Source organism: Dromaius novaehollandiae, chromosome 3, assembly GCF_036370855.1.
Source record: "Dromaius novaehollandiae isolate bDroNov1 chromosome 3, bDroNov1.hap1, whole genome shotgun sequence".
Taxonomy (NCBI): domain Eukaryota; kingdom Metazoa; phylum Chordata; class Aves; order Casuariiformes; family Dromaiidae; genus Dromaius; species Dromaius novaehollandiae.
The window spans coordinates 129,990,605-130,060,517 of record NC_088100.1 but is presented as its reverse complement, the minus strand read 5'-3'; the positions used below and the strand labels follow the sequence as shown (position 1 = coordinate 130,060,517).

The window sequence follows — 69,913 nt, the reverse complement described above, 5'->3', positions numbered from 1 at the left end:
TCCATAAAGATGAAATCTTGAGTGCTGCCAGCAAGTGCAGGAAAAAGCTGAAATCTGGTAGCCTAGGTGAGGTCATAACCTGGTATAAATTGGAACAAAACCCTGGGAAAGCTCTAGATGAGGATGGCTTACTGCCCCATTTCCCCTTTTGTTTGTAGGAGGTACACAATAAACAGCAGGAGTCCTTCATAGAACCATAATTGGGGAAAAAACGAAGAACCCCAGAGCCAAATGAATCCCCCTCTGCACCCCAAACATTACCAAAGAGTGCTCTCCGATGTCAGTTCTGCCGCCTTAGGGGCTTAGACTTTCATCTCATCTCATTTTGGATCCATGGCATATACCGAATCTGGCCCTTGGAGCTTCAGTTTAAGGTTGGGGTGAACATCCAACTTGAGTAAGAACTTAAGTTTGCAGGTGCACAGTTAATGTGGTAATGGAAACCATGGAAGCATATGGGGAAAGAGAGGGAGAAGACTGCCCTCAGGTTGAATGTGTGTCTTCCCACAGGTGCTTTCAGCCTCAGACAGGTGCTCAGGTATCCTGCAGATGACAGGTTGAAGGGGGAAGTAATGTTTGGGACATGCTGTGCTCTAAGGAACCTGGCAGTGCTGGCAGGCACAAGGGGGAATCTGTGTGTGAAGAGCTTGGGACTAGATTCCTAGGCAGAGCCATGAACCACATGATTTTGGTGAGTTTCCTGGAGTCTATAGTACTGCCTGCAGAAGAAGCAGGAGGCTCAGCTTTAAGGAGCCCTATTTCTGCTGTTTGCAGTGTCCCAAGAGCTATGTCTCTAGGAATCCTCCTCCTGGCCCCTGCAGCTCTCTTTGCTTCCCCTTAGGCGGTAGGACTTGTGTTTTTAAGCTACACTGACCAGCAGCCTCACTGACACAAAGCAAAGGGGGAGGGCAGCCTGGGTGGGGGGCAACAGCTGTGACTAGGTTTTGCCCTACTGCACTTGAGCTCCACACCTCTGTCCCTGGGAGTCAAAGCAGTGCTGCCCTCCCTTGTCTTCCCATGCCAGCTCCCGCTGAACAGAGGACCACATACCTGCATGTTGACCTGAATGGGCTGCCTCTCCCCACTCTTGGTGTGGGGCACCCCTTCCGTGTCGTAGATTCCTGTGTAAGAGACCACTTGCGCATCCCTTGATTTCTCCTCCAGTGGGACATTCACACCCCCGATGCCCATCATCCTGCAAAGAGACAGGCTGTGGGCCTTCGGCAGCCCTGCAGGCCCCCTTCCCAGCAGCTTAGAGGCAGCACATGGGCTTGCAGCCTCTGTGCAGGGGGTTCTTCAGGGATATGAGAAAACCTGCAGATGCTGCTGACTCACTGGGGTTGCTGGACATGTCAGGGCTCTGCAGACACTCAGGCAAGAAGTAGAAAGGAAAGTGAGGGGCATCTAAGCTCCAGTAGCTTTGAATGTGTTGATTGAACCCCTTCTCCAGGGCTGCCCTCCACCCAGAGCTGGTTCCCCAGCTGCAGCCTCCCTGGTGTCTGTCTCTGTTTTGCCATGGTGCAGTGAGGCTTGGGCATGGGACATCCCCGAAATGCAGGGCTGGAGGGGCTGCCTCCTCTTCCTGCTCCAGAGCAAACAGTGGGAAGGAGAGAGAAAAGGAGCTGGGCCTGTAAAAGCTCTGGGTAAAGGTGGGAAGGGAGAGGGAAAGAGGCAACTCCCAAACAGCCTCTCCCCTGTGCTGGCCAGGTAGGGCAAAGGGAACGGCTGGCCAGGGACCTAGAAACAGGGCTGCCGAAGCAAGAGGGCAGGGAGGGAGAAATCACAGAAACCCTGTGCTGTCAGCCTGCCAGGAAAAAATATTAGACCTCTAAAAATAAAGCATTAGGGAAGAGAGGGCTGTAGAAGCAGCCCCTGGGCTGTGCTGGAAAGGATGCACTTACGTGGCCTGAACGGTGCCGGGCCGGAGGGCCACCTCGATCTTGTACTTGGCCCCAGTCAGCAGCTTGATGGTGCGGTTCTGGCCGAAGCGCTGCCCATCCACCTTGAAGTACACCGCCCCGTCGTTGGGCTGGATTTTGAGGGAGATGCTGATTTTCACGAGGTTGGGGATGTCGCCCATGGCTTTTCACGAGGGGCTGTGGGGTATGCACTCGTCTCTTCCCCCCCCACCCCTGCGCGGAAGGTGGCTGGCCGAGAGAGAATACCGAGGCTGCGAGGGAGAGGAAGGGGAGGAGGAAGAGGAGGGGCTGTCGAATCCGAGCCAGCCCAGCCCTTCCCAAAAGCAGCGGATGATACATTTTTCCCCTCCCCCCCCCCCAACCCAATCACGGCGCAGCATCTGTGCGGCGGCTGCCCCGCTCCCGGCTGGGGAACATTCGCAGCTGTTCAAATTTCAGCCGGTTTCCAGGGAGTTAATCCAGCCCCAATTACCGCAGCCTTAATCCCGCGGTTTATCCGCAGGGGGAGCACGCAGGAGCCGCGCCGCGCCGTGCGGGGCGGTTCCCGCCGCCGTTCAGCACCTCGGGAGCGGACAGCGCCGCGGGCCGCCGGGCCGGGCCGGGCCCCACGGGGCGCTGCTGCCTGGCGTTGCCGCCTTGGCCCCATGGCGAAGCCCCCAGCCTCCCCGGAGCTGCCTGCGTGGCCTCCGGCCTGGCCTCCCGCCTGGCCCCCGCGGTCTTGCGGCTTTCTCTGCCGGGGAGTGACATGCAATGGGGTGTTCTCGGAGGGGAGCACCCAACAAGTCGCCCTCCGGATCTGCCTCGACCACAGGGTGCAATATTCTGGTAGGCTGACAGTGCCCTTTTCCATAGGCTGAAGCAGCTGTGTAGTGACATGCATGAGCCAGCGCTGCCTGAGGAAGAGGGAAGGGCAGAGAATAAAGACATGTTTTTGTGTCTCTTCACTCTCTGTACTGCTAAAGGATTTGGTGAGCTAGACTGAGGGTCAGTTTCCTGCCCCCCAAAGTCAACAGCTGAATTCCCCTTTGATTTCACTGGCATCAATATTTGGTTCAGAGTTTCTGTTAGGATCTTTTCTTATCACTTTATCCCAATCTTCTTGTTTTAAGAGGAGAAATACTGAAATTGCTAAGTCAGATCACAGCCTTATTTCTTTAGGTGTAATGGCACTCTGTACCTATGGCTGGTACCATTTCTTCAAGGAGAGATAATTTTGAAACTGAAAGATGTACTGTAATTCACCTCTCCATAGATCTTATCCCAGTTAGAGATGGCTTTTAACCCAGGAGTGGGAGGCTTGTACGATCTCTCCCTTCTTTTGCATTTGTTGTTGTTTACTGTTAAAACTGCAGCATTCTCATAGCTGGCATGTGATTCAGACCATAAATATATCTTTTGCTTGATTGAGCATTGTGGCAGAGCTCATGAATTCATGGGGAGAATTTCACAGCTAGTTCACCTACAGTTGCACTGGACCTGACTTTTTCTTTGTTTTTCTAAAGCTGGGATATACACGTGTTGGTAAAATGTAGCGTTTGCAAGCCAGATGGAAAATCTAATATTACCAGCTGCATTTATTTGTGTATGCAGGTTACTTAGGGAATACTTTTTATTGTGAACATTGAGCAGAAGAATACATATTGCTGAAAACTTGACCACTATACCAGAAATCCTACTGTATTTACCTCGATTAGGTATCCAGCTAAGGATAGTGTTTGTTAGGTATCCAACCAGCAAGGTTTCCACAAAGATAAGGGAGGGGGACAATCCCTCCATCCCAGAACTATGTATGTTTTGAGCTCTGTAAGTAACATCCCACTTCCAATGGCAGTTGCTGGCAGCAGGGACTCCCCCATGGGGAAGTGGTTCCACAATGGAGTCATTGCCTCTCCTGCTGAACAATCAAGACTGGAGCAAATGCGCTTAAAAGAAAAGACGAACAATTCCCTCTGTACGGTGTGGTAGAGGCCTTTTCAACATTAGTGTCTGAGAAGAGTCTTTTGGGTACTGTTAGCATAACTCAAACCCTCCTGACATAAAGGTTTGTAGGGTAGGATGCATCCTGTCTATAAATCTACTCTACAGACAGATGCTGCTTGCTGAGTCACCTAAGACGCTTGCATAGCCAAAGCTCATCTAATCAATAGAGTTAGTAAGTTGCAGGAGCAATTCATCCTGCAATAGGGGCCAACATTTGATCATATGAGTCATGCGCTAAACTCTGTTGATTTATTGCTTAGATCTCTGCTGACTGTAAAGGTCCTCAGAAGTAGACACCTAAAGTTAGGTAAAATGAGTCCCTCCAACCGCCCATTGTCTAGGCTAATATTAAACAGCCTTGGAAATATTTTGGAAGTGTCAGATAGTCAACTGGTATGCACAGGTTTTAAGATGAGGAAGCAGCTGCTATATATAGACAAACATCTCATTATCTCATGGCTCCACAAAAAAGATGACCACGTGTGCATCTCTCCATATCTTGTTTGCTCATTGTAAGACACTTCTCTTTTTTCATTATATTCTGCTGAGAACTGCTGTGTTTTGTGGGTTGGTGAAAGTTTTGCTTGCAGCAATTCCCACTGAGTTTAAATATAATTCAGTAAGAAACCACAGAGACCTTAGATGGGGAATCTGATAGTGTCACTTAAAGTGGTGTGCAGAATAGTGGCTATTGCCAGGGATCAGTTCTACTTTCCTCATGAGCCAGATATAGCATGGTGTAGTAAATTGTGCGTAGCTGAAAGCATCGATTACAGTTAGTTTCCCAAGTACACATAAAGGCAGATCTATAACCAGCCTTTTTTCCTCTATTATTTCTGCCTGAACAATCATCTTTCTCTGGACACAACTCAGGCTGTGATTTTATTCCAATACACTGTGGCAAAAATTGGCAAACATTAGGAAGAATTAAAAAGCATCATATTATGGATCATGTATGCATAGACTGAGTAACTGCTTTACTATTTGAAAGTGAAACATTGTGACAGTGGAATATTTATTAGGAAGTAATTTTAAATGTAGGCATTTTTTTAATCAATCTGATAACTTCATATGCCTTTATGTTACTCTGTTATCTAACCCTACCACATGATGCTCTTTATCAGTGTAGATCACAGAGGGTTTTGCCTTTCTTAAGTCTTTCTGGGAGATTGGTTGTGATGCTGCAGCACCGCTACCCACTTTATCACTCGCAGGGAGAATTACCCAAATGGCAAACATTATGGTTGGTAAATTAAGTTTAAAAAAACAAAGAATCCCCAACAACAGGCTGTCTCTCTCTCACTGATAAATTAACTGTCAGCACCCTGAGGGCACTAATAGCCTTACTGGCTCCGACCAGCCGTCACCCAGGGCCTCCCAAGCATTTCCCCACCACCAATGGCCCCGGGGCTCTATTTAAGCTCAGCCTGGGGTTGTCAGTCTCTTTCCTAGTGATGCTGTGGGAGAGCTGGTCTCCAGCTTGGCTCCAGCCATGCCTGTGTCTGGCAGCTGGCCCACTAGTCCAGACCCCAACCGGTGGGCTGACGGCCTTGGCCGTGCCCTTTTGCTATGGACCTGTTCAGCTGACTGTGTCTGACCCTGGTTCCCCGCACTAGACCTGATCCTGATCTGTGGACTGGCTTCCTTGCATGACCTCTGGTCTGCCTCATTGCCATGAACTTGCCTGGTGGTCTGGACTGCCCCTGACTGCCAGTCTGGCCTGCCCTGTCCCCTTGCTGGGGGCAGGGGGATGTGCCTGGTGCCCTAGCCTGCAGGGAAGACACAGCCTCACTGTGCCCTGATACCAACTGCTTGATGTTCTGATAGCAGCAAAATATCTGTAGCTATAAGTGGTTTTCACCAGAAGCACAGAACAAATGTGCTGACCGTTACAAGATGCACGACTAAGTATATCATCATGGGGCTTATAGCAAGGTGTTGTTTTGATGTTCTCAAGCCACAGCAGTAACTTGCTTCTGTGAACAAGCAGATAAAGTTATGTGTCCTTCCTTCCATTCTCCACACCTATGCACCTTGGAGAGTTTGTTTTTTTGTTTGTTTTTAAAACCTTTTACATCTATAATATGTAGGTTTGTTGGGGGTTTTTTGCCCTTCAAATCTACTTTTTGTTCCCCTGGCGTCTGAGATGCCCCAGCCTGTTTTCTGGGTTTGGTAAGGTACGTTTCCTGAGGCCCAGAAAGTTGCAGCACTCCCATGTGAGGGGAGGTCTCCCTTGCTTTCTTGAGGATGTTAGTTAGTTAGCAAGACCCTCAGCACTCTCACAAGGAATGGTGAGCTCCCTCCGTTGAGCTGCAGCCAGCACGCTTAGCCATTCTCATGTTTGTTCTTATTCCCAGAACAAGGAAAGTCTTCTCACACTGCTGTGTCTCCTCCTAAACCTCTCTCTTGTCCCTAGGCCTTTCCTGCTTTGGCTATGTCACCTACTTGTATCACTCAAGGGAAAATAGCATAGGAGAGAGGTGAGTAAGTCACAGGTGAGGCTGACTTTATTCAGTGAAAGGTCAGAGCTAATATGTGCGCAAGTCACAGCCTATGCTGAGGCTAATATGTGCTGGCCCAATTTGCCTAGAAAACATTCTGGAGACATCCATTTGTCATCTCACCTGAACCCATCTAATATGATCTGTGTATGCATCATAACATGTCAACTGCATCAGCTTTTCAGTGTTACTATTTATGCAGTCCTTCCCGTGTTCCAGTTAATGCACTAACCCTGCTGCATAGCTCTGCAGGAAATAAATGTATGAAATGTGCCTGAAGTCAGAACAAGATGGTTTATTTATGATAGCCAGCCACAACCTTTGGATTCCAAGGTGACATCGATGATACCTATAATGGTCTTTTCATTTTTTTCCACCCTCTTTGATTACTTTTTTTAATACAATGATAAATTTGGAAATGTTCTGGGTTTGGGTTTCTTTTTGAGAAGGGAATGCAAAGTCACAATCCCTCATTCTCTAAAAATAGCCATATGTGTGATGCCTTATGGAGGGAATTGTGCTGAGACTCACACCTGCCAGCTCTCAGTTTAATACTGTAATTCTACTGAGACCTCTGTGTCCGAGCAGAAGTGAGAAGGGGTGTTACTGAACTATAAGCTGGACTGAGTCTTTATTTATCACATTCACAAATCACTTGCTTATGTTAATTTTCCTGTGTCATTTCAGCATACAACATTTGATATAGATCTCCCCTTGAAATGCAGCTTGATTTGCTGGAGTGATGCATATTTCTGCTCTTTTCCCAGATGGAGTGGGCTTATGGCACTTAAAACAAAGCACAGCAAACACACCTAAAGCACAGCAGTACGAGGGCTAGTACTAGGAGCAGTGGAGTTAATGTAACAAGCTGAGCAATTGCTTATGTCTTCCTTGCAGGTGATGCACTTATTTGTCTGGATAGTTTGAGCTTTGGATATAAAGGCCCATCAATCTCTCAGCTGGATCCCCTGCTCAAATCAATATAGTTGATCACTTTTTTTGTGTGTGTGTGTGTGTGTGTGTGTGTGTGTGTGTGTTAATGCTTGCAGGAGCAGTCCCTGATGTGGCAGAGAACAGAATTTTGTAAAGAAGTACAGCAGCAAGGTGTCCCTTGCAAGAACAGATCACTTGCCAATAAACTGAGCTAAGATGTTCAGCTCTGTTGCAGGTTGTGCTATTGCAGCACAAGTTTCTAACCCAGCATCACACACCTTAGATACTTCAGACAGAAATGGGGGAAACAGGTGAAGTTTTACAGCAGGTTTTCATGATGCAGGTTACTTTCTCTTTTCGCCAGATTAAAGCTCTGTCCTCCCCTGTGTGGACAGCTGGAAGAAATACAGGCCTTCCTCTCTCCTTTATGCCTGCTGCTGCTCTTCAAAACTAGCTGCACACAGAATATGTGCATCTGTAGTGCAGCCTGTCCCTTGCACCGCACCATGGCCACTGTATGGTTAAATACCATCTCGCTCCACATGAACGATTTAACTGATCAGCACATTTTGGCTTGAGGGAAGATGAAGTGCTGATTTCCATGTGATGATGGGTGATAAATGAAACCAAGCCTCACTGTTAAAAGAAAAGGATTGTTCCAGTGACATATATCAGATTAGCAAAAGAATAGGTGAGTTTTGAGGATGAAGTATAAGCAACATAGAGAAAAGAAATGTTGTTAATGTTATAAAAGTAGTTGCTTCCAGCTAATATTGGGTGATGGTAATTTTATGCTTTGAATTGCAGTGAATTACTTAAGTAACTAATAGTAAATTGTGGAATTATTGTCTTGGTGCCACTATAACTGTAATTGCATTTCACACATCTCTAGGGGCTTTTCATGCAGGTAAATGAGAGACTGAGTTTTCTTTGCACAGTGTGCTGTCAGCATCCTTTTCTGTTCATATTAAACCACTTTTTAATGTAAGGTCATACGGATGTCCTGTGGAAGAGGAACTGTTCCTGGACACTTCTTATCAGCAATTTATCATGCCGGGCCTGTAATCCTGACTCAGTGCAAACACTGAGCCAGTGGGAGCTGGAGAGCAGAGCTGAGCTTCCTCCTGCTGAGGGGAAAACCTGTGCAAAGGCTGCCTGCAGAGAGGAAAATGCTGGCAGATCCTTCTCTCTTAGCTCCCTGTAAGTTCTTCCAGCAGGGGAAGGGGTTTCTTTTCCTCCAACCTGAGGGGCAGCAAGGTAGGGACAGAAGGAGAAGCTAACTATGAGCTAGTTGTTGGTCTCTAATGCCTGTCCAGTCAGAGCAAAAATAGTGTACCTTTTCCCAAAGGTGGAACGACTGGAATGAAAGGGAAGAGAAGGAAATAATACACCTTCTTAGAGCAGAAGGAATTTTTTGAAAAAAAGACGTTATACAAGAAGAAGCATCATTTTAAGGCTTACGGGAGCTGAAGGGAGCCATCCTGGAAACAACTCAAAGAAATTTGAAGCTATATCATCTAAAAACTCAGGAATGCATCTTAAATTCATTCCATATCCTGGGGCTGATAGTCAGATTCATTACTGCAAATGTGAAACAAAGCTTTTAACAAAGCTTTTGATCAGTGTTTCGTGCTCAGCTTTGTTTGGTTTCCAAAGAGCACGAAGCTTCTACAAGCTGTATATAAGTTTCTATCTTTCTGCCCCCCACCTAATGATTTTAGAATCTGTTGGATGATGTTAAGTACATTTGATAATAGGAAAATTGAAAAGCATATATTGAATATATAAAAAATGTGTGAATAAAGCAGTATATAAAAGACTGCTTGTGACAGCTTCACTTAAACCTATGCCTCGGGCAGAAAGTCCTGCAAAGCACATGGACTGATGATCAGATTGGTGCTCTGCTTGATGATGGGACTGCAGAAGTCATTTGAGGAATAGCTAGTTGCAAAATGTCTGAGCAAACTTAAAGCAGAAAATTTGACTTTGGAGCTCATGAGGTAGAAACCTGCTGGCAGCTTCACGAAGAGCTACCCAGATTGCTGATCCAGTCCTGAAGTCCGTTAGTGCTTCCCAGCCAGCAGAATTTGGTTCTTCATGGCATAGCAACCGTGTAACACTACCTCCGCAAAGAAGGGAGCAATCCATTCTCCATGTCCATGGTGGATAGGACAAAAGTAGCAAGCTGAAATCACTGTGGGAAAATCTCACTTCAGACAGTGGGAAAAAAGTTGAGCATTTGCGATAGTGAAGCACTAATATAAGATTGCCCAGAAAGGAGTGGAATCTCCACTGTGGGAAAATCACTAAATAGGCATTGGTGAGGAAAGCCTAGAGAGTCTCTGAGGGCTCTTGCTACCTGATCCTCTATCACCGACCTTGTCAGACATCTGTATACACCTGACTAAAAGCTGAGACAAACTGAGAGCCAAATGGAGAGCAGGAATTTCCGCCTGGGGAAAGAATTTTGGGGAGGGAATTCAGCAGTGGGGATTGGAGTGCTTCAGAAGACACTGGCCATGGCCTGTAGAGCGCTGCTTTTTGGAGGAAGCTTCATGCCTTGTGCCTGCCGAGGTAAAAGACCTTTGCAAATGGCAGAGGGGACAGACAGAGTAACTCTGGATGCAGTCCTGATATGAGCGAGCCTAGCTCTAAAGGTGATTCTGAGTCTTCTGCTTGTGAGGTTACTTTGCCCTTGGCAATGCAGCAGCCTCCTTATTCCCTCCCATATGTCACCACCCTTCCTCCTGTATCGGAAAAAGGGAGTGCAAGTCTGGTATGTATCAACTGAAAAATGCTGTTTTCTCCCAATCTCTTACCAAATATAGCCAAATAAACTGCGTGACAAGTAAAATATGCTCATGGAAAGTCACATGCTGTGGTGCTTTATGTAATCCTAGGGTCAAATACGTTTGTGCGTACTAGCGTCCATGGAACACCTCAGCATCCAGCTCCAAAACTTGATCGAGTCTGATAAACAGATTGCTTCTGGTATCAGCAGAGGGCGCGTTGCCATCAGCACAGCAAGGGCCCGGCTGCTCGCGCTGAACACCGTGTGCACTGGGAGGGAAGCTCCCAAGACGGGTTGAAGTGACAGAGGGACAAAGCAGGTGAGCTGGAAGTGTGTCCGTGAGACCCTCTGGGCCTGCATCAAGCAGCAGCATGAAACCCCACCCTCTTCATTGTTTTGCTAGAGCTCTTGTCTTTGCAGAGTGGGCCTGAATTCTTGGGACTGGACGTTTAAAATGCTTAATTTCCCAGGGCTCTGTAGCCAAGGCTGGCAGTATTTGATGCAGTTGGGCTTTTTGTAGAGCTCTTGCCTATTGTGTCAGAGGCAACCTATAAATATACATGTGCCTCTGCGTTTCCCTATCTCTGACTCTGTAAGAGGAAATGGGCTTGTTTTCATGTGATTAGCAGGCAGAGGAACTTGTGAAAGTGACACAGCTGTACTGTAAAAACAGCAGCCCACAGACTTTGCTGCCAGAAGAGCCACCTCTGCTGGACCTGAGAGCAGGATTGCCTGAGCCATGGAGCGAGAACCAATGCGAATAAGGGAAGGCTACTTGGTTAAGAAGGTAAGTGGGCAGTTTTGATCGGAGTGGAGGAGCAAGCTGACTGAACATGCTGGGGAAATGTAGGGAAACATACTTTGGTTTCAGTTATTAGAAAAAATAATTTTTCCCAAAAAGAAAGGGCAAATGAGAACAATTCCCGAAGGACTAACATGATATAGTGTTAGTGATAATAGAGGCACTTGCTAGCAGTTATATCCTGTTAAAATATTGTAAGGTAAGGCATTTTTGCACAGATCCCAGATGCACCTTTGGGTCAAAAAAATTTTTTTTTTTTTTTGTAAGAAACCCATGGCCTTTATTGGAAGCTTGGCAAAAGAGATAACAGCTTGAAGTGGCCATAGGCAACCCTGTAGCACTTAGTCGCTGACTTACAGCCAGGTGGGTTTGTGGGACCAAAGAGGTCAGATCAGCTTGACCTAGAGACAGAATGTGGGGCCACAGACACTTCCCCTTTTTGGGAAGGCAGCCACAGCCCCTCTGCAACCTCTGCTCTGCAGTCTTTCGTGGTGGAGCCCACAGCATTAGGTTATGACTTTTATTTAAATCCTTAGTGAGAGCAGTTTGGCTTACAGCAGTCTAAATAAACAATGCCAGTCCCAGAGCAAGAGAGGAGCTCTGTGCTGTGGCGTCGCTGCTTGCCAAAACCGGAACTTCACCCATGAGAAGAGCAGGCTAGATGGATCTCCTAATCTGGGACCAGTGTTGCAGAGAGGCCACTCCATCTTGCTTATATTTCCACTGCTGTTGCAAGGAAGTAAGCACATAAAGCAATCTCAAAGCTGCACTTAGGCTGTCATGAGGAGAGAGACAGCCAAATTCACACGCAGCAGAATGCAGACCTGTAGCTCCCATAGCCTAATATACAGAGTAAAAAGGTCATGATCCGTATTCCTCCATCGCAGGGGAATGGTTGGAAAGTTAGATGCTGGGGCAAACTTAGGTTGTGTGCCTAGGTGGATATCCCAGGGAAGAGATGCAAACAGATGTGCCCATTTCAGTCTCTTCCCTTCCTATGGGTGCTGGGTCTCCAAGAAGTCTGTGCGTGCGTACTGCTAGTGGAGAGTTGGTGCTGGGCGCTGTCCTGACAGCCAGAGGGGAGTGGAAGTTGTGCCCCCTTTGCTAGAACAACCTCGGAGATGGCTCTGTCCTTGCAGAAGTGAGCTCACATTGGTGGTGAGGAGCAGCACTATGCTAAAGGGAGGGCCGGTGGGCAAAAGGAGCAGAAGATAAAAATCAGATTGGTACCACCTCTTTAATATACCAGTGAGGCTGTTGTGAATGCACAATCAGAATCTCCATCTAGGATAGACATGTTCCTGGCTAACCTTACATGCTAATTATGTACTCTCCTATTCTTCTTTATTTGTAAAGTGAAACTAAGGGTCAGATCGCCCAAAAGAGTGACCTATGCAGCCACAACTGCCTTTGCAGAGTGTGAAGGCCATTTTTCACAAGCTTGCTCTTCTTGTTGTTTATATCAGGCTAGGAGTGTGCTTGGGGGTCAGTGCTTTAGCAGGCATGAAGTGACCTGTGTAAATGTGGGTCAGACTGTCAGCTCAAGTCTTTGTATTTTTTGTGGGCCCTTCCAAGCAAACTTATGAAACAGCTCATTTTTAGTCATGTAGTGCTGCAGATGTTAAAAAAGAAGTCCTACCAAGGAGAAGTGTTTTTATAGTGGCTAACAATTTCAGAGAGGTATTCAGGAAACACCCATCTTTATTTGCAGTCCTTGGAGTAAGTGAAATACTTTGCTTTTTAGTCCAGGAAAATAAAATCCATCCTTCTGCTTGCTTGTCTTTCTCAAGTTGTCTCAGGCAAGAAGAATATGACTGTGTTTGGGCTTGCTGATGGTGTGGATCTGAGACTGCCAGTCTCACCCTGCTTTGCAGTGGCTCTTGTTGGCAGAGAGTGTCTGGTCTTCAGGAAGTACTGGACTGGTCTGTTTATGAGCAGAAGTACTGCAAGCGCTGAACAAAAGGAAATTACAGCGGTTCTTGGCTCACCATCTTAATTGATTTCCTAGCAGAAAATCAATCAGTGGGTCAGTTTGGGCTCTCCAAAAATGCTGAATTCTTATGGCTTAATTAAAAAAAAACAAAAAACAAACAAAAAAAACCAGCAGCCCATGCATGGTATCGTGATAAGGTCTTTTTTTAGTTCCCAGTTTAGATGGATTTCCAGAGAGCCCCCAGCATGGAGGTTTTCCTTTGGAAGGTTCATTTCCTTTGGAAGGTGTCATTTGTGGGACAACTTCTGATTCCAGCAAGGGCTGCAGAGGGTGGAAGCAGGTCCCGCTCTTAGTAAGTTCCCTGCCAACAGTTTTGCCTTTCCATTCTGTAATCAAACGTTAGGTTTGATTCAAGAGTGCAAAAGGCCTTTTTTGGAACATAGGACAGGAAGAAGGATGTAACAGATGAAGGCTTCATTTGGGAAAAAAAAAGACTCAGTGTGTTACCTCCGCAGAATTATAAAATGCAAATGAGACTGTACTCTGCAGCGCGCTCAGGCTTGACAAATCAGAACAAGCCACTAGCACAGCACGCTGCTGGTTGCCTTGCTTCTGTCTGCAGCTTCAGCACTGCTCGGCCACTGCGGTCTGAGGAGGGTGTGACAAGGATGCTGCGGAGGGAATTGGAGGAGGAGGGGATGAGTTGAGGTCTTTGTGCCAGACAGAGCAAGGAAAACCAGTATTTTCAAAGGATGGCCCACAGATTCCAAGTGCTTTTCTGTAGCTCTACAGAAAAACTGTTCAGTATATCTAGAAATTCATCTAACTGGGCAGCAAGTCACTGGGGTATCTGGAATCTGTGACCACTTTTGAAGCTGACTGGGGTACAGGACCAAGGAGTTGCATATAGCCAGAGTGCGACAAACTGTCACAGTAATCTAGCACTTAGTCATGCTCACCACCAAGAAACAGTCAGTTCCTCTTTGAAGCCCAGAGAGTTTTTCTGTGTGTTTCAATATATGCAGGATCTGGCCTGGTTGTATTTTTACATTTCTCACATCTAACATCTGTGTTTTAGGAATGGGAAGCAAAAGCTTTAAAAGATGAAATGAATCATCTTAGTTTCTCACCCTGCAATTGGAGATCTGCACTCTCAGAACTATTCATTATTCTTACAGATCATTTTCATGTCATCTAGAAATCCTGTGTGTTCTCTTAACAGACAACCAGGCCTCAGGAGCTTACTGTATTGTAGCATCACGTCCTAAACACAGCATAGGATGCCCAAAGTTAATGAGACAGCCCTAATATGCCTGTTCACATCTGAAAGTTTGGGGGATTGGTTATGGTATTGCCACTACGTCATTTTAAAGATAGTGGTTGAGACAAAATGATACTGAAAATAAACACCTGCTGGTTGGTGCAATTTTGGAAAAACTTGTGGTTGGGACAACCAGAAGGGGAAAATAATGATGGTCACTAAAATAACAGCAATGCATTTTAGCTGCATGATGAGATTGATGTGGTTGTGGTATGCACCCCTCCTTGAGACAATAAATATGATTATTTTAGATAGAGTCAGTCAGATACTGCCTAGAAGGTCAGATCTTCAGTGGATATAATGTGAGCAATGTTTTATTGGACATAATGTACACCATGATTTATTGATACAGGGCAGTATGTTTAATACTTGGAAGCCAATGTGGGTTGTGCTCTTAGAAGATGGAATTGAATTCTACAAGCGGAAGGCTGACAACAGCCCCAAAGGGATGGTCCCACTAAAAGGAAGCTCTATTAACAGCCCATGCCAAGATTTTGGCAAAAGAATGGTAAGTACTTTCTTTTATAAAAGTGGTTGACAATATACTTATACTGATGGAGGCACTGAAAGGGGACAAGGCTGCTGGTTACAGATTCCTTACATTTTTTCTGGCTGTTACTCTGACTAGTCATAGAAGCTAACAAGCAGGTTTGGACCTGTATAGTGTTTAAGGATGTGAAAAAAAATTAGGATATTTGAAGAGGAGTGAGCCAGAAAGAGATTTTTTTGATCTCTGAATCTGCCGAAGAGCAGAGGTGAACTATATTGTTATAGGGACACTTTGCAGCTGAACGGGGCAGCTCCATTTATTAAATATAAATCCAGCTGCTAACAGCCACAGAACAAAAGTGTGGGAAACTTTATTTCACAAGCAGTGGAAATGTTTAATTGTTGTCAAAGAGAAATTACTAGCTTGCTTGGACAGGACGGAGAGAAATGCTCTGATCTGAATGCCCAAGTTCAGCGGTGATTTCAAACTGTTCCATTACCATTTGGTTACTGCCCAACCCCATATACTTGATATTCATGTAATCTGTATTAATTGCACATTACGTTTGACTTCCTCTTTTGCAAACCATGAATAATAAAGGTGAAACATACTCATGTCTAATGACTATAGCATGAGGCAGGAACACTGAATAACCAAGTAAAAGGTCAGAAATCAAATATATAGATCCGCACACATTTGGATCTAGTTCTGCTGGTTTAAAACTGTGTTCCTAGATTGGTTCAATTAGCACCGATCTCCTTACTCTACACATGAGATATAACTCATGGTAGGGAGAGCACTGTGTTCAAGAGCGTCATAGATCCTACAGTATAATACTAGAAATCAAGCTTTCCTCACAAAGCATTTACTTCCAGACAGATGATTCTTTTTTTTGTCTCCCACAGGGGCACTTGAAACTTAGATCAAATCAATATTGGTCTGTACTGGTTGCTTGGAAATGTCAGTACCACCATGTTGAACAATAATAAAAAGATAATTCACCAGCATATGTACATTCTATAAAATAGGCAGAAAGGTCCAAAGTGTTCGATGTCTGCTGAACTCAGAGTGAGAGAGATTCCCACTTGCCCTAATGGTTGCTTGGGGATTTACTGGTTTGCAGGGGATATAGTGCAGTGAGTCTGGAGCAAAGGGTGACTGAAGCCTATGAGGAGCTTTCTTTTGACTTCAATGAGTTTTAGATTATGCCTTCTGTGCTAGCATATAAAATTCATGTGCCGTGTTCATTAACAGAAGGAAACCAGTTCCTGGTTATGTGTTTCACTGAGGTAGCAAATGAGGTTTTTGATCAGTTTTCCCTCATTTTTTTGCCTTGTCAAAGTTTATTTCAGTCACTGGGACCTTTTCTGAGCAAGAACAGAGGAAAAAGGAAGGATCTCAGATCTGGGGACAGTGCACCTAAAATGTCTTTTTAATAAATAAAATCTGATGCAGAGTTTGTTGAAGTTAATGGAAGTGAGCCTGGCTACATCAGCAGGCACTGGAGCAGGCCCTCCTTACTGACTCAGTAAGGTCCTTCTGCAAGTCCATCGTTCAGCAGCCATGGAGGGGTATTTTTCCCTTAAAATCTGCACTGTTCAAGCAGTCAGATATCAGCGAGCAAAACTACAACATGCTCATTCATATGAGTAATGCTGTCATTGGGACTGTTCTTTTAAGTAGTTACTTCCCAATATGATTCAGTCTAAATCTGTAGATGTAGTCCTTGAAAATACAGTATCTTAGGTTTTATAGCTTTACTACACTGCTGAATTCAAAGCCTCTGTGTTCCATGCTGAGTTCTAGTTGACTACATGCTAAAACATAGTTCTGCTTTCTCTGGGAATTATTCTGCTTCCTATTGGTTCTCACATGTTCACTTCCTATGGCTAAAAATGAAAGTATATTTTTAGGACAGGAGTTCTGAAGGTTGAGATGTGGGATAATTCTAGTTAGGTCAGTTTTAAGTCTAGTCTCACTTATCTGGGCCCAGTTCAGAGTAGTGAATACCCACCATGAGCAGACTTTTATATCTTATATATCACCTATATATCATACATATGACACATATATCACCTGATTATATTTCAGCTTTTTAAATCAGATTGTATCCTGGCATCAAGGCCTAGCTGAAACCAATAATTTATGTACAAGGTACATCACCAACACACTTCAGTTTTTAAATCAATTGCCAAAAGGCAGGTGCTGAGGTGAAAAGGAAAAAGAAGCAATCTTTGATTTGTTAAACAGAGCTGTAGCGGACCGTATGTTTTGAGATTTTATTTCGATATTCATTCACTGCTGTTCACTGTTCTTGGTCTGAAGTTCGATCATTGCTTAATGTCATGCTCTAGAATTTGAAACTCAACCTCTTCACCAATTTCAGAGGATCCTTGAATATCTAGCTTAGAGAGCTAAGTTTTCTGATAGCGAAAGGTGGGAGAAAAAAGCTTTTCTAGTCTCTTCTGTGTACTGGAAACAAAAGAGCTTCTCTAACATTTCAGTGTGTATTGTTTCTCAGGTCCTCCATTCAGAGAACCCTTATTGTCCCTTTGGTAAAAGCCTGCTTTCGCGCTTTGTTTCATTCTGGTGTTGCCAAGTGTTAGCTTGACTCTTGGCTGTTTGGATCTGTAGAGATCTGCCTGGTTACTTTAAACATGCACTGTTCACTAAAGGTGGGTGTTGCTGCAAACCTAAACAATGCCAGAAAAGAATCAGTTACTTTTGTGTTTGAAAAGGATTCTTGAGTATCCAAGTTTTACAAGTATCCAAGCTTTACAAGTTCAAAATCTTTCTTCCACTGAAGACAGTGGGACTTCTGCACAATTTCAGGGTGTCAGAATTTGTTTACCTTGGCAATGATCTGAAAGATCTGTTTTTGGGAAGCTCAGAATTATACCATTTACAAAAGCAGGCTTCAGTAGACTTGTTCACAGTGTTTTGGCTTCACTGCTGTAGATTCATTATGCTTTGCCCTCTGATGACAGTCTCTACTTGCCCTCAAAAAGCCATGCTCTCTGCCTGCTGATTAGCCTGCCATTTTTAGTTAGATGCCCACTAAATATGAGAGTCACAGTCTGTTGTATTTGTTCTTATACAATTATGGAACAAATTACAATTCCACTTAATGGAAACTGTATTTTAGAGGAAATGGAAACCCTCTTGATTGAGTAAATAAATCCAGATTTTCCATCCAGAAGATCACTGGATGAAAACCAGATCAAACAATCTGAAGTTTGTGTGTGTTTTTTTTCAGGTTGGGGGGGGGGGCCTGCCTAAAACTGCCTTCTAAAGATCTCTTCTCCCTTTTTTAACAACACCGTATTTCCAGCATTGTCGGTATGTTCTGATAGGCAGTGATCATAAGGTGTACCTAACGTGTGACTATACCATCTCCCCACCAAACCCTTAAAGGTGTGCTAGGCTGTAATGAAGTTGCACTGAAGTTGTTCAGCTTCTCTCCAATATGACTGTGTCCTTTTCTCACACAATATACCAGTAGCTGAACAGCATGATGCAGGTTTTTTCCCAACTTGAGAGTGATCATACCTCTACACTAAACAAGCTTACACCCACTGTAGGCCTGCAGGGGCTGGGCACTTCACTCTTTCGGCTGTGTTGAACTTCACAGCAAAAGTTAAAATCAACGGCTATGTCAGTGCCACTCACCTTGACTGTACTGACAACATCAGGAGCGTTGAGTAGGAAATAATAAAAGGAGTCAGTTATGAGTTCACTTCAGAGTTTTTTGGTGTTAACTATGGGTCTAATACATTTTCCATAGCCCCCCAGGCACAGGTAGGCTATATACATAGTGATGATACTAGAGTAATCGTATTTATCTGGCTACAAAAAAGTAACTTTAAAAAACATCATTTATTATTCCAGTTTGTCTTCAAGCTCACTGCGGCCAAGCAGCAGGACCATTTCTTCCAAGCTGCCTACCTAGAGGAGAGAGATGCCTGGGTACGGGATATCAAGAAAGCTATTCAGTGCATAGATGGAGGCCAGAGATTTGCTAGAAAATCCACAAGAAGGTCTATCAGATTGCCTGAAACAATCAACCTGAGGTTTGTTCTCATATGGAAGACATGTCTGTCCATATTACCCATCCAGTTTCCCTCAGAGTCGTTTCTGCATGACTAGCGGTTTCAGGGAACAGAGCATGGTAGAAATGAGCTAGCAATCAGAATTAGGAAGATAATTTTTGAACACTTTTTTTTTTTATCAAAACATGCTTATTTGTCAAAGGATTTTGCTGATAAGGAGGTTTCTGAGCACACTGCAGTGCAAAAGGAGACCTCAAGCAAAATTATGATTCTTTCAGGAGAGGCATTTTTATACAACTGTGTCTTCCAAAAATATTTCAAACCTGTTGTCTCCAGACAGATGTTGCTGTTAGCAATAATTTTTGGATGGGGAAGGGAGAGCAGGTCTGCTAGAGAATTTGGAGTTGGTAAAAGGAGAGATAAAGGGTACACACAGGAAGCCATCTGCTTGTCTCCGTTCATAAAGTTAAAGGCAACATATTGTTTGCTTCTGAGGAGTAAATACTAGGGTACAAATGAGTCTACAGTGTTCCTGGGAGAGCTGTAAAACTGCATAGGTCCAAGTTCCAAATAAATCGACTTCACTGGTTTCAGCAGAGAATCACCCTGGCTGAATACCAATCCAAAGCACTTGGCCTGTGGCATTTAGTATTTGGCCTGCTTGTCACTTCAGAGCCCTGAGGAATTAGAGTTTTGAACAAGTGAAAAGCAGGTCGGAGGAAGGAAGTCAGACCAGGAGTAACTGGGGTTACTTAGGGCCTCTGAAAGCATGGAGACTTTGGAGATGTCATGGTCGCTGGTGTCTTGCTCTTCCGAGGGCCTTAGGGGGAACACAGCAACTCAGTGAGCTCCCATGTCAGCACTGGGGTTGTGGGGCCCTGCAAAGGAGCCTGCAGCTGTGTGCGTTCCTCTGTTCACACTGCAGTCACCACAAACTGTTCTAGTCTCAAAATGGGCTGGGGTGAGCCCTGGCCTGTGTGTATTTACCCCTCCGCTCCTGTAGCCGTGGTAGGTATGTGGTGAGGCCTCAAGGCTTCGCACAGCCGACTTTACAGGAGATTAAACTAAGCTGTGTTGTAGCTCTGCAGAGATCATGATGCCAACAAAATATGAGGACCTCAATGAATGAGGAGACTATATTGTACCAATTGGCTAAAGCTTTCTGTTTTCTTACCGTTCCTTTGTACCTTTGTTTCACAGTGCTTTGTACCTTTCAATGAAAGATCCTGAAAAGGGAATAAAGGAGTTAAAGCTGGAAAAAGATAAAAAAATATTCAACCATTGCTTTACAGGTAAGGAGAGGTTCCTCATTTTCACGCAGAAAAAGAAGCAGAGGGCCAAGAGGGCAAAGACAGATTAAAATAGCTCTAAGCTTTGTAGAGCACAGAGAAGTCTGAGAAGAAAAGCTGGCAGAAGTTTTCTTGATCAACAGAGAAGATGCTCAAAGGATGAAACTTGAAAAGCTGTTCAGACGTGGCCATGGTAGGCTACAGAAGAGGGCAGGGATTGTACCCTGCTCTGAAAAAAGAACGGTGCCAGAAAGATTGAAATAAGTCTATGCAGAAAATTGGATAAAACACTTAGCTCCAGGAGAATTTTTTCACTCTGAATTCTTGATCAGCAAACTGTCACACTGTAATGCCTATCCTGCTCCAAGTCAAATCTATGGGTGCTAAGGTCAAAAGTCACCATTTCTAAGGCACCATGTCAGGAGCATAGTAGCTCAGAAGACTGCCTTCTCCAGGCCTGGCTGTCTGTAGTGCTTTCTCATTCCCTACCACTGAGGCTTCCCAGCTCAGCCCTGCATCCCCTTCCAGCTCTCTTCTCCCTGAGGTACAGTGTTCCCATTACTCCAATTGGCTGTACCTCACTGGATGATCCAGGCACCTCTCCATATTAGCTGTGTTGCCCCTAAGAATATCTTTCAGCAGATTGATGAATAGACAGAGTAGGTTTGTTGCCTGTGTATTGTTAGCCTTCTTCATGCCTGTCTTGGTTTGTGGCTAATCTTCTTCTTTATTCCCTTGTAACCAGGCACCTCTGTGATTGACTGGCTAGTATCTAGCAATTCCATCCGAAATCGCAAAGAGGGCCTCATGCTTGCCTCTTCCCTCTTGAATGAAGGTTACCTGCAGCCTGCAGGGGATACATCCAAGGCTGCTGCAGAGGGCCTGTCAGACACCCCCTTCTTAGATCTGACCGATGCCTATTATTATTTTGTGAGTGTTGTATTCTGGTTTTCTGTTGTCCCAGATTGGCAGATGCTTGGCTTTCTCAGGCTTATATTGGGTTTCTTAAGTCTTGGAGGAAGGATTGTACAGAAACAGAGAGATCCATGTTAATTGCCTTTCTCTATGTGACATCCAGAACGAACTTGCTCAGTTTAATGTTTGTAAGCAGTCAGTTTTCCTGGCACCCTTTGTAAGTGTGGTCTGAGGGCTGAGGTCAAGCTGGGTTCTTTCTAACTTAGACTGTGTTCCCAGGAATTTCAGGAGTGACCAGAAATTAGCCACCAATTCCACTGATGATTGAACAGCCAGGGAAGGAAGTGATTCACTAACATGTGATTTCTTGGAGTGACACAAGCTGCAAACTCATTTTTGTGTGTGAAGCCATCAGATCTGACTCGGCACAGGTTTGCCTGTGAGCAAATGGGCAAACTTATTTTTTTAATATCCCCAGCCAGACCACCTGTTCCGTGTAACTCACCCAGCCTTTTCAGTTTAGTACTTCGTACACTGTGCTTTGATTAGAAGAACTCACAATATCACAGTCATGGTCAAATACTCTTTTAAAAATGTTTGGCTTATGAACTTAGGCTAACAAAAATGAATTCCTTCTACCCAGTAAGAATATTTAAATATTCAATTCTGTTTATATTTACCTTATAGTCATTTGACTTCAACAAGATGAATCTCCCATCATTTCATTTATTTTCCTAGAATATCTACATGGTAAGAAGACCTCACCTGGGCAGAAATGGAAGCATAGACACTGCTGGCTAAGGCAGCCTTGGCCATCAGAGTTTCTTATTACTTGGACACATGGTAGTCCACATGCACTCTGCTTGCTTTCAGCTTGACTTCCAGCTTGAGTCAATACCAATGAGACCCATGGTGTGTAGTGCCACCTCATACTGAAATGCTTCCATGGTGACTTGGAGAGCTCTTCAGCTTCACTGGGAAATTTTCCAGTGAAAGGCTTGATTTTTGGCTGGTGAAAACTAGGGTGGAGGGGAACCAAAAAAAAGGCCATATTATACATGTACATATACATACAACAGTTGTGTGACTTCTGAAATCTCTCTTGTGGTTGTACAGCCAGACAGTGGGTTTTTCTGCGAGGGGAATTCTAGCGATGATGATGTGGTCCTGAAAGAAGAATTCAGAGGCATAGTGGTCAAACAAGGATGTTTACTGAAACAGGTCGGTATTTCATATGTTCCATTCTGTCACTGGAGTGATGCTGCATGAATACAAGATTATCTTTGTACATCTCCACACTTGCCAGGTTTAATCTTTGTTGCCCCTACCTTTACACAGAACCATTTCCATAGCAAGATGGCAGCACTTTTGTCCAACTTTGCAAGGTTTATTGCTCTTACTACAAAATATTAAGATAGTTTATAATTTTGACTAGACAAGAAAGAATGTTTAAGCAGAAGATATGACAAATAATTGGAACTGAACTCAGGTAAAAAGGCTCCCCATGCAATGTCCTTCTGGACACAAAACTATATTCAGATGCCAGCTTTCACAGGCTTTTTCAGCATACCTGGAAAAATAAGTCCTCTCAATCACTGATGTTTTATCCTTTCCCATCTGTAGAGCATAGAAAATAACTGTGTGTCTTCCTTTCCAGCTAAACTTTAAACCATATGGTGAACCTCAATATAAGAGCCTTACTTTCTGAGGCCTTTGCAATCAGATATTAGCAAAGCAAAAGCAGGACCAGGTTTCTTCAGTTATTGTAACAGGATGGAGCAGGAAAACAGAAAAGCCAACAGGATAGGGTTATAAAGTACTGTGATATTAGATCAGACACAGTTTTTAAATTTGCAGCCCTGTCTGGGAGTGGTGAGGCATATGCTGAGCTCTGATGAATACCCAGGTTCCTTTCAGAGGATGAATCACCCCTTGATGTGATGTGATAACCCAGTTGTGTAGGAGAGCAAACCAAAATCATGTGCTGGGGTGTTGTTCAGTGTATTTGCAATAGGAAGAGTGACCAGCATTGCTCAGACTGGCCCACTTGGATCATAATTCAGTTAAGCATTGAAGCAAAAGAGATGTAAGACAGCTGTAGCACTGAGCTCTTCTGCTACAGGTTGGCAGGTAGTGCCAACTACCAGGTACAACGCTGTGTCTCTAAATATCACCACTTCCCTTTCAGAGAATGACTTGTGACTTCTGTCAGTTTATGCTGAAGCAGTTGAAGTATTAATCCAGCTGTTCATCTTGCCTCTCTGCTGGATGATACTATCCTCATGGCAGAATCAGTGGAACAGGCTGCATGTCTCCCCTTCTCAATTCCTCTGAGGGCCTGGAGTATTAAACTGATGACACCTGCAACTATTAGGCTGGGTTGGGAACAGCCAAGGGCCATAGTCTCCAGAAGTGGCTGGAAGCTGTTTAAATCACCTCAGCTTGATCTTTGATGTCCCTCGTATGAATCACTAGGTCACATGGGCTGGAACCTTAGGACCTGTTGCAGGACTTCCTTCAAGTGTTGTGCAGGTGCACTTACCAGGGCACATAGATGTCATTGCAACATGTGATGGGTGCTGCTAGAATGTCTGTAGTACTGCTAGCTGAAGAGAGGTAGTGGGTGCTGTACTGCTTCTTCTTTGAACACTCTCTTAGCCCCTTTTCAGGGGGACTAAGAGAGGAAAAACACCTTTTATTATGGGTTCTTTTGTGCTCCTGTTAGCTCACATAGGAGACAGTGCTTTAGAATGGATACCTACTTCCTCTTGAAGTCTGGTGCCTTGAATGATACCAGAAAATACATGTTGGGAGCATAAGTAATTTTTGGTGCTGCTCGCTGGTATGCCCAACCACATTACTCAAAAGCAACGGAAGAAGTTAGATACGAGTATTTCTGGTAACGTTTACTGTGTCACGTTCATCTCTGCCTAATTAGTAAGAACTCCCTTGCAAACAGCAGTAGTTAGTTGAGAAACTAATATTTTGAAATGCTGAGAGGAAATGATTCACAACAGCCTTCCACCAGTGTTAGTCTGGGTACGGCACCCTCAGTGAACTGTGGATCGCTGCTTGAAAGTGTCACTGCTTCTGCTGAGAGTGCCTGTTTTCAAGACTGAAATTGTGGCTGGGGAAAATCCAGACCTGTTGTGAAGTGCTGTGAACCGGTTACCCAGGTTACCTTGATGTCAGTGCCACAGAACGAGTCCGGCTGGGGCAAGCTTACCTGGTCACAGGATCTGGATCCCTTGACGGTCTCACAGGCTGTCTTCCCTGCAGCTTTTGCGGTTACTCACCAGGCTCAGGCTGTGAATGGCAGGGTGTACATATGCTCTGGAGGAGGCATTTCCCAGCTTCCGGGAAAAAGGGCAGAACTGGATGAGCTGGTTGTCGTCCATGGGTGTTTGGGGTCCACAAGCCCAGCATGAGTCCACGAGGTCACCAGCTGTGACCCATGCTGAGCTATAGGATGAGATCTCCAAGAGCTAGAGGACACTTAAGGATCAACACTGGTTGGAGCTGGTGGACTAAAGACCAAGGCAGCTTTTGATAGTATGATTTAGGTGCCTACATAGCTTAGAGTTAAATCCATGTGCAGATTTTGTGCTTGGTCCGCTCTGCCTGACTTCTCTATAGGTGAAATCCTCACCTGTGTGGGAGGCACTCAGGGACCAGACACAGTGCCGTGCTCAGGGTGATGCTCTGGGAGAGCTGGATGCCTGAGAATGGCATTACTGGAAGGTAGCAGGTTGATGGGAAAGCTTCCTAAACCAGACAGTAAGAGATGCTGAGGAAAATGGTGAGGATCTGAACCCTGCTGCTAAAAGCAATGAGGCATCTGCTTCTGTATGGGGAGGTGGTGTTATTTGTGCTTGAGCTTCTGAGCCATCAATCCTCTCCAGCAGTTCTGTGCTTGAGCCAGTTTAGGCTTTTTTTTTCTGTTTGTTTGTAGTGGGAGAAGGGCTTTCAGATCACTGTTGCCAATTGTCCAAGGTACCTACCTGCAAGATATTTCACAGCCATATTTTGTGGCAAGCATTTAAGCCCAAGTCTCACAGATCTTATGTGAGTGTCATAACTACCAAGCTATGAGATGTTTTTAGGAGAATCTTCCATGTTGAAGCTGTTCCGCTTTGTACAAAAAATAAAAGAGAAATGAATTTGATAGCCCAGTTTTTTGGGTAATAAGGTGGGATGCAGAAAGGCCAGAGTCAAGTCTGCACTCCACTGAATATTTTCTGTGCAAAATATTCATCTTCTTCCCTTCTGTATTTGCATGTTCTCACATATGTGTGTGTGGGTATGTGCTGGCTGCAAGCACCTGTAGGCAAAGCAGTTCATGGCGTTGCTGTTTTTGAATTTTCCTAGGGACATCGGAGGAAAAACTGGAAAGTGAGAAAGTTTGTTTTAAGAGAGGACCCTGCATATCTTCACTACTATGATCCTGCTGGAGTAAGAAACATTTGGTTGACTTTTGTGTAGTATTTCTCTCTTCATTTTTTCTAAAGCCTTCTTCTTGTAGAAATGTCTGAATGGAGTATTTGCTTGAGAATGTCTGATGGGGAAGGCTAAGTGGGACTATTTGTGCTCACATTGCCTGGCAGCTTTCTGGAAAAGTGGAGAGAAGGATGGTTTCTGGGGCTGCCAAGTCAGTGTGGGAAGTGCCATTTGGAGCTGGGAAACAGGCTGCACTGAACTGTGCTCTCACCTCTTCTTTGTGATTAATTAGAATAAAGGTGTACTCAGTGTACTCTCATTTGATTAAAATTAACAAGGTTAGAAGAGCAAAACAAAACAATGCAGTCATTTTGCAGTTTATAACTGAAGTATTCTCTATGTCAGGCTGAGTCATGGCGTTCCGTTTCTTGTATTAATATAATGGGCCAGACTCTGCCCTGAGAAATGCATTCTCATGATCAAAGCCTGCCCCACAAAAGCTGGCATTCGGCCCACAGGGTTGAGTTTGTCCTGCATTGCTGCAGGAGCAGTGCTGTTGTGTTGTGAGTTAGAGGTACTTTAGGCCATGCCTGTCTTCCTTGACAGAGGCAGCCTAAACACATTGGAGAATCAACATTGAGGAGTTTGACCTCTCTATTCCCAGCGTGCTTCTCCCACTCGGTTTCCCTTATGAAAGCGCTGAGATGTGTCAATGCACAGAGACTGCTTGCTTCAGGCTTATGACAGCAAAAATGCTTTTTCACTTGTTCTTTGGCTGCCACAGTCCTGAGGTGTGCAAGAAGGCCAAATTGTAAATAAGGGTATAGTTGCTTCTGCTGCTTGATAAAGGCATTTCTAAGATCTACTCTTCTTTCTGATTATTTACCCTTTCTATCCATTGACGAAATCAAAACAGAGCCTATGGCTGGCACAGGGCCTATATTCTTCTTGCACATTTGCTCCGGAGATACAAAATATTCCACAGACTCTGAATTCCAACAGAGGTTCTCTGTTCACATACAGGTCTTCCCCCCTCCACCCCATGTCTCACAGTGTGAGGATTCCCTGTTTTTCAGAGATGACATGTTCAGTTGTCAAATATTCTTGTTTCTGTTATGGAGTTGTAGTCAGATGTTGATATGTGATCAGTTTTGGAAATGTATTTCATTTTGATTTCCTATCCCCCCTAGGGAGAAGATCCACTAGGAGCAATTCACTTGCGGGGCTGCGTGGTCACAGCAGTGGAAGATATGCCAGACTGTAAGGAACCATGTTCAAAGAGTTGTGTGATGTGTTTTAGTGCACTCTTTCTGTCTGTGTGAAATCATAAGTGGTTTGAGTCAAAAGCAATCTATTTGCAATGATTCAATAATTCTAGTAAATAGGCGCTCTACTGCTGTCTTAATTACTGGAGAAGGATACGGTGATAAAGATAGAAGGTTAGAGATGGTTATGCGAATGAATTGTTACTCTATACATTCTGTCCCCTGCTAAAACTATCTGTTGTGGCAACAGAAATGCTTAACCATTGCTGTAAGGAATAAGGACATCCATTCCATGCATTTTCCTTTCTGTGAGAGAGACAGACTGTCATACTCAGCAAGAAAATATGGCAGCTCAACACCTGCGTAGGCTGTGCTGCCAGGTGTGAAAAGAGCCAGAGACTTCTATGTGAAGTGAGCTTAAATGTCTTTTCTCTGTAGCTTGAAAGGCACTGCTGGGTTTGAGGAATGACCTGTCTGCAGGGTTGCAGATCCTTCCATGACTGGGGATCAATTGAACAGAGCCTCTTGAAAGTGGAACATGCAGAATCAATATTTTTTTCTCCATGAGAGAGACAGATCTCATGGGCTTGATATTGCGAACTGTTTGCAAAGGCACAGCTGTAGAAGGCCAGGAAATCCCTTTATGGCGGGTAAAGATAGAAACATTGTAAATACAAGACTTCATTCTCTCTTAACTGACTTCCTTATTTCTTCCCTGCAGCCAAGAAGTATGATATTGACAATAACCTGTTTGAAATCATCACAGCAAATGAAATCCACTATTACTTGCAAGCAGCCTCATCCGCAGAGCGTACAGAGTGGATCAAAGCAATTCAGGCAGTTGCTAGAACTGGGAAATGAAGATGATCTGCCAGCAAAAAGATAGACAACCCAAATCCATTACTCCAAGCCAAACAGGCATTTTTAGCATTTCACTGAAAGTAATATCACCCAGAAAGGCCTCCTAAGTCTTGTGGGTTGCGGGGGGAGGGGAGGAGGGGGGGAGTGTTCCATTCTGTAGTGGGCACTAACAAGCTAACATACCTGCTACTTTTTAATGGGAATATTTTGCTAAATTGTACCATAGAACGTGCCTTATTAGTGTGTGCTTCTTTATAATAATTAGACTACCTTGGGAAGCCTACCTTATGCCTCTCCCTGTTCCCACTGCTGATAGTGAGAATTGCACCATTAACAGGGGACATAATCATGTCACTGACTGTAAGGGACTCAGCTAGTCACCTACCACTCAGCGTCTGTTGTGTTTTAGTCTCTTCAGATTAATTCAAAGACTTCCTAAGACAAAGACCTTACACTTTCTTCTTCACTAGCCAGTGATCTCTCTACTGCTGTGTTCACCTAGACAAGTAGTGCCATAAATTTAAGGAAAGAAATGAATCCACTTGGAAATCTGATCCACTCTCTGTGATGGCACTTCAGTGTTAAGGAAAGGAAGAATTCTGACAACTACAGAAACACTGTGCTCAAACCGAGTACAACTTAGTGACAGCAGTATGAGTTTCCTCGCAGGACTCTCCACCCACGGTACTCGAAGCATGGAGCAATCTCAGTTCATCTTCAGTATCCACCTGATTTTGACCTTTGCTAAATTTTTCTACACAAATCTATGCTGGCATGATTATTTCATTTAATTTGGGTCTCCAAATCAGTTGCTAAAGTGTCGTGTGCTCCAGCTTGACCCGTATCTGAGTTAAGAATCTTGTAGGAGAAGAGCAAGGATCCATGGATTCATTGAGCTACTGAATGGGGTGTTTTTGTTTTTGTTTTGTTTTGTTTTCCTACAGCAACATACACAATGCTTGGTTCTGTGCCTTAATTATATAAGAGAAACCTTGTGTTTTTTATAACTGGAATAAACGTTACCATTTGACAGGGTCAGTTTACCTGATCAATCCTTATATTTTTGTTTGGCTGTATGTATCAAACTTCAAAGGCTTTAAGTGGGAGCTGAAAGTCAAAGTAGTGTCAGATTCTGTGTGGTAGCCCACTCCTGCTGCAGACTAATGTTTCTGATTGTAAGTAAACTTCAAAACTTTTAAAATCTGTTTCTTGGATCTAATTAGGTACCTTATCCTTCAGAATTCTTATTCAGATCAGTCTAAAAATAAACCTGGAGCTAAAACTTTTGTTTGCTTCTGTGTCACTATATCTCTATCCAGAAACTGTATGTACACTGCAGAAACAAGCTAGGAGAAGAGAATCAGACATTGCTGCTACTTTGGCCTAGGGCCTTCTCCACGGTGTTCAGGGAGCACCTCCCACTGATTCCTCAAACCTGTCCTGTCATGCAAAATCTTTTTGGTGACTTTGTTAATTTATCTGTATGAACAACTTTCCCGGTAAATGGATTGTGCCTTGGTCTGCTGGACCATCCTGGTGATACAAGCCTGCCAGGGCTTCAGCTGAGTTTCAACACAAAAACATAATTTTAGTTATCCACTGCATGCATTTTGGGTCGATAAGGTTATCAGCACAATAAAGAGAGCTAAAAATACGTGATAGATCCCTCTGTGGGCCTATTGCCTATGAGGAACCCAAAATAAAACTTTTTTTTTCCACTGGGAGGGGAAAGGAACTGGATTTGCCATTTTCAGTTCACAGAGCCAGCAAACAGTTCACATGGAACAGGTCTGCAGAGATGTGAGCTAACACGCCTGAAGGTCCTTTGCCTAACACCCTCCAGCAACATTACCATAACACAGGTGCTCCGCTTTCTTGCCTAGGCAACACCCAGCAAGTGTGTCATGTCACAGTGATGTCAGTTCACTTTGGTCCCAAATACCTGCCCATGAACAGGCAGCTTTGCTCTGCACCCCCATGCAGAGCCCCACGGACTTTGGTGATCCTCTTTTTGAATGCAGGCACCAGCTAGGGCACCGTGATGAGATCTGGACCTCAAGGAATTTTACCAACACAAAAAAGAAACTTTCGTCCTGGAAATAACATAGAAGGCAGAGCCATGCAGAGGCAGCAAGCTGGCAGGGACAGAACTAGTTGTTGTCGTGTCCATTTGAGATATGCTGAGGAAATCAGCTCCTAACAGGCATTTCCTGTGCCTCAGGCAGGCTGACAGGATCGCTGGAGCCCTGTCCATCAGTCTGAGCAAGGAAGCCTCATGGCAAGGAGATACACGGTTTGGTCAGCCCTCGTTTCTTGATAATTGCTTTGTGGTTGTTGTTCATTTTTGCTTCAGAGCTCACTAACTGGGAAATATTCTACAGCACAGGAAAAAACAGAAACTCGCCCCAGCTTAGCGAAGGAGGGGGAGTAACTGCCAATGTTTAGTAAAACCGGCTATTTGTATCTGTCTTTGACCTTTCCCTTCTCAGGATGAGGGATCACAGTGACGAACAGACCCCTCTCTGATAAGCTCTCCAGGAGGGATGAATTGAGGACCAGTGTTATTACACGGTTTTTTGAAACTCGGTTTCCTTTCTTTGTGCTTTTTGAGATCTGAATAGGTGTTTAAATGCCACCAGTGGTTCCACCTTAAGAACTGTGCACGAGACACTGGAACTGAGTTGGGAAAGGAATCCAGAAGAAAGCAGCTGGAGTTGAGGCAAGGTGACGAGGGCTACTGTAATAGACCTCTGTTTGGGACAGAAACAGAGGGCTAGTTTTACTTCAGTAAAGTTTCCCCAGATACCAAATATATCTTGTCTAAGGGAAATAAAACAACTGCAAGTGTATCACAGACTGTGAGGCCAGTCTAGTTGTTCAGAAAGTGTGCAAGCGATGTGTCACATTTACTGAATGCTAGAACAAAAGAAGAGAGGGCAGGCACAGTACAAGGACTACAAATCAAAACAAAAAACAGAAGTGTAGACCTTTGTGTACCATGCTTCCTCCATTTGCTTTCAGCCTCTTATTGTTTAAATCAAACTTCTACACACTCGGCAAATACTAAATCAACATTAATTCCTTTTCTACTCCCAACATGACTTAATTTTTGTCTTAGAGTAAGGGACAGTAAATGAAACCATTGAGGATGAGAACTATATTTATACCATACAATTATTGTATGATATCATCTACTATAAAGATCCTCTTACATTAGTATTTGACTTGCCACATCTTAAATTCAGCAGTTTTCTCTCCCTGGAATACTGAGAGAGTGATTACTACAGTCAGATTTTCAGGCATGTTTATTAACTATATACTCATAAAAATGCACATGATTTAAAACAAAATGAAACAAAGCAAACCACACACATACACTGAAAAAGTCCATGAGGAGTGCCATGGCCTAACAAGCTATCAGCCCCAGATGTTACTTCTTGTAATCCACATCTGTCTTAATGTGTTCCTCGCAATGGTTTTCGGGAGCATTTTGCTTTTCTTCTTCTGTGTGTCCTGATATATAGTCAGCCTTCTGCATATATGTCCTTCTACATCATGAGAAAAAGTCAGAAATCCTTTCTTAAGCAGCCAAGTTTATCAGCAGAGAAGTAAGAAACCTTTCTTGTGTCCTTCATTGCTTCTGCTGTGAGCGTGTGTCTGTACACAAAGAACAGCCCTGCTTATGAGTTCTTGAATTGCCACCTGTCTCTCTGCACCTGATGGAGAAAGGGTACAGTAACAAAATCAACATGCCTGTACACAAGGTATTTTTTAATAATATGAACTGTGTTTTATCGGTTATCTGACAGTCCTGTGTCAGTTTTCTGATTAATAAAAGGAAATATTTCATCGCACTGGTGTATCAGTGGCAAAACAAGGTTGTGGGGTGTGGTCTTTTTTTTTTCTAATATTTTCATTTAAAGGCAGACTTTCTCCATTTGCATCTTTTGTTTCCCTTTTCTCCTCTCTTCCCCTTCCCCCCTTCTTACAGCTATTTTGACCGAAATGTTCTAATCTGAACCTGCCAGAAGGGCTTAAAAAAAAGCTTGTGGTGGTTCTTAAGCATCCTGTAGCGAAATTCGGATGCCTGAACATAAGCCTAGTGGCATCTGTAGATGTCTTGCAACATATCACCTGGCCTTTAGTCACCACTCAAGGATAACAGGAGTTTCTTCTGGTATTCTCTTAGCTCTGTGGCACCCATAGACGCTCTGGATACTTTCTAGTCATTTAGTGCTCTTTCAGTCTCTCTATTTAAGCATTTGAATAGGACCCAAAATTATCTCCAAGTACCTGTGTTGGTAACATAGTTGCATGTTAGAATGATTTTTAAAGAGCGGTACAATTTAGTGATGAAATGGTCTACTAAATAGTGATGTTCAAAAATAAAGATACACTGCAAAAGCTGACTAGTTCGGTCAGCCACAGTAGATGAAACATGCCACAAGTTTCTGTTGGTTAGACTGCCAAATGGCTATATTACCATCTTCCTGCAAAACCTAATCTTTTAGATTTCCTATTCAAACCTCATAGTACTTTTGTTATCTAGCATTATCTAGAAAAAAACTGGAAGCTATTTAAAATATTCCCTCAGATGAATAGATGAGTAGAGTTCTTGTCAAGGTATCCCCATAAACAGTTTACTCACTGTAAGATAATGCTGCTGCAAGAAAATATTTTTGCCTTTCTCTGCTTTTCTGTTAGGTTTAGAGGCTCAAGGTGGCTAGTTTGCTTGTTTGAAGCTTTCCCTTTGCTTCCAGCTCACTCGGGCTATACCTTTGAAGTTGAATCCTTAAGTACGTAGTTGATGGCATCTTGTGGTCTTTTGCATTTGATATTCTGATATCATTGAGATGGTTGCAACAGTATTTAGTGCCATGGCTAATACATTATTACACAGCCTATAGTGTCCTGTGGCATCTGGAGAAGTCTTTGTGTGAACTTCCCTAATTACATGTCTGGCATCTCTGCGACAAAACGGCCTGTGCAGTAGGCGCCCCTGTATTGAGCAAACTGTTTCTCCTTTGGCCCTTACGATTTTTAAAGACAATACTTTAAAACCAGGATGTTGGAGTTCTACCAATATTTTTAAATATGGACCAAAAAAACCCTAAATTTGATACCTGATTGGCGTGCTGCTGCAGACCTGCTTTCTCCCCTTTGCCTCCCCCTCTCCCCCTCATTTGTAAACCCAAAGTTGTCGAAGATCGGCAGCAGTGATGAACAAGACAATTCTGAGGAATTAGAGAAGACCGCAAGTAACTGCATTAAGAAATATCCTGGTATATAGAGCTGTCATTTCAATTTTTGTCTTGCTAAGTTCCCTGGGACCTCCAAGTTTTGCTCTCCCTCTGCCCCTGCAACCCACGGTTGCAGCTTGGGTTAGTTGGTTTACCAAAACGGTAGCAGTGGGACTAGCTTTTAATGCTGAGGCCTGAAAAAGTACCAGTTTTTAGCATCATGCTTCTACTCAAAGCTGCGAGTCAGCAGTGGCTTCTAAACACAGTGGGTGCTTTCCTGCCTGGCTTTTGGAGCAGACTTTTCTGAATGACCCCTAGGCTGAGAAGTAACTGCGAAATGTCAAGGTGTCCTCAGGAGTCTGAAATACCTCTCTCCAACGTCACTGGAGAGCCATACCTCAGGTCTGCTGCTTCTGATGCACGAGAGCTGACAGAAGTGTAACTAGGGCATGCTGATACGTGGGTTTGGAACATAACTGTTCTGCCTTCAGCTGGGAAAACTATCATTTGGGAACTTCCAGAGATGAACGGGATACAGACGCGAAAGGTTATTGCCTGCCTGTTAAGAGCATTTCTCTTGTTTAAATACTCTAAAATCTGAATGATCTAATGAAGTGTGTGATGATGAACAGCGTTGTGCTTTCCTTTTCATTTAGTCTGACCCTTAATGCCAATGACTTCAAGCCACATCCTGCATCGTGATGAAATAAAGCCACGCTGACAGCCCCTCCCTCCAGAAATTGAGCCCTGCAGTACTGAGTACTCACAGGGGAGGTTCTAAAACCACAAGCGCTCTGGAAATGCAGAAATAAAACTCATCTCTGGGGACCTCAGGCCAAGCTTCAGGGCTGGGCATTTTGATGTCAAGCTGTGTGCAGCAGCTTGGGACGTTCTGGGCAGCTGAGAAACTTTGAGACTCTCTTTTCACCCCAGAAGCTTGAGTGCTTTGAGCAAATGCCGTACAGTCAGTGCGTGGGGTGGAAGGCAGGCAGCCTATTCGCTGTGCACAACACAAACCTCATGTGCTCTCTCAGAAAGCCTGTTTCTTGAGAAAGATGGGAGGGCAGGAAGGTGAAAGGCAGTAAGGACGTGTGGCGAGCAGGATGCCTGGGTGATGGGAGCCTGATCCATCCTTCTGCAACTCAAAACTGAAAACAGTAGCAGAGACAAAATGGTGTATGAATATCTAGGGGCAGGAGGTGGGGTACACTGGAGTAAAACTTTCCACTTCCTCAAAAGTGGTAAGAGAGCTTGATAGTAAGGAAGAAAAGGGACCTTCCACCACCCATCTAGGTGTGAGGATCAGTGATGTGGGTCCTGAGATACTAGGTGGGTTTTACGTATGTGACCTTAGTTTCCGAGGATGCTGTCTGGGGAAAGACACCGAAGCATCACTGCTGATTTGGGCACTGCTCTGTTCTTCTTTCTGCTGGCACTTCAGCATTTTCCTTGCAGCTGGAAGGGGGTGGGGGAGAGAGAGGCCAAAACCAGCTGGTGGTGTAGAAAGTACCGTCACTTGGACATGGGGAAGCTGCTCGTGTGCGATGAGGCTGCTGGAAATCTGAATGTCTTCAATGGGAAGAGAGCGTGTTCAGCCTGCGGTAGAGCTGAGAGACCGAGTAGGTGGTAACAAGGAAAGAGGAAAAAAATAGAAGACCAGAACTGATGAAGTGAAATCTCCAGAGGGAATTAAAACCCTTAAAGGAGGGGCTGAGGTGGGGGGGATGCTTTATTTTCATGAGAACTTATATTTAAATGTTTTTCTTTCAAAAAATAGATTTTCAGGAGAAATTTACACCGCTCCTACCTCAGGTTTAAAGATCCAGGTCTTGTCTAATTGCATAGCTGAGTGTTTAACCCCTGGAGTGATTAAAGACGGCCACCTGATCCGGACGGAGTTCTGGAGGCATGACAGCTGCTGGTCATCTCCAAGCTCATGGAAGAATGGGGAAAAGACACAGCTAAGTGTGCATTGAAATGAGCCTGCATCAGGACTAAAGAAAAATAATTCTTCTATTTAAAAATTGTGTCCTGAGACACAACTTTAGAGTTGATGTGTAGGAAAGGGGCAAAAAGAGGTGATTAAACAGAGGAGAATTAAAAAGATTGGAGGTAATTGGAGGAGACTGGGTGAGCAGAAGGATGAGGGACTAGACTCATTGTGCCCTTCTGCTGTCTTCTGTTTAATGAAATGGGCACTCGGGTGATGATGCTGGTAGTATTTTCCTCATTAATTTATCTGTAACTTCTTAATCTCTGGCTCTCTTGAAGCTAGGCTGTAAGATAACGTGAACAGAGAGTGAGGCAGCATCTTCAGTGGAAAAATTGTGTTGTATGTGAGTTTTGTGTGTTTTTTTTTTCTTAATTGGGGCTAACTGGATATTATTAGGTATTCTACTCTAAAACTATAAAGGAAGTGGTGTTAGCAGTTCACTGAACTTTGCACTTCGCCCGCTATACTTAGCAATAGTCTTTACTCTGAGTTACTTTTCAGTCACATTTGGGGGAAGGGTTATAGCACAAGCTTTAGTGAACTACGAGCATTGCTTCCATTATGGTTAACATAGTAGTCATCCCATAAGAACAGCATCATCTTCTTTTTTCAGCTGTAAAGAGAAAGATTATTCATCTTTAAAAGCTAGCGCAATGGGGTCCTGATCCTTGGACTAGTATTTATAGATAAGGAATATATTGCAAAAGTATAAAAGAAATGCTATCCAATTATCATGTCAACAACATTGTATGACAAGAAAGCTGTCACAATTTATATCTACTTATGATGTAGAAAGTATACTGCTACTAATGATGCCCTATTTTAATGGGGAAAAAATGTAGGAAGTTGAGGGGAATGGACAGGTTTTAGTAAAATCTGAATGCTCCAGCCTAGGAAGGGTATCAAATAAAATGTTGTTCTTGGAAGCATTTTATTTCTAAACAATTTCCAACTTCACTTGGCTGTTTTGTCTTTCCCTGGCTCGTAGATATTGGCAGCTTGAAACAGTCTGAGAGCCCAGCTGCTTACAAGGAGGAGAATGGTTTCACTAAATATTCAGCAATGGCTAAATAGCTGTGAGAAAATAAAAACACTTAAGCTGAATGTGAGTTTAAACTGCTGGTTTGTTTAAACACCACTACCACCAACTAAAAAAACCCTACTGGAACTGAGGCAAGCATACCACAGTAGGTATTTCCAGAGCAGAACTGCTCTACTGCTCCATCTAGTGTTGTTGGGCCCCATGAAAAGCAGAGGCTGAACTTCATTTTTAAGGAAATTCTACGGCCAACAGGGGCCTGATCTAGTGCCGTTGAACCTAATGTTCACAGTGGAACGCTTCTGCTTATGTATTGCTAGAAAGTGTTTTGCCAAAGTCCACAGAAGCTAATTTGAAATCAGTTCATATTCACAGATCAGTGACCAAGTTTTGCAGGCAATGAAATACATAAAGCAGTAAGCAGTCTTCCTGCCATTTTCCAGTTACTGTTTCTCTTTAGTGCAAAGAGTACCTTGGGAAAGGTGGCATTCAAGCTAAATTGTAACAATTGGTTTTCTAGTCCGTTTTTCTGTTGACTAATGGGATAGGGATCTACCTCTTTTACTAGCAGCGTTTTTCAAAGTCAACGCCAAAAATCAACGGCTATAAAGTAGGCCTGCGAGATGGGAGTTCATAACATAAAAAGACCTGATTGTCTCTGAGTGTTTAAGCTATACAAGACAACACAGCTTTGTGTATCTTTGTAGTCAGGATATCCGAGTTATGTTTAATGTAATTTTTTTTATTATTCCCTGCTCAGCTACCTAGTTATGCAAATGACAAAAATGTATGGCTAATGGTAGAGGCTCCCTGTTCTGAGGCTGCTTCAGCCCTGTCCCCTGCCCTGCTCTAAGTCTTAATCCAGAAATTCCATGGCTGGCACAGTAAAAGCAGTAGAAATGCAGTGCTGATGAACCCTAGCTCATCAATAGGCACAGGTTTAAGAAGGACCCTTCTGAAGGCTCTGTCACTTGAGACAAAACTGGTGAAGTCAGGCTATTCCTGAGGTGGCTGTCCAGTCTATTTTTTCTTTTTCTTTTTCCTGGTGTATGGATTGGTTCCTCCCCCACCTTTCTCTTGTAGACTCTCATTAATGTGCTGCTAAATTAACACATTTCAAGTCAAACAGTTTTTAAAAAGTTGTCTTCTCAAAAAAGTGCAAATTGAAAGTACAATCCACATAAACATCTGTTTAACAAGACAGATCATTAAATTTACAATATAAAATTATAATATTTTATGTAGAATTTTACAAAAAGTCAATCTGATAAAGTGCAAGTAAAAAAAAGTCATGTAAATGTATCTTTTCTCTGAGAAGCTTTCATCATATGTTTGCAAATACAACAAATTTAAAGGGCAAAACATTTACAGTTTGGCAGTCTGTTATGTGTGAGTTGTTGATGCTGGTTCTTGCAACTTAAGAACCTTATACTGGTTTCTCATCTCTCTAGTTCTGCTTCCAGGATTTCTCCCCAGGTGTCGACATCCATTGGATACATGCTGTTCTCTGGCAAGCTGCTTCGTGAACGAATGTTACTGTATTTTCCGCTCAGCCATTCCTGCTTCACTTTGCTTTTCCAGTAGTTTCTCAGTAATGTGATCTGATGGAAAAACAGACAGCTAAAATCCTGAAAATAAATGGATTTAAGTTGCATTCAATATAAATATGTCTTGCATTGGAAACTGGGAGAACTGAAGGGTAATGCCAGAAAAAGGATCTGGAATGTGGATATCTATATCCAAAGACCAGAAAGGTATATCACTGAAAAGAAGCAGTCCTTGGTCTATTTCCATGGCTTTTCCTCTAAGATAGGCTGAGAATCACTTCTTGCCTCACTTCTTAGAGGGTAAAGATGATGGGGAAATGAAAACCCCAAACAAGAATTTATCCCCCTGTGTACTTTTAAAAAGAAGTGCCTTTTGCTTTCTCTTTCCATTGAGGTGGGGGGTTTTTGTTTGTTTGTTTGTTTGTTTTTCCTTCTAAGGGCCTTTTAACTCCTGTGTGTGCTTGTAACAGCAGGTTGGCTGAATTCTTCTATTTGGCCAAACTTCTAGTGCAAGAATATGCTGACCGTATTTATTGCTTCTACTTCAAATTCCTCTTCAAAATAGAGAACCAGGGCAGAGAGCTTTGGAAACTACTGCATGAGAAGAGGAAAAACCCTTACATTTGATAATGCTTTCAAATCCCAGAGGAGTGGTGCTGTTGTTTGCTTTGGAGGAGGGCAATCACTCCTTGCTCAAGGCTTTGCCTCATACCAAAACACTTCTCCTGAAAGGTGAGAGTCCAGAAGTGTGTGATTTGTTTTGTTTTGTTATTTGCTTCTCCTCCTCCTGCCCTACCTTGAGATGCACCAACTAAAACGAGGTGGAGATCTTCCCCTTGATAGTTCAGAGGAGTGTCTGAACCCATTTCTTTCCTGATCTGCTTCAATTTGCAGGCTGGACTCAGCAATGGACCTTCCAGCAGGTTCAGCTCCTCCTTGTTCAGAGCAGCTGTAACTGGGAATGTGTGGTTGGGGGTGGGGGACAACACATGACATGACATGACAGAGTTCCAAACCAGCCTCTCTCTGTTCTTGTAGCTCTTTCCGTTTCCTTTCCCCACCCCAAATCCCTACTCCTGGGTGCACATGGCTCAATGCGTGCTGAGGCAAAGCTATCTAGAATGAGTTGCAGGAACTCATCCTTCCCAAGCAAAATTATTCCAATGAAATACTACTAGAGAACATAAACTAACTAGTGGGAGTATGTTGTTTTCTCTCTCCTGCCTCCATATTAGGACATGGACGTTCTTCCATAATAAGGCTATTCAACCCTTCTGATGTGATAAGACCCCAGCTTTGAAGCTGTAAAGGCCAGCTCGGCCACTCTCCTGGGCTGGATGCCTTTGATAGCTTGAGGACTAGGCAGGCCAAATGCAGTTTTAGGTAGGCAACAGAACAGCCTTACACTTATTTCTTTGCATATTTAACCAGATTTCCAGTTGTTCAATTTCTCTACTGAACAACACTGATTATAGTGGTTCTCCAAACACTTGTCACTAATCTTGAACAGATTTTTTTCTATATTTTTCTATTATTAATTCCCAAAACTATTCAACTGCCAACACTAAGTCATTCATGTTAAATTTACCTTCCACGAATATCCATTTTGTCGATCATAATCAATCTCTCGTTGACAGACAGTTCTTACAGTTAAACAGTGATTTCTCCACAAACAGTCATTATTCTCAATAGCATGATTCCAGCTCTTGCATGCCATCGCTGCATTACACAGGCTCTGAATGTCAAGCTCACTGAAGATTTGAAAGCAGACTTCTGGAGGTAAAAGTGCTACAAAGTCATCTTGACTTTCTCTCTTTTTCTTGTCAGGAGGAAGAATTGTTGGTTCCTCATAAGCAAATGACTGTTTGTTCCTCTTGGGTGTTTTCTGCATAATTTTGAGTTCTTGTTAAATAAAATCAGTAAGCCTGAATGGAGAAAGCATTGCAAAACAATTAATGAACATCACACATTACAGCTGCATAAATGAAGTTATGGATACTGTCTTGGTGATGTAATTAGTGTCATCAGCCCATCATCAAAGGCTGTTTTACACACCTAGTGGCTGCAAACAAAAATACAAGGAGCAAGTTTGCCCTTTTCGAGTATTCTGTGTTCTTTTAGTAATTGTTTGCCCTACTGCAAACTTTCTCCTTTGTTTTTCTTTTGTTTTGAAGGGCCCATCTTTCAGTTTGCAAAGGAGGAATAATCTCGCATCGTTCGGGTCGCTTGCTGCGACCTGGCCTGGAGGAGCCGCCCAGCAAACGCCTCTCGAGCAGCAGCCCCGCACTTGGACCCCTGCGACCGTGTACGTGTAGGCGCTCGCTGGCAACGCAGCTGAGGACCGCTGAACCGGCAGCGGCCCCTTCCCCCTTCACCTCGGGCTGCTTAGTGCAGCCCTTCTGGTGTCAGCGCTGCCACCACAAGCGGCAAGCCCGCTGCGAGAGAACCGTCTGTGCTGTATGTCAGCCTGGCTCTTGACGGCAGCCCCAGGCTGTGCCGCTACGCCGGGCAGAAGGAGGCTGGGCGCTGGCGGCAGGTGCAGCTGAGGGGGCCGCGTCTAACGGGCGCAGCACGCTGGGGCTAACGGCTAACGGCTGCCGGCCGGCCGTTGGGGCTGTGCGCCCCGCCCGCCCCCTACCTGGCCGCGCGCCGCTGGCTTCCGTTTGTTTTTAAACGCCTCCGCCCGGAGCGCCGCGCGCTGTTGACATGGCAGGCCGGGCGTCGCTATGCGCATGCGTGGCCGCGCAGAGGGAGCCAATCGGCGCGGGTGGCGCGGGGCATGCTGGGACTCGTAGTCCGCCCTGGGGCGAAAGAGACGGTGGAGGGGGGCGGTGGCAACGCCGGGAGACTACAGCTTCCGAGGAGGGGCGCGGGGGTGGGCGGGGCTCGGGGGATTTAAACGCCGACGGCGGCTGTGCCGGTCGGTAGCTGTGCGAAGGGGGCGGGGCGGCGGGCGCCATGGCGGGGGTGCGGTTAGTGCCGGCGGATGGGGGCTGCGCTGTGGCTCTGCCGCCCGGGGAGACCGTGCTGGGAAGAGGCCCCGTGCTGGGAGTAAGTGCGGGGCAGCCGCGGGAGGGCGGGGCCGGGCGCGGCGCGGTGCGGCGCGGTGCTGCGCGCAGGCCGGGGGCCTCCGCCGCTCTCGTCAGCCGGCGGAGGGGCGCGGCGAAAGGCCCGCCTGCCCCGGGGGACCGAGGCGCCAGCGAGGCGGGGCTGGGGCGTCCCGTCCCGGCGCCTGACCTGCTTTGCTCGCTCCCCCCTCGAGCCCGGCCCCTGCGGGGCCTGGCGGTACAGAGTCCGCGGGCATAGGCGCTTTTCTGGGCCGGGCGGGGAGCCCCGCTCCGCCTCAGGGAGGGGCGTGCGAGGGGAAGCGGGCTTGGAGGAACTTGCAGTAAGATAACAACCGGCCATCCTGAGTCGCAGTCGTCGTTGTCGTGGAAATATTTCTCCCTGGCTGCTAGAAAGTGGAGGAAAAAAGGGCAAAAGAGCAGCGCACAGAGGGTATTGCCTCTCCGTGGCGAGGCTGGGTGCCTGGGCCGAGCTGAGCAACCCGTTTGGTGAACCCCAGTGACGGGGTTATTGCTCCTCTCGGGCTTTTTCTTGTAGTTTCTGTTGATTTACGTGTCACAAGAAATTACGGTTATTTTCAAAATAAGGAGGTGGAAATTTTTGCCTTTAAAAGCTGGATTGTCAGCACTGGGTAAATGAGATCTTCCCTTGCCTATTTGTGTGGTTATCTATTATCCAAGGGCCAAACTGAAGTCCTCTTCTTATATTTTTTTAGCTATTTCATTTATATGAAAAAAAAATCATGTAGCTCCTGACCAGTGTTGCAGGATGCTGTTGATACCTCTTCTTTTCAGGGACTCCTAAGGTTAACAGCTAGGGGCTGGGACAGGAAAACCTACTGGTAGATACAGTCATCCATTCCCTGAAGGGCTCTTCTATGGGACAGGAGAATGAGTTGGCAAGGAAGTCAGAGAGAAAGGATCACTTTAAGCCTATTTATTACTAAGGAAGCAATAATATGGGCTGTTGAGTAACTTTTTTCTCAGGCTTTATCTTGAAAGAATGAAACAATAAAGTCGGTTACTTCTGCAGTCCTACTCAAATGTCTGGGGACTTCTGGCAAGCAGGTATCCAGTAAATCTGTAGAATAAGGGTAGTGGGATGTGGCAGGTTCAGATAAAATGCTGTAAATATCCTAGGTTCACACCAAAATACTAAAACAAATGAGATTCTGAGTTTTTGTGTGCTCTCCTCTAGTGCTGTCATACTGGTTTCTGCTTAGCTGATGTTTGAAAAACCTGATTCAGGTTATAAGGAAGTGATTAAAAAGAAGAAAGTTCCCCTTATTTCTTGTGTCTACTACGCTATCCTGATAATGCAAGAATAAGAGTGTCTTTGCTTTTATCCTTTCTTTACTTCTGTAATTACTGTTATGCTAGTGATATTATGTTCGATAATTGAGAGGGGATTTCTACTCTATCAAATCTTTTTAATTAAAATCCTTTTATATCTGTTACCATTCATAGCTTTTTCCACACAGAAGCATAAAACTGACTTACTGTTTCACTGGTGATCATACATTTCTTCCACTCCTGCTCTTTGGAACGTGAGTGTGATTAACTTCTGCATACACTCTTAATGCGCCTTATATTTTTGCCAAGCCCCAAGAACAGTATCCTCACACGCTGTGTTATACAAAGTTAAGAATTCTGTGTTTTCATACTGGCACACAAAAAAGGAGCAGACATTGCACATATTGATACGTAGCTTATATTCTCTGCTTTCTGCCTCCAGGAGAAATGAAAGCCCTCTTGAGGAAGCAGGCATCCTCAGATGCAGATTCTGGATCTTGTGGGACAGTTTACTGTGTGGCAGAAGCACACTTTCTATTGCCGCACACATCAGCTATCCCCTTAAAACTGTATAATATCAATATAATGACAGTATGGTACGTAAGGACCATTTCTGGAGTGTGTTGACTCTTAGGTAGGAGTAGTGAGGGATTAGCAGTTTGCCAAAATGTTCTGTTGTTTCCCCCAGAAACTGATCTTTCTCTTGAAAAAGCAAACATTAGCTGCTCTGCAGGAGATGTGCTCTGTTGGTCGCTCCTATTTGTCACAATAGCAGAATGTTGGGGTACTTTTCTTTTTCATTGACTCTGAAGCAGATTTCTTCCTGCCCTGGACAGAGTATTTTGATACTAATAGTAATGCTGACATCCCTTAGCATGTACCCTTGACCACTTAAAGCTTATACTTCTAAGATTTATGTAAAACATTGGCTCAAAGGCTCTAAGAGCAGAAAATGCATAGGTAGTTGCAGTGTACCCATTTCTATGCTGCCTAATCTGTCAGTTCTGTAAAAAAAAAAAAAAAAAAAGGCAGTTTGCTTTTTGTAGCTTTCTTGATTATATGAAATATGATTTTTTTTTTAAAGCAAATCTGTTGTAAAAGCACTGGTAGTGCTTTTGAGTCTGTAGTTTTAGATGAATGTTGTAACTGTAAGCTTTCTGGAAGCAGGGAATAATACATAAACTGTAATTGAAATTGTAGTTCATTCTTCTCAGACTGGAAGAACCAAGAGAGAAACTCTTTTTGATAGCTAACACCTCAAAAACAGACTTCTAAAATTATTTAACTTTAAAGATCAGGCTAAATTTTTAGGTGGCATAAATACAGCTACAGGGAGTTCAGTGTGGCTCTGTAGGATCTAAATGGTAAAATGATTTCTGTATGTTGTGATCACTATGGTTAATGGCTATAAAATTACAGAATACTAAGATGTTAACAGTTGAGCATAGATGCTTGTTTTGCCTTTATGCACTTGAATGGCCCTTTGCCTGTGGTTGAAAACTACTACTTAGAAACTATAGTCTGAGTATCGTGCTCCAATTTTTCAGACTCATTACATCTTTTATCTTTTTGGATTTTGAAGGTAATTTTTCAAATTTTAGCAATAACTTCTTTAGAAATGCCTTTGATTTTTCCTTTAAAGAAAAAGGAACTCTTCCAAACAGCCCCTCAGAACTGTTTCCTTCCTTTGTATGCTTTGCTGTAGATACAGAACATTATGTAGTAATGAAAAAAAAAGACTGTAGTAGTCTTGTATCCTTTCATAGCGGTTCTGTTTTCTTGTTTGTGCATATTGACTCAAAGCATCAAGTTAAAATTTAAATTCTGGAAGGAAGGTGCTGTTCTTCCAAATGCATAACAAAATACGCAGAAAATTATTAAGCTGTTTTAAGGATGAGTTTAGAGGGGCACAAACTGGATCCGCAGATACCTGCTTAATACTGCCTTGTCTTTGTACGCTGATGGCTCCATCACAGGTGAAAAAGTGTGGAGGGAGCAAATACAGAACTGAAACCTCCTTGAGAAGCACCTGAAAGGATCTGTTTGGGAAGTGGCATGAGGCAGAGTTTGGCTTCTTGTGCTTCTCTTGATGATGAAGTGGAAGGTATTTTAAGCCTGTGCCTGCTGTGTAATGCAAAAAGCTGTGAAAGGCAGTACAGTGACTCTTGAATAGAACAGTAATGACTCTTTTTCTCAGTCCTTTGTGTTAGTGAATTGACTGGCATAAGGACAAAGTATTCAAGGAAAAAAAAAGGCAGTTTTGGTGTTCTGTTATGGTGAAAAATCAGTTCAAAACTGGCACATCTGAACCGAGACTCTTAAAACCAGCTTCAAGTACCCGAGTAAATGGTCTCACCTCAGAGCTGCAGACTTGTAGTCTTTTGGTGAAAAAATGCTAAGAACTGCTGGATTAATTAAGTATCTGATTATGAAAACTGTGTCTTAACATTATTACCTAACTTTTAGTACAGAAACAAATTTTGGAAAGTTACTTTGATTTTATTACTATTTTAAAACAGTCTGGAGCAACATAATGCCTGAAACATATATCCTGTTAAAATTGTGCTCAATTACATCTGGTAACTTGGAAAATTTGATGTAAAAGGAATCTATATAGACTCTGAGGTAATATGGTTTTCACACCGGTTGTTATATCTTCCTTCCAGATTACAGATAAGCGAGTATCCAGAAAACATGCCATATTGGAAGTGGAGGATGGCCAGGTTCGCATCAAGCCGGTAACTTAAATCTCATTTTGATTATGTCTATAAAGCTAGACTATAAATGCCAGTCACTTTCAGATATCCGTGCGATGTTATGCTTCATCCGAGAGTAGCATTCAGTTCTCCTTTGTCTCTTTCCATGATCTTTTCCGTAATTGTCATGTTACTGTGTCTCTTTTGTCTTTAGATGATATCTATTCCCTTTTTCATGCATAACAGTGGGAGAGTAAAAGAAAAATAAAGCATTGTGGAGGTTTTAATTATTGCTTTGTTTGTTGTCCTGTTTACCCTCTTGAGACGGGCATCTGTTCTCTACTCTGATCCCCCCCCCCTTTCTCCTTCAAAAAAGAAAAAAAATCTCTGAATTTACAGCCTTTACTTTTTGAATAAAGAATATATTCTGCTGTTTGCAAATAACTTCAGCTGCTGTTATAGAGGGGTGTTTTAAACTTAACAAGGCATTTGTCTTTTTTCTGTTGTTTTTTGAAATATTAGTACAGCAACTGTCTCTTCAAATCTTTATACAGTTGCAATTGATTCAAATCTTATGCATAGGCTTAACAGAAGTGTTTATTTATGATTGTAGCTGTTTTCTGTTTATACAGGTAAGTGTTTATTCAGTTCACCGGTACTGGAAGTCATGAGTGGAGTTGCTTGGTCACCCCAGGCCTGTCATTTTTGCTCTGATCTGTGGTTCTCAGATCTGGTCCTTGCTTTTTCCTAAGACTTTGTGGTGTAGGAGCTGAATGCAAATGGGAGTTTGCATCCTAGTTCTTTAATCCCCATGCTGTTAACCCCGTAAACCTGAGCTGTGATCCTCCTCTCTCAGGTCTGGAAACCTGCTAGGAGCTTAGTTACTTGCATCCCAGATAAATTTGATCCTAGATTTCCAGGCTTGGATGACGACAACTTGTAGAGATCTGGCTGAGCACTTGCTGTTACTCTGTTAAATTTCAAGGTCAAACAAGTCAGCATTTCAGCTGCTTTTCTGTAACAAAGCAGTTCAGGTTCTCCTCTTGGCCAGAAAAAAGTAGGCAAGTTTCTATTTTGCTGAATGAGTCTAAGACTTTTCCAATGTGCTTAATTTCTTGTAATGGGGATAATTGTAATTTTATCAGTGACACACTGTGAACTGTACAGTAAATACATTTTTGTGAACTGAGTACCTGATATATAAGGAAGTCTCTGTAATATTGGTATCTGAAAGCTTAGAGTAGATGGTTTCTCATGCCTTTCTTTGTGGAAAATCAGCAAATCTTTTTTTTTGGCTTGTTTGTTCTTTGGATGGTGGCCTAAATATGTTAATTCATATACTTTAAGGTATCCTCTGTGTGAGAGCTATTGGACTACACTCATTTACAGTAGCATCGTTTGGCCTGGAAGGGATTTGGGAGTTCATTTGGTCCAACCCCCTGCCCAGAGCAGGGTCGCACTGAATTAACAGCAGGGTCCTTAGGGTTTTGTCCAGCCTGGTCTTGGAAGTTTTCAAGGATGGAGATTCCACAGCCTCTCTGGTCGACTTGTCCTAGTGCTCATCATGAAAATTTTGTTCCTTTATCTAGCCAGAACCTCCCGTTTCTATTTGTGAGTACAGTCCCTTAGTCTCCTGCCGTGCTCCTCACCAAAGAACCTGCTTCTGTCTTCTCAATAACCTCCTTGTACATCCCGAAAGACCGCTATTAGGACCCCCTCAGCCTTCTGCAGGCTGAATTGGCTCAGGTCTCTCATTTGTTTCTCACAGAGCATGTTCTCCAGCTCCCAGCTAGCTTAGTGGCTTTCTGCTAGGCTTGCTCAGGATTATGAAATACAAGCCTAACTGGAGTTAGAGAAATTCTGATCTTTATAATGCATTACTTACACCGACAGCTGCAAAGAAGTGATGGTGAAAACACCATTATAATTTTGTTGATTTTATTTTTTTTGAGGCTCAGTTTAGATTTGAACACATTTTTAGGAATTAATTATAGGTATTTAAAAATTTAGCATAGCTGTTTGAACTTGTTAGTGGCATCTGGTATATCTGTCTGCTTTTGTCTTTAACATTTCAAGGTTGCACCATTGCTGTAGTTATTACTGTGGCATAACTGCTTTGCTGTGTATGACAGAAAGGGAGAGGGAGATTTAGCTAAATGTATAGTGTGTATACATACATTGCTTATACAAAAATTATTCCAGCTGCTTGTTCTGTCTTACAGATTCATGTAAATCCATGCTTTTATCAGTCCCCTGAGAATGGCTGTCTTCTACCACTGGAGGCACATGAATGGCACCCCCTGAAAGTCGGTGATAGCTTTTCCTTGTTGGTGGACAAATACATTTTCAAGGTCCTTTCTGCTCATCCTGTGGAGAGCACAGTAAGGTATTAATACTTGTGAGAAACAGTGCTATTTTCACTATTGACTTGTTCCACCTTTTTTTGATGTGTGGTAAGTCCTGAATGGAAATAAATTAGTGTCTGCTCACCATCAAGTAGTATCATGCTCAGTTAAGGTTTGAATGGTGATGCCCAGAAAGCGTGAAGTGTAGGATATGGGTATGGCAAGTAGTCTCGGTTCTGGAGATGTGGTGATCAGGATTTGTTTACAGTGTCCCTCCATTTGCCTATGGACTTAAATGTTAATGTGTTACTGTAGCACTCTGTTCTTGGAAAACCTGGTAACATTACATGAAAACATGCAATAGTGAAAACAGTAGTGCTTGATATTATTTTAAATTAAATTAGATTACTTTTACTGATAGTAACTGTATTTCTACTCATCTAGTATTGTGTTTTATTTGTGTAATCATGATAGTCCTCATTTTCTGTCATGTCAGCTTCTAATGATATTAATTGCTCTCCTGGATGAAGGAAGAATTCATAAGTACCCCTGCCAAAGGCAAGTGACTCACATGGTCATCTACATATCCACATTATATGATTCATCGTGTGATTCTGCAGTAACTGAAAGTGCTATATGCCTTGACATTTCACTGTAGTGTTTATTCTTCAGGGATACCAAATAATTTCTAACATTTGGAGAGAAAAGAGAAACAGTGCTGGAAGTAGAAGGATTTTTCTTATTTTAAAATCTGCCAGGTGTGTTTGGTTTATATACTCTGATGTCCACATTTTGAATTTTTTTTAAACAAGAACAGATAGTCTTTCAATAAAGGAGACATTATTTAATTTTAGGGTAAAATAGTTTGCTGTATGCTAATCTATGACAAATATCTTAAATGCAGTGTGAAAATTATGTCAAAGATGAATGCAAGTGATTAGGTCTAGTGAGTCAAGTACCTTTTTTGAATTAAAAGGTCAAAGTGAGGAGAATGTGCCTATAATCTGCAAACACATTTCTGTGCTATTTCTTGTGTGTGTGCGTCTATAACAATTTTATTTAGGAGGGATTAGTATTATAAAACCTGAAAAACTGGTTTCCAATAAAGCAAATTCTAAGCTGTAATTTCAGCTTTCTCTAAGTTTTGTCATGGCAGTAACTATTATAACAAATGTGCTTAAAAACAAACAAACAACAATAAAACACACTACACTGGGGGTCAGCAATGATTAGAAACGTTTTTGGTTCAAAATCCTCTCCAAAATCCTGAATATAGAAAGAAAGGTATGTTTGTTTCTTCTTCAAGTCTATTTAATAGTATGGTGCATTCAATTTAGAAGTGTATTAATGGCAAAAGTTCAGATGTACTTTTATGCTTGAGTAAAAATACATGTTTATATTCATGATCTGTTTGAGTACATAAAAATTCTTTTGCTTTGTCAGAAAAAGTCAGGAGACTAATGCAGAAGATATACCAAGCATTCTCTCTATTAATATGTCTTGTAGTCCATCTTTAATAGAACCAGCATGTTCCAGTTCTGAGATACAGGGAACCACAAAAATAAGAAAAAATGAGACTACTTCCAGACATTTGGTAAGTGCTTAATCATTTCGTATGGGCTGAAAGTTAAGTTGTGTTTTCTAAACCTTTCTTTTTTTCCTGAGAAGTAAGCTCTTATTCATTTGGATTGTATTTTATATGTATGTTATGTTATACTTATGTTAATAATTATAGTTACTTGTTAATAATCATAGTTACTTGTTTTCTGGAATATTTGAAAATTGCTGTTGCTACATGAATGTTTTGACCTAACAGTACTATAGATGAGTTTGGCACTACAAAACAACATCAAATTCTGGCCTCTGATGTGTATCAGGAGTTACCCCATAAGTATCTGTGAAGGCCTAGAGGAATGAATGACTGCTCTTTCAGCCAGCCTAAAAGCCTCTGAAATTTGTTTGGAGATATTGCAGCTAGACTGCACATGTCTTGTGCTGGCTTTAAATAATATCTGTTTGTATTGTACTAGCAACCTGTTTCTTTTAAATCGTACAGGTGTGATGGAGTTGTGTTGTCAAGACCCATAAGAACACAGATAAATAACCCTCCTGTTTTTCCCTGGCAGCCAGCATCCTGTCTAGCCAAACAGAGTTTTCATAGCAAGTGGTTTTTATCCTCTTACTCTTCCTGAGGAAAATAACCATTTTTTCAGGCAGTCTGATAACTGGTATTTGGAGCCAGTGGGATTTTTCTTTAACCTTCTGTTGTGTTTCCATCAATATAGTGCTAGAAGCTACAGTCAGCATGATTTGATTGTAGATAATGACTAAATACAATAAGTGAAATGTGAGCCTTTACTGTAGCTGAGATCTTTACCACTCAGTAAACAGCGATTCAAACAGACAATATCACTCCCAGTAAATAAGCATGTACTAAACATGAGTTTGGTTTATTTAATTTATTTTTCCAGACAAGATTTAGTGTGGTTTCTTAGCAGAGGAATTGAAAGAATGCTGGCAAGACTTCTCTGCTTTTTTGACAAATGGGCATTTGTTCATGTTAAACTCACTCTTCTGCTATCTTTGTACATGCAAACTGCATAGCAAGATATTGGCAAAGCTGTTCTATGCAAGTTTTAGTCTGTAGTCTCTTACATATTTATTCCAAAGGGTACGGAGTTCTCTGACGACTTGTATAAATGTTCTTTTTCTGAGTGAGTACGAGCAGTGAAAATTTTCAGGTAACTGGCACCGCCTTGAAAGTAATGCCAGCTCTATTTGAAGGACCTAACTGTGTGCAAACTTGTGTTCTAGTTTTTGTGTTTTCCTCTTTTATGGCTGTAAAAAGGTACTAAACAGTAAATGTTTCAGGTGCCGCCTCCTGATGATCATGAAAGCGAACAGCTAAAATCTATTCAAAGAAAGAGAGTGCTTCCATCCTGGATGCTGGAAGGAAACCTCATGGTTCAGAGACTTTCTGACCCTGAAATGAAAGAAGGTAAGTTTGCGGTGTAGTACAGTACAGTTGCATACCAATATACATTGATCTTCTTTGATCTCCTTTTCTTAAATTATAGTTGTGGTGGTAGAACGTATTAATTAGTTCTCTCTCCACATTTTGGGCCTGGCAGGTGACACAGGCTGACTTCTGTTGTCTCCTTTTTCATCAGATATTTGGGCATTATACAGTTCTTTCTGATCAGTTGGTTCTTCTTTCTGTTCTTTTTTATGTACTCTTTTTGGACTGCTGACCATCTGATGTTCTTGAGCCCTTTCCTATAAACTCTCCTGTTTTGCTTAGGATGTAAATTCTAGGCAGTTTCTGTACATTTAATTCCAAGCATCCTTCACATTTAAGTCACTAATGTACAGTCCTTTTTAAATTAGGTTCTCACAATTTCACAGGTGTTAGAGGTGTTTGTGCAGGAGGTGTGTGTGTTTTTAAACTGTAACTGAATCATACTGGATCACTATTCCAAAGTTTCTTTCTAGGAGCAGCTTTTTGCAGTATACGTGTTTCTTACCAAAATGAGACTAAAATAGTATTGCATTCCCTCCCACCCTTCCCACAAAAGGAAATTGCTGAATGTGTGATAAACTTCTCCAGCTCTATATCAGCAGTAGCAGCAGCGGAATGTTGTGCTTAGTCTGTATCAGGGAGAGACGAGGATGCCATATGGGCACAACCCCAAGAATATTTTCTAGCATGTCCGGCTTCGCTCCTGGAAGCTTGTAACAGAATGTTACTACTGTTAGACATTCTTTGACAGTCTTATCACAAGATATTTTGGCTCTAATGAGTATTACTGGTGGAACAGGAGGACTAAAGAAATGGGAGAAGGAGGGAGGGAGAAGGAGAGAAAGGTAGAAGGGGAGGGGTGGGAAGGGAGGAGGGGAGAGAGAGTGAGGTTTTTTTAGCTTTGTGTCTCCTTAAGACTGCGCTCTCCACAGTGCTCATCATTCTCATCGTAACTACCGTCTGCCTAAGGTTTTTTGTAGACCTGAGTTTCTCTATTCTCTTGCTAAGCTATTGGTACACAAAGAAGTCTGTTTCTGATCATTTCTTGTGAAATGTGACCCCATTTCTTAGGCAGGTCGTATGGAGTTAATTCACTAACTATATAACATACTCAGCAATTGCTCTTAGTTCTAGTAGGACTGACTAAGAATGTGAAAAGAAGGTTTTGTTCCTGTTATTCTTTATCTCCTTACTCGTTTCTCTCTTACTCTATTCTAAACTGAATGTGGTACATATCTCTTCTAACCTTCCCCTTTCTTCTCCCCCATTTCCCTTTCTTGGCTCTTTTTTTTTTTCCCCCCTTATGTTAGAGCTTAGAGCAGTTGTAAGATGGTAGCCATAACTTTTATATGAGCCTTGGTTGTCTTCTCCAGGCAAATAGAGTTGTCTCTTACCCTTTTTTGGAAAAATCGGTGTCATTTGTCACAAAATGAAGAATAGTTTCCATTTCAGCTCTTTCCTTCCATCAGCCTCGGCTATAGGTTGCAAAAGAATCTCGTTTTATTGATGATTTCTTGTTCCTGAAAGGAAGACATGGCCACCACAGTAGGATTAAGGATCAGGCTGCAGCCTTATGCTTGCAGTATTGTTACATATAGCTATAATTTGTGTCCCTGCACAGATATAGGGTATATTCCATGACTGGGAATACCAAAATCTCTTCAAGATCATGTTGAGTAAAGAACAAGGAGACCTAATTCTGGCAGTAAAAGGAATCCTTTCTGAAAGCTTCAGGTCCACAGCTGAGGTGGTAATATTTTCTGCCAGCTGCTGATATGCTCCACTGTCACATTCTCTGAGCTATAACAAGTTACAAAGACTGATTCATTCTTTTACTCACTTCATAGCATCGGACAGTATCTCCCTCAGTCCTAGCTGATCTGCTTTCTGGAGGAAAGATCCCTTATTGATGTAGACACTAGCCTTGTATGGCTTTCTTACCTTCTGTGTTTTGTTATGGATGGGAGGATGGCAGTCCTTGGTTCTGCTCTGCAGTCTTCAACATAAACAGTGAAGTCACAGAGTTAAGATAGAGCTAGACTTTTGCTTCCAGTCCTCTTCCCATTGATCTTCCCTCACAGGAAGAGGGAGAAAGAACAGAGGTGCTGTCATCCTAGTCTTGGGGCAACTCATACCTGAGGCATGTCCATCAGCTGGTAGTACTTTTCTGATTAAAGTAAGAAAAAAGAATTGAAGCAACTCAGCATCTTTATTATTGTTTCTCTGCTGTTGCAGTCCATTGTTATAGTAACCCATATCATTTTGCTGGTTGCACATGGAATAAACTGAGGAGACTCTCACGCTTGATAATGAAAGACAATTTTAAATGATTTTTTTTTCTTTTACTTCATCTGGTAGGATAAAAGTGTGTGATTTCCTGAAGCAAATGTAGGTAGGTGTCTGGATGGTATTAACCTGGGCCACCTGACTTGAAACACCTCTATCATATACCATTGGCTGTCCTTCCTACCCCTTTCCCAAAAACTAATTTTCAGAAAATTGGATTTCCCTTCAGCTGCATATACCTGAGAACTGGTACTAGCCATGCTGAGCCCTACACTAGTGTGTTTTCCGCCCCTGCCCTGTCAGCATTAAATTATAATGTTTCTTCAAAGACTGATAAATTTTAGCCACATAAATATTGAAATCTGGGGCTGTGCAGGAAAGGAGTATTTGTGTGATATTTAAAGCCTGACCTTGAGGGTAGAGATATATAAGAACACCATTGGACCTGTTTAAAAATTATTGATATGAGATAATTCCAGCTTACAACAGGCAACCATATCTCTTCAGCAACCAATCTCTTCAGCAAATGTAAAGTATCTTAGAGTTGTGAAATGTTTTGCATTTTTTTTTTTTAGGGTGGTATTGGAAGGAAAGGTGGAAGAGTAGAACAAAAAGACTGTTTAGGCTTTTTTCCCCTTTCCTGTTTGTCTTTCTACTGGAAAGGGAGCACTGCCTTGTTGTTTTGAGGCCTGACATTAAAATGTGGAAGAACTCTTTGCTTTCCTCAAGTGTGTTTGCAATGTCTTTATTTTTTCAAGGGAAAGAGTTTTTGAAGCTGTATAAAATAGCAGCAAGTATTTTCCTTGTAACTCATTTTGCAGCAGATGGAGCTATAATAAAAATGGGACAATTGCCTTGCTTGTCTCCCATCTGTATATCTAGAAGATACTTCAGTCCAGAGAACATGGTTCCTGAAGCAAAATTGTGTTCTCCGTATTTCCATCAGTTATTGGCTAATTACATGGTCAGGTATGATGTGGTTGAGTAGGCAAGTAGATACACCCTGATTCTGTTATGTAATAATTTATATTTGTGTGTATAAACTAGTAGTCCTAAGTGATAGTTATATGAAAGGTTTGTATCAAAAAAGTATCCTTGGATATTTCATTTACATGATCAACTACTGTTGTGTAATTGATAATTTATAAGTCATACTGATAGGTCAGCCTAAAATATCCCTTGCCACATACCTAATTTTTTTCTAAGATTTCCTCTCAGTTGTAATGCCCATAAACAGAGTCTGGTTGGGAGGAGAGGAAGTGATAAACGTGTTACTGAAACAGTATGTGAACAACTACTGCCATCCCTCACACTTTTTGCTCAGTGTTCTGCTTAGGATATTTTTTCACCTATTCCTATATCTTAGGAAGCTTTAGATTTCTAATGTGATCAGGATTTCACTGTAAAAGTTGCATTCCCAAAGTACCCTTTCATTTTTCCCCTAAAGGTGGTGGAATTAAAAGAGACGAAGGAAGGGGAGGAAGTAATATAGAATCATTAAAAAGAGAAATAAATATGCAGAAGAGAACAAGATTGACTTCTGAAGAAATTGCAGAGGCTCATGAAGTTGAAGAGCAGTATCAAGGGAAAAAGGGCTGTTTTTCCATCACTGTCCCTTCCTCTCAGGTAATTGTTTTTGCTCATGGCAAAACTGTGTTATTTCAAGAAATAAGAATGGAGTTGGCAATGCCATAGTTTAAGGCTGGGTCTACGTTCTAACTATGTGTTCTGTATATAATCTATTATGTTCAAGTGATTGCTTTGAAATGCCAGCTCACTTCACCAGCTCTGCAACAAGGATCCTGGAAGACTTCGGAGAGCTGTTTTGAAATGCCAGCTCACTTAACAAGCTCTTCCAGGATCCTTGCTGCAGACTTCAAAGAGTTGGTGATTTTCTGTACTTCCTTCACAGGACCTGGAATTGAAACCCTGAATGTTCTACAGGACATTGCTCTTGCTTTGCAGCAAGAGATGAGGAATGGCTGGATGTGTGCTTTCTTTTCCCTTTTCTAGGGATAGATGACGGTATGAAACTGATGTAATGTAACTCTGGATTTTGCCCAACCTAGCAGCATTCTAGTTGGTTAAGTTTTGTGATTGGAAAATTATGGTATGTGGCTTAGCAACTGCTATGTTTTGAAGAAAGATAGGAGGGAGTGTGGCTATGCCTGTATTTAAAAATCTGAGATGAAAAAGATATCTGAAGTCAAGAGCAGTCCATGGTAGTGAGTCAATGGATATGTCAGTCCAGCTGGTCAATGTGTCTGTGTGTCTGCAAAATAAAATGAAAAGACAAGGACCATTATCAATGACACACAGAAGCATATTCTGATGAGAACAAACTTGCATTGAATTTTTTCTTTAATGAACAACCTGTAGAGGAGCTTCTAATCTCCAACATTAAAATTGCTGTGCATATTATGTATCTGATAAAATACTTTAGTAAGCAATTAATTAGTATGTTTAATCAGTTTTGACAGTGAAAACTATTATCACTTTTTAAAAGTCTTATTTAAATATTTAATTGAAATGATGTCTTCATAGAGAGCTTACCCTCCAGGGTAGCTTTGATATAACATAGTAGTATTTTCTAATTTTGAAAGGTGTTCTGAGTGGTGTGCTCTGTTGTTGAATAGGTACCTTAACTCTAGCTGCAGCACCGTTTTCTCTTTGTCAGATTATAAGGTGAGAGATTGCATAAATATCTTATTTTGCAGTTTTTGAAGTATAAAAATGGTTTATGAAATTATTTAACAGGAAGAAAATAAGTACAGTTTTATCTCAAACTGTATAAAAGTGTCCTCAGAGCTTCTCAGGAAAAATCATCTGTTAGTGAAAGCAAAATTAATATTCATAGAAAGCTGTAAAAGATTGAAGTTTTGATATCAAACTCAAAATAATTTTCCTGCTGTTATATTTGAGCTGTTTGGAAAAATCTATTGTAGGGAAAGAAGTAAAAAGAATCTTAATTTGTCTAAGCTGCAGCAAGCTTCCAAGTGGCAGTGGAGTCCTACACATTATAACCAGTGGAAATAGTTGGAGCTGTTGTCTGTGGTTTTGCCCAAGTACAATCTTTTTTCAAAATTAGTCCTGATAATAAGACTAAAGGTATTTATTCTCATTATGCAATACAGGCAATGGAATGGATTAAAAGTATGGAGTAGAGACTAGTCACAAGAGGGAGAGGCAAATTAAAAAAAAATTAGTCATTCTTCTTGTAACTGAAGGCTTATTTTCCTAGGCTGTAGTTGTTTGCCAAGCCTTTTTTGGGAGTCTCAGATAACAGTCTCTCTCTGTCTCTGAGTTGACTTACTAAATATGCTGTGGTCAGGATCATTTGATATTAGTGATGAATTTGCCCATTCTTAATCATCTTGCTGCTCAAATATAATTGTTTCTGGTTTTGGTTAATATTTTGTTAGTCCTGTGTTTAAAGCAGCACAATCAAATAGGAAACCACCCACTGATTTTCAAACTCTTCCAAATACATCACTGTAAACTGAAGATAAATCTGCTGGAGGGGAATCTTCACATAATAAACTATAGAGAGTACAGACCTTGAATTGTTCTGTGATGTGCTAAAGCAGTTCAGCCTTCAATATTTGTATGCTTCCAGATAGTGTCTTGGTTATCTGTATAATGCATTTGTTTTGGTTATGTTATCACATATTCTTTTTCTAAGGCATACATGTATCTTTTATGTTAAGTGTGCATATATTCCAAAACTTAAAATGCAGTATTTGTCAAAAGTGAAATCTTTGCATGACAGTATCTCCTGACAAACAGTTTTATGATCTAGACAGAGTTCTGTGCTAAAGCATTTAAGGTGTGTGAGAGGTGGGGTTAAGCTCAAGGTATATAAATATTGATTCTATTATCTGCCATATATCTTAGTAGTTAAGGGACTAAAATTGATTTTTTTTTTTACAGGAATATATGTTTTTCTAGAGTCTTCCATATCTTCACATGTATAACCCACACTCATTTTTTAAGGAGAAGCACTCAAAGTCCTTAGATTATTCACAAACTGCAGTGGTGGGGTGGCAGAGGAACCTGTGTGTGTCGTGAGGGAACAACGGCAGAAAGCAGAAGTTCAAAGATTAATTTTCCATTGGTTTTTGTGTGTATTTTAACTTAAACCTTTCATTCAACAACTGCATTCATTCATTCAGCAGCTAATTTGTGAAAAGCAGAGAAGGTGATTTTGAAAACTGGAGAGAATGATAAGTGACAGAGTTTGACCTTAATGCTTTTAATTCTGAAGAGTGTAAATTTTCAGGTCCTTCAAAATGTAACCTTGTTCCACAGAATACATCTGAATTTCCTCTTGAGAGTACCATAAGAAACATGGAAGGAAATGGCAAGACTGAAACAAAAAACCCTGGAAATTCTATGGAACAAAATGATAGACAGCTGCATAATAAAAGATCTAAAGCAACAGGTCAGATCTCCAGTAAAAAAAGTAGAATTGAGGAAACAGAAAAGAAAGAACAGATTACTGGTTCTACAAGCCAGCAAGTTTACTGGAGCAGAACTTCTCCGTATTATGGTGCTGAGGAAGGGTCTCATGAGCCTGATGCAAATTTGGATTACAAGACTGAAATTTGTGATTCAACCAGAAGCTTTGATGCTTCAGAGAGCTCCAAACAGATCAAGCGTAAGAGGACACCTTGCATGTATGGAGCAGGCTGTTACAGGTAAAGCAAAATTAAAACTAGCTTAATTTAGCATATTATTAAGAAGTATTTTATTAGCACATCGAAGAAGAAATTGGAAATTCATTACAATTTTTTATAAAACAAACAAAAAATCTTTTGGTAAGCAGAAGACTGATAAGAAACAGATGGCATGAGAAGAGTTTTTAAAGTATAAAAGGAGGAACCAGGAGGTCTTGCTATAACTGCTAATATAACCTAAACAAAGGATGAAATACTTCAGCAAATTAAAAGATGACTTTTTTAGGAAATCAGCAACAAAGGCCCATTGAAAAGCAAATAAATCAACAAGCAACTTATCAACAACTTATAAGCTTGTTTCTTTAATGAGGAAAAAAGTTTTAATTGTGTCTGTGTGCTTTAAGACTGAGAGAAGGAAAGCTAAGGCACAATTGTGTGGAATGGTATAAGAAAGCAGTGGATGTATGGATGGGTCTTACCTTGATTCTACTCAAAGAGTAACTGGTAACCCACAAGAATTTTTAAGCTCACTGTGAGGACCTACCTAACAAATCATAAGCTTTAGTTACTGATGTATCCTGTGAGTTTAATTTACTTAGAATTAATCACTCGTGATGAAATTTTAAAAAACCTTTCCGGAAAGGAAATTTGGTTGAGGAGTACGTTCTTTGTTATCAGTGTCCTGCGTGAGCACATCTGTTCTTAGATCTTTATTCTAAAACAGATTTTTGGCAGCAATAGTTTCAGAAAGCATTGCCTTTTAAGAAAAGAATGCCATAAAATAACACATAGTAGAAAATCTTATTCTGTGGAGAAGACTTTAAAAATGAAGCATCAAAAATACTAGCTTTAAGCTTCAGGAAATTCTATGAAACTTACTCTATATGCAGCAAGATAAATAACTTTGTGCTCATATTAATGTTCAAAATTTCCTTTTAATGTATAACCACTAGCAGTCTTTCTGCATCTGTGGGACGGCTACGTTGGAGTAAAGCAAATCATTTCAGTTACTCCTGTGTTTAACAGAACATATACTTGACATGAACAGATGTTTTTAAGGAGCTAGTTTGTAGTATATTTAGTATCTTGTGATGTAGTGTCTTTCTCAAGCAGAAAAATAGTTTTAGGAGTTCCTAGGAAAAGGAGCTGCTTTGAGTGCTCTCCTGAGGTAAGTGATTGGTTTCTCTCTTTCATTACATTTGCCTTATGAAAGGTATCATCTAATAAGACACGCTATAAGGATCTGCATCTTAAATGAACACTACTTTAGTAACCATAGTGTTTCCTTGAAGTTCTTAAGTGAGAAAAATCTCTGTATATCCCTCAGACTTTGTGAATACTCTCCACTCAGAAGTGTTTCTTATTCATAAAATTTCACTCATGCATTAACTAAGTGCTCTTTAGAGTTCTATTCTTTATTTTGTAAACTCCTATTAATAGATATTTTTCTTCTGGGTATGATTGTGGTACTTGACCAAAGTGCCTATTAAAATTGCATAGACTGAAGATTGAATGTTAGGTCTATTACTTTTACTAGATTTCTCTAACAAATATCTTAAAAATTTAGGAACTAATCTTGTAACCCACAGGTCAGTTTCTTCATTCACAAATTTGGAAGCACTGCTTTTGAAAGTCTTGAGCTTGATGTCAGAATCTCATTCCAGGGAATCTTTTAGTCTTCATCCTTCAGTATCAGATTTTGCTTCTGGGCTGGCCTGAAGACTTTCAAAGATGAAAAAAACTTTATATTATCATCAGGAGACAAAGTGCTCTGTGTACATTACATCTGGCTGTATTTATTGGCAAGGGACTCTTACTCTTTGAATACTGTCTTTTCCACTTTTTTTTTCTTCTGCCTGTTACTTGCCTTTCTCATGTTGGAAAAATAGAGAAGAAAAAAAAACCCAACCCTCTTTTTCTAAGATTACATAAAGGGATGTGGTAGACTGTGATCTCTAAAGAAGTAATCCACATTTTTGGGTCCAAAATTTTATTCTTAGTCTGATGTATTACAGTGCTCTACTGAATAGGTGTATGTGTGTACTCAACATTTTTATTTATATGTGCATACTTCTAAATACTTCATTCTTTGTTAACGGAAATCAATATTTTTCCTTTCACCTTAAACTTGTAAATCTGACAGACCTGTGTTTTTCAAGTCCTGTCTTCCAGTATGCCTGCGATTCAGAATTTATAGGTAGTAAACATGCACAGTTATGGCATAACTTTAGACTTGAATTCTATGGCTTTACAGTTAATGTTGGTAATCCATTATATCTTCACTAGTAGTTTCTTAGTAGTAAAAAAATCAGTCTCTTGAGATGATGGGGATGGTGTAGATTAGAGGTGCCTCTAATTATGAAGAGCCAGGGGTGGGAGAAATCCAGTCTTCTGACCTAATCAACTAAACTTGCTTTAGAAAAGCCTTTAAGTTGCTTTTGGTAGCTGGACAGCTGAAAAACTGTCCTAAATATTTCACTGAGCAATGTTCAAACGTTTTATTTACACAGTTGTTTTCCACATCATGAAGTGTGCATACACTTAACTTTAGGGTTTCTGTAAAACAGAGCAAGGTTGCATTTATTGTGGGATGAGCTAAATGTAAGTATGTTTGTGATAACGTAAGTCTCTTATAAAGCTTTATTCTTAAAATACGCTTTTAACTGGTAATTTTTTTGTATAAGTAGAGCTCAATAGTTTTGTTTTGATCAAATGAATAACGCATTCTTGTGCAATGAGATTTTGTTGTGAAACGAATTCCCTTTGGAGTGAAACCCATGTGGTAGTATGTTTTGGTGTGATAGATGTGGTCTTACAACGCAAATCTCTAGTGTCTAAAGAAATCAAAACTCCTCCAGCAAACCAAACCTCTTATAAAAGGGAGGAGATATACAAGCAAGCTTTAGATTTTTTTGCAAGCGGGGAAGGTACTGGCTTAATATAAACTATGCATTTCTCTGTTCTGTTTATTGTACTAGATATCATTGTGTGGCATATAGAAATAAATGGAGTAAGCACAGGTTAGTCAGGAAAAAAGTAAGATAAAAGGTGATCTTTGTACCAGGCCTGAGCATCTGAAGTGTAGCACCTGTTTAAGATGCTTCACAGCTAGTGTGTAATTTGGGGAGCATCATCCACTGTCCCACAGAATCCCTAAGCCTAATGGAGGGCAGCCCTCACACCTTCCCCACCTCTCCCCCCTGCCCCCCGAGGGCTATTTGGTGCTGTCCAAGTATGTTTTGAAGTAAGTTTTTGGAAAGGAATGGGTATCTGTTTAAATGCAATCGGTTATCTAAATGGCAGCTATTCAACCTGCTTTCCTTGGTCTGAATATGATGCTACATGTATCTTAGTGTAGGAGTAAATGTAAAAATTATTTCAGAGAATACTAGTTACTTCCATATGCTTTTAAGGAGATGAAATATCTTCTTGTGTACGCTCCTTGCTAATATTGCTAATAAGACAGTTTTATGCCTTTAGGGGAAAAAAGCGAGTAGCCTCTAAAAAGATTTGGTTTCATCTCAGTTATTTTAAATGGAAAAAAATAGGCAGTTAGCTCCATAGGGCATCAAGTTAGTTTATTTTGAATTTCATGTGAGAAGTGACATTCTCTGAGAAGTTGTGATAGAACAAAATGTTAAAATGACTGGTAAATGCAACTTTGCAGTGATTTCCAGCCAAACAGTGTTTACCTCTTCTGCAATTTGCAAAAAATAACAGAAGACCAGGACATGAAGTCTGTCACAGATGTAGATAGATCCAAGGGACACAGCATCTTAGACAGGTAGCTCACTGAGCATATCTGTAACTAACTTTCTGAATTCCTTGAGTGAAAGATACTAGACAAATTGAGTTAAAAATATCAATATCAAAGTTCTGATCTTTTTCGAGGTCTAAGAGGAGGGGAGGGCTGGGTGGGCAGTAGAACTTATTATAACTGTTAAGTAATTGTTTTAGCTTAGTGTTTTGCAATGCAGCTATAACAGATATCAATTACAGCCATAACTACCCCATAATTTTAAGTTGTTGTTCATCTTGCTTGAGGCAAGCAGTTTATTTTTGTGATTTGTACAGGCAAAGATGATGTACTCTCGAAACTTGTGTGGTAGTTCACTGAAGTATTTTTGGATGTCTTTTTGAACACTGTTTATTGAAATAGCTCATGTTCCTTGCTTTTAAGTAGTATGTGTGAAGAAAGTGTCTCTAACAGGAATCCTATGGAAAAGTGTAGATTTTTCTTTTGGTAACAGCATGTTCACTTTGGCATAAATTTTGAAGTATGTTTTGGTCTATCACATGAACTTCTCCTGAAGCTGCAATGCATTCTGTCTTTGTTCTCTTTAATGTTGCTACAAAGGTTTTATAACACTAAGTATTCCCTTAGTCCTGTTGTTAGAGCTGCCTTGTTCTGTCGCGTGCATACAAATCGATCAACCAGAAACAGTTAAACTGTTCCTTTGGTGATGCATATATTTGTATTCACTGCTTGCTCATCTTGGTTTTGACTACATCAGTGTTGTAGAGCAAAAAGTTGGGTATAGCAGTAACATGCTCTTGTCACTGACATTGGTACGACTCAGCTACATGCAGTGCTGTTGTGTTGTATGGTGCAACTTCATACAGTCGTTCAGATTGGAATTTGGTATTTCAAACAACAAAATTCCATGGTAGTCGAGGTAACCTTGACAACAGAATCAATGTGGTATCCAGTGAACTGCTGCATTTGAAATAATATGCCAGTATTTGAAGATCTACTGAAGCAGTTATGTTCAGTGTCTGAAATTTAAAACTGAAGGCTAATAGGAAAATTCCTGTTCTAATTTATTTTGTAACATGTGCTAAAACAGCAAACTTTTCTTCTGTTTATCCTGAAATTGGGTCTTAGATTTTGCATAAAGTTAAGCATTAAAGGTCACTTTTTATATAACTACAGAAAAAGAAGTTTAATTCCTTTCTTATCTCCACTTCTCATATATAAATGGAATAGTCACATCTTACCGTATATTTGTTTCACAGGAAGAATCCTGCTCACTTTCAGCAGTTCAGTCACCCTAATGATGATGATTATAATGAGACAGACATCATAACACAACCTGACAGTGATGACCGGCCTGAATGTCCTTATGGAACTACTTGTTACAGGTAAAAAGCACTGTACAAAATGGCTGTTCTCATCTGTGTGGTAAGACTGTTTTTCCATGGGGTTAAAAATTGAGAATGGAGTAATGGGTAATTCTTGATGTTAAATCTTTAGTGTAGCATATCATTATGGCCCTTTTTTTATGTCTCATTGCTTCCTGAGGTTTACTGTGGACAGACTGCTGCCTTTAAAACCTCAAAGCCTTGCAGAATATTTGTGAGTAATTCCAGCTAACATGTGAAAGCTTGATTTCTGGAAGCTATTCGGAGACATAGAGATCGAACCCAAGATGAGTTTTCTTCATCAGTTTTTCTGTTTACTACATCCAGAATGACTATGCCTTCTGAGCAATAGTTATGTCTTTTCTTACTTGTAAGATACTGTACTCTTAGTCAAGCACAGTGGAAAACACGTTGCTGTGAAGTATCTGCTTGACTTAATGCTTTAATGCCTCTATACTCTTTGTTACGGAAATGTCAAATACACTGTTTTCTGCTCAGCCTTGTGTTGGCACTTAAACTGATTCTAACACCAAAATATGTAAGATAGGTAATTTTATAGTGTTGTGCAATTTTTAACTTTGTGAACGTGATGTGGAATTTTGAGGGTAAAGAGTGCACTGCACATCGTAGTTTAGGGAGGGAAACATAACGCTTCACTGCATGTTGGTTTTGACATCCAGACTAGCACAGAAGTCTTCCTTTGTTCTTCCTTTGTATGTATATGGAAAAGAATTGAAGAATCTGGGTTTGTGGAACATATTTGGTTGTTTTGGTTTTTTCTTTTTTCTTTAAATGGAGGGATTAGAAGTGAATTGGGTGGCAGATAACTGATTACTGTCTACAGTAACAGAGAAGAGCATCAGTCTGGCATCCTAAAGTGGCAAGTTGTTAATATGCAAGAAACTGACACTTTAAAGTGTCTTATAGATACTAATAACTTAATATGAATCCAATACATGTACTTACCTGATTGCTCCATTCAGGTAATTTGCAGAGTAGGAGCAACCTCCATCTGTTTCCATTGTTAAAATTATTTCCCTAGTTAAAAAGTCTCCTACCCAAGAATGAGCATACAGATGACTCAGCTACACTGAAAATGCTTCATAGACCGGAATGTGTCTATTGCTTGGTTGTTTGCTTCCAATATCAATTATGTAGTCACTTTGAAAGGTCTATAAGTAGCAGACACCTGTTTCTTATCACCACATTTATTTACAACTTCTTCTTTAAATAAGACTTTTTCTTTAAGCAAGTATCCTAATTTTGGATATTTAATTTTCAATTTTTAAAAAGTTAGACACTAAATCAGACAGTTGAAATAATTATTGAGAAAGCTGAAATAATATGACTGTTTCTGTAAAATAATAATAATAATAATAATGAGAGTTCTGGGCTCATTTATCTTGGAAGAGAGTGGCCAGTCATGCTTTTATTGCTCTCTTCTTTGTAGGAAGAATCCACAACACAAGCTAGAATACAAGCATAGCGCACCTCCAGGTAAACTAAGTTGTTCAATATACTTCAAAGGGGGATGGGGGGAAATCAAACCCCGCAAATGCATACAAAAAGTTTGGAATAAAATGCTTTCAGCTACTCTAAGTGAAAATTACTGTATTTGTAGCTTACTCTGTGTTGCACTGCACTGTTGCCCTTCCTGTGCTTGAAGTTTTGTGATTGTCTGTGATAAGGACGATTGCTTCACCACTTCAAGCTTGCACCTCCTTTTTCAGATGCTTCTCAACTGAAGCGAGATAAGCTGGCTCAGACAATATTGACATGGTTTTTATGCTTATATCTCTTATGGACAAAAATATGTGGCAAATGAATATTTGCATGAGCTTAGTAGTTTTTATTGAAAATGAAACATGGCATACTGTGATATTACCTGATCTGTGTATTCCCCTCCCTGCCTTTGGAGCTGGATAAAATGAAAACAGTATTTTGGTATTAAAGGTACTAAAGTGTATATTAATGTTTAGAATGGATGCTGTGGTAAATTATTTTTAGAGTATTCCTCCCCTCTACATAGCATAACATTGAGCATTGTATATACAGAAATGTTTTATATTTTAACTGCATAGATTCACATCTTAAGATTTCATTATAGCTAGGAGTGGAATGGTTCATAACTGTGTGAAAAGTTCCTGAGAGATTCCCCAGGTAAATCATTCAGTATAGAGCAGGGTTTTTTGAGGTTTTTGTGCTTGTAAATATGGCACAGTCATTGCAGCATTTACTTTAAAAGGTCAGTCTTTTATTTAGCAACCTCAATGAGCAATACTACTGCTAGGCTGTACTCTATCCTGACTAATAATTTTCTTTTCTTTAGTAATTGAAAGAAGAACACGACGGAGAACTTCAAAGAATGGTTAGTATGTTCTACATTTCTGAATGGGCACATCAGCATGGGACGTAATAATCTGCTTTATTTTTCAGGCACTTGATGGTGCTGGAGGTACTTGATAATACTTACTTGAGGAGAGTATCACTATTTCATTTGAGTAGGACCCTGCTTGCTTTTGCATGTGGTAGTGCTGAAATTGAACTTTTGCCAGGCTTCGTCAATGAGCACAGGCCAAAAAAAAAAAAAGCGTACCTTTTTAAGTTGGAAAGACATGCGGCTATATCAACTAGCCCTTTGTTACATAGGGGTCATAGTAGGATTAAAAGACTCAATATTTCGTCTAGAACAATGTAAGGTTGCTCCCTAAAGATTGATTTGCTCCTGAAATATTGAATGTTCCTTTTGCATTGTCTTGACCTCTAAAGGACTTTCAAGTAACATTTGTGCATGTGCTGATGAGCTTTTCTTACACTCACTATGGGGTATCAGTGTTTCAGAGAAGATACTGACATTGGCTTGTCAGGACTGAAGCAGAGAAGAAGGTTAACACCTTTGAATTCGGGAAGCTTTCACTGTAAATCACACTATATATCCTTCTTTACTTTCAAGTCTTCATTAGAGATCATGTACTAGCATTAGTTTCTCTGAGTTATATAAACTTTAATACTGTGTATGAATATCTCTTCCATTTGCCAGCAGTGTACCTAGCTTGTTTTGCTGCTGCCAACAGTGTTAATTCACGTGTTGCATATGCATAGCCACCAGTTTTAAATCCTTCGGGTCCGTTTCCAGACTTCTTGTGTCAGCTTCTGTGTGTGTAGCTTCCTATTCTTTCTAAAACAATTTAAAATGAGCTTTTTACCAGCATCGCAGCTGTGCCTGATGTGTTGCGAAGCTTGCTGTGAAGCACTTAAATTAGAACTGGCAGTGGCATCACAGGATTGATACAATGGATGCTTACCTCTATCTTATGGAGTATATAGTGGTGGATAGTTTTTTTCTGTTCTCAATTTTTGTGAAAACTTCAATAAAAAATTGCTATCTGTTATTTCCCATTATCTAAAAATTATCTCTTATTCTTTTAAAGATATTTAACTGTTACGTATAAGAACTGTTCTGAACTTTAACATACAAGTTTATGGTCTGTCTAGTAAGTATTTATAATTCCTTAAAATAAATTAGCCAAAGTTTAAGGCTATTAAATACCATGTTGAATCATATAATTCGTTACTCAGCTGTCCCTCTGTCCAGTCAATGTTACTGTTTTTTTCTGTTCCCTATTTACAAATAGTTAGCTTGATTTGATTATGCAAATGATTTAAAAGCTGTTTTTATTTGAGAATCACTACAGACTTTTTCACTGGAGCTACCAGACTTCCATGGAAGGCTTTGGAGAGCTTTGTCATACTTAGTAACATGCATATTTGGGGGTTGTTTTCTTCCTTAACTTTTGCTGACAGCCAGAAGTAATCTGTGGTTTCCAAGTTGCTTGCCGCTTCCTGAAGAAAAGGAAGCAAATGTGATTACTTTTAATTGTCCTTGTTTTGAATCTTTGGAACTAAACTGGGAAGAGATCTAAGAACATTTTATCTTTGAGGCCTCGAAGTTTCATGAAAGGTGATGGCTTATAAAATAAGGAGACTGTCAGCGTGTCCAGTGAGGAGAGGGATGGGAATGGTTCAGTTCCTGTTTGACCTGTTGAGCCACCAAGAGGCAGCAGCTTGTCAGCAGTCAGCATGCGTGTAACTCAGGACCGCTTGTCGCATGTGCTGCCTCTTCAAGCTCTCAGAAGACAAAATCAGAGGATATGGTGAGGGCCTTTAGGTCCTTTGGAGAGAAGACAGAGGAGACATGGCAGGGAGCTGGTGCCATAGAGAGGCGTAGGGGATATTTGAAGGAGCTTGGGGATGCTATGGGAGAGGGGACATGGGAGAAAACTGGATAGATGGAGGAAGACATGGAGATGTGGAGGAGGGAAGGTGTTTAGGAAATGTAAACAGGCTTCCCACAGGTTTGTAGCTTACACTTTTGACACTTGGCATATCAGGCTTTAAGGAAAAATATGCGTGGGGGAAGCAACTTCACCTAACATCTAGGACTAGATTATCCTAGTTGCTTAGAATCTGTATTCGGGGCATGAATTTAAAAAGAAATCACTTCCTAGGACTGATGAAGAGTTTAAAAAGAAATCACTTTCTAAGAGTAATGAGCAGTCTGAAAGTGCGTTAGTATGGAGGCTTTGCTTCCATTAGCCTCAACAAGGTATGTTCCGTGTGCTCATAACAACTGGAAAAGGGAACTGGCTTGTCTTCCTTTAGATCTCCAAGATGTGGCCAGGCATGCCCTAAAGAAATCCCCAAAATTTAGAGAGCGCTGTCTGCAGACTGGGGTCTGTAACTGAGAAGAAATGCAGATTTATAATTTCAGAGGAAATATAATGTGAAAAATTGCTCAATGCATAAATTGTCTGTGTAAGATCATTGACAGATTATCTCTAGATGGTAGAAGAAGGCAAAAAATTGAGGTTGGGGAGAAGAGGAATGAACACACATTTACTCAGAGGTATGCCCTAACTTATGGCAAAATAACACGATTGGAATATTAGTGCAGAAGAGTGTGACTTATTAGGTATTGTGGACATGTAAGAAAAAGATAGAGCAAGGATTACATGTATCTTCCAAAATCGGGAAGCAGTGGAAATAAGCTTGTTGAATATTCACAGCTATTGATTTAAAAAAAAGAGAGAGGGAATGAAATGCTGTCATGGCAGCAGCTTTGTACAGACACTACCAAGTCAGATAGACAAGGTTTCCAGTAGCAGAATTACCTAGTGCCTGGGACTTGGTTTAAACAGGTAAATTTGCCAACATATCTGAGCATTAAAGGAATACAGCAGGACAAACTGTCCAAAAATTTTGGAATTTTCTGGGAACAGCATCTATTTCTTGTAAGCAGAGGTTTCTTAGACATTGATTCCTGCCAATACAGAGTATTGTGAAATAACGTAAGGCAGACAACAATTTGATCATGTAAGTTGTGAGGAAGATAGATAGAAGATAGATGCAAGAAGGATAGTAAACAGCATAATAAAATAGACTAAGTTAACTAGGAAGCAGGTCGGCTGCATGAAGCTTAGAAAAGTAAATGATCAGTGTTTGGCAATTCCTTAAACATTTTCAGAAAAGAAGCACAAACTATTCAGCATGGATCCAAACTATGAACATAGGAGATGGGTGGTCTGGAAGATTCTCTCTATCTCCTGAAACTCAGGAAGGAAGTGTGCAGGAAATAAAAACCATGTCAGATTCCAAAGGATAAGAGGATAAAATACTCTAAGTCTCTCTGGATGAAGGCAGAAAATCCAGGTGCAAAATAGTGATCTAGCAATAGCCAGAGACTAAATGGCAAGAGATATTGTTTAAGTGTGGGAATAGTAAGAAGATGACTAGGAAAATTCAATGGCCTGCTCATTAAGGAAAGGAAAGTTATCAGAAGTCATCAAAGGCTGCAATGTGGTTTAATTTTTTGTCTGCTTTTGCTTAGAAGGTAACTGATTAGGCGCCTCATGTCATTAATGCCAGTGATAAACAGTTTGGAACTTCCAAGAAAAATGCAGTTTAAATGATGCTTAAATGTTTTCACACCCTGAGTACATGGCTCTTGAAAATCCTATATGATGGATAGGGTCCTAGAGACTAGAAAAAAAGAAGGGAACTGCTTGCCTTCAAGAAAGGAGGAGCCAGGGAGTTGTATACTAACCAGTTTATACTCTGGTTTGGAGGTGGGGAGCCTTACAATCCAGTGGGCCGAATTTGGCTTCACTGTAGAAAGAGGCTTGTATTAAAGTCAAAAAGGAAAGCTTTCAAAGTGAACAGACGGGTAAGCACTACAGTAGGTGTTTGAAAGAGATGATAGAACTTTTCACGGAATTCTTAAGATAAAACCAAAAATCATCAAAATCGGGTACTGTGCGTTGATCCTTCCTCTTCTTGAGGAGAAGTATCAACTCTATGGTCTCTTCAAGGTCTTTCTCTTTCTATAGTGATGACTCATGAATGTATTACATTTTTTTTCCCTACAGGAAAAAGGGCTTTGGAGGAAGACAGTGACAATGATGGTGAACCAAATGAATATGATCTTAATGACAGCTTTATAGATGATGAAGAGTGCGAATCTACTGATGAAGATTCTGACTGGGAACCAAATTCAGAAGAAAAGGAGAATGAAGATGTTGAAACACTTTTGAAAGAAGCACACAGATTTGTTAATACCAAAAAGTAGCTGCACTTAACACCAAGAACTCCCTCTCCAGTTGAATTAAAACATGAGTGTGTGAGAAGGGGAACTGCTTTGAAAACTGTTTTTTTTTCCCCTCAGTGATGAAGGCACTATGGGAAGATTTTGGTGGGGAGGGGAGGAGAGGACTGAGCAATACCTTTTGTTTCATATATATTGTTTTGATCTTTGTTTTCTTAAGTGGTGGTGTCTAGTGATTGAGCAGCCATAGTTTTTTTATGGAAGTTTCTCATCTGTTTCTTTTCCAACACTGTTTGTAAGGGTGAGGCGGGGGCACTGCCTGGACTCCCAGCAGGGACAGATACCCAAACACAAGGCATGCGATGGTCGATATGGAGCATTTATTACCTCTGCGTCAGAATGGGGGTTCCTTGGCATTTTCCTGATCAAGGCAGTAATGGAGCGGGGGATCCCTGGCACTGCTGAGCATCGGTCCAGGGTGAGGAATACTGTTGATGCTCCTTTTCCCACAGGACGGTCTGGCTAGCTGCCATCGTCTCTCTCCTCGACACTCTTCCGCACTTTCCCATACACTGTTAGCGTCTCATAGCTTGAGGTACAATTTTAAAGGTTGTTACGCTTCATCGGTCTGTGCTTGAAGTAAATATTGGCATTAGGAAAGCCTTTAGTTTTGCTAAAGCATAGTATGTACTGTGCTGAATGAAGGGGGAGTTGCACTTCACACCTGCAGGAGCACAAACTAGTTCTTGACTATCAGTGGGGAATCTGTCAAAATCAATTTTAATGTTCTTTTGAATTAGTGTAACCTTAAATTTCATTAGTCTGCTCATAGCTTTCCTTTAGGTGTTATTTCTTTGATGCTCTTGATGTATTGTAGCTAAATACAGGCTAAGTAACTTGGGAGCAGTATCTAAGTGTACTGAACCTCCAGTTATGTCCCAAAACAAATTCTGGAGTATTTGCTCTAATCACAGTATCTCTCTCAGTACAGGAGCATCACTGGAATTGTATTCAGTTTTACAGGAGCATCACTGGAATTGTATTCAGTTTTACAGCAAAGATGAAATTTTAATGACTGGGTTTTTTTACACAGAAAACAATTAAACTTATAATTGGTATACTGTAGGAAAAATTTGTAACTGTCTCTGCATGTGATTTCTAAAGAATGTGCTGTAGACAATTACCTTCAGTGTGTTCACAATTTTCCTGGACTTTCTGGAAGGAAATCTGGCCTGTCTTGAGTAAAAAGATTTTAGTATGTTTCAGGGCAGATGACTTAAGCCATTTCTAAGAACATGACTAGGAGAAAATGACATTTTGTTGTGTTGATCTTGCACTTTGTTTTGATACGTAATACTGAAATTTGGCAGGGGAATCATTCCTGTGTGCCTCTCGATACTCTGTGAAAATCTGTCCAGTTAGGGTGCAATAATAGGAATCCAAATGAAAAGCCTTCTAGGTTGGGGGCGAAATGCTTTCTGCAGG

The 69,913-nt window shown here is 41.5% G+C and overlaps 4 protein-coding genes across 19 annotated transcripts in view; 2 read left to right on the top strand and 2 right to left on the bottom strand.

Annotated features, from left to right (window-relative positions):
- The window catches only part of CNRIP1 (cannabinoid receptor interacting protein 1), a 7,515-nt gene extending 5,320 nt beyond the window's left edge, over positions 1-2,195 (bottom strand). Inside the window, exons 1-2 of the mRNA XM_026110440.2 lie at positions 1,902-2,195; positions 1,051-1,195 (exon numbers count right to left, since the gene is read on the bottom strand). Coding sequence (XP_025966225.1) covers positions 1,051-1,195; positions 1,902-2,080 — 324 coding nt within the window. The 5' untranslated portion in view covers positions 2,081-2,195. The remainder of the gene's footprint in view (positions 1-1,050; positions 1,196-1,901) is intronic.
- PLEK (pleckstrin) overlaps positions 1-28,772 on the top strand; it is a 62,520-nt gene extending 33,748 nt beyond the window's left edge. For 6 of the 13 annotated variants that reach the window (XM_064510143.1, XM_064510144.1, XM_064510146.1 and 3 more), the window contains 10 exons: positions 10,234-10,443; positions 10,751-10,911; positions 14,533-14,688; positions 18,559-18,740; positions 19,920-20,011; positions 20,754-20,938; positions 22,040-22,144; positions 25,292-25,375; positions 26,551-26,620; positions 27,347-28,772. In XM_064510143.1, the coding sequence (XP_064366213.1) occupies positions 10,864-10,911; positions 14,533-14,688; positions 18,559-18,740; positions 19,920-20,011; positions 20,754-20,938; positions 22,040-22,144; positions 25,292-25,375; positions 26,551-26,620; positions 27,347-27,486 (1,062 nt within the window). In that variant the 5' untranslated portion in view covers positions 10,234-10,443; positions 10,751-10,863 and the 3' untranslated portion in view covers positions 27,487-28,772. Of the gene's footprint in view, positions 1-6,315; positions 6,380-7,521; positions 8,025-8,322; positions 8,534-10,233; positions 10,444-10,750; positions 10,912-14,532; positions 14,689-18,558; positions 18,741-19,919; positions 20,012-20,753; positions 20,939-22,039; positions 22,145-25,291; positions 25,376-26,550; positions 26,621-27,346 lie in introns of those variants that run through there. The other 7 variants (XM_064510141.1, XM_026110434.2, XM_064510140.1 and 4 more) reach the window with 7 other exon arrangements.
- Positions 28,773-36,884: 8,112 nt separating this feature from the next.
- FBXO48 (F-box protein 48) lies at positions 36,885-40,035 on the bottom strand. The gene is made up of 3 exons (XM_026110401.2): positions 39,944-40,035; positions 38,894-39,230; positions 36,885-37,359 (listed from the first exon to the last, which is right to left on the bottom strand). Exons 2-3 carry the CDS (start codon positions 39,194-39,196, stop codon positions 37,198-37,200), a joined length of 465 nt encoding a protein of 154 aa, XP_025966186.2. The 5' UTR covers positions 39,197-39,230; positions 39,944-40,035; the 3' UTR covers positions 36,885-37,197.
- Positions 40,036-40,201: 166 nt separating this feature from the next.
- On the top strand, positions 40,202-69,567 carry APLF (aprataxin and PNKP like factor). 4 transcript variants are annotated; one of them, XM_026110501.2, is made up of 11 exons: positions 40,202-40,356; positions 44,330-44,386; positions 46,582-46,745; positions 48,148-48,298; positions 49,576-49,702; positions 53,457-53,635; positions 56,318-56,706; positions 61,702-61,827; positions 63,278-63,324; positions 64,157-64,195; positions 68,253-69,567. In XM_026110501.2, the coding sequence occupies exons 1-11, from the start codon at positions 40,264-40,266 to the stop codon at positions 68,450-68,452; spliced, it is 1,572 nt and encodes a 523-aa protein (XP_025966286.2). In that variant the 5' UTR covers positions 40,202-40,263; the 3' UTR covers positions 68,453-69,567. The 4 variants fall into 4 exon arrangements, with proteins under 4 accessions (XP_025966286.2, XP_025966287.2, XP_025966285.2 ...); XM_026110502.2 differs by having other exon boundaries at positions 40,203-40,356; positions 44,330-44,401; positions 48,211-48,298; XM_026110500.2 differs by having other exon boundaries at positions 40,203-40,356; positions 44,330-44,401.
- The last annotated feature ends 346 nt before the right edge of the window (positions 69,568-69,913 follow it).

What these genes read in the sequence shown, in the direction of transcription:
- FBXO48 (XM_026110401.2), bottom strand. Translation starts at nt 39,196, where the DNA reads ATGCAGAAAACACCCAAGAGGAACAAACAGTCATTTGCTTATGAGGAA. An exon ending in AAAATGGATATTCGTGGAAG is followed by an intron (nt 37,360 to 38,893) that starts GTAAATTTAACA and finishes TTTTTCCATCAG; the next exon opens with ATCACATTACTGAGAAACTA.
- APLF (XM_026110500.2), top strand. Translation starts at nt 40,264, where the DNA reads ATGGCGGGGGTGCGGTTAGTGCCGGCGGATGGGGGCTGCGCTGTGGCT. An exon ending in CCTGTGGAGAGCACAGTAAG is followed by an intron (nt 46,746 to 48,147) that starts GTATTAATACTT and finishes TTGCTTTGTCAG; the next exon opens with AAAAAGTCAGGAGACTAATG. An exon ending in ACGGAGAACTTCAAAGAATG is followed by an intron (nt 64,196 to 68,252) that starts GTTAGTATGTTC and finishes TTTTCCCTACAG; the next exon opens with GAAAAAGGGCTTTGGAGGAA.